Consider the following 60,948-nt stretch of genomic DNA (forward strand, 5'->3'; position numbering starts at 1 on the left):
ATAAACAACAACAACAACAGAAAGTTCCGTGAAATTATCAACAGAAAGGATGTTTGAACAAAAAAGTTCCAAACTGCTTTTAAAATAATTCACAGACTCCACTAAATGTTAGTGGTGAGTCGTACTGCAAATTTTGATATCCATCCAACACCAAGTATATACATTTACTACTGGTACTACCAATACTGATACATTCACATTACAAATGCAGTAAAAATCAATGTGTCATGATTTAGGAGATGCATCATTATCAGTCTGCAAAACTCTGAACATATTTTAATGACGGCTGATGTTTACTCTCCACTTGAGTTAACGCAGCAAAACACACTTTTCACCTTTTTGTGTATTTTTAAACTAAGTTGGATTTTTTGTTTCTTTTTTGACACATGGAATGTAAATGTGCATTTCTTTAATGCATGAAGCCTCAGGGTTTGTGTTTGTGTGAACAGTGCGATTTATAGTCGCCTGCACCAACATCGTGCCAAATGCATTTGCCTTCTGCCTGTTAGATTTTAACTCACAAAAATGTACTTGTGGGAAACTGGCACAAGTACAGGGGAGAAATTAGAGCACTGTGTGTGCTGCCCACATTGAGGGGAAGAACCACAAGCAACATAACTTGCCAGTTTTGGAAATATTGTTTTTAATTTATTGCACCGATGTCAGGCAGCACGGTGGTTAGCACTGTTGCCGCACAGAAAGAAGGTCCTGAGTTCAATTCCACCATCAGGCCAGGCTCTTTCTGTGTGGAGCTTGCATGGGGGGATAGGTTATTGAAAAATTTAAATTGCCCATGATTGTGAGTGCATGGTTGTCAGTCTCTATGTGTCAGACTGGCAACCTGTCTAGGGTGTACCCCGCCTCTCGCCCTATCCTGTTTTGAGAATATGAGGCATAGTTTCAAGAAATGTGTTTAAGCAATCGCGAAAAACTGTAAAACACTAAAATCTCATTTGTGTTATGATGAAAGTCTCTAATCAAACAGAATTCAAATATCAGAAACATTTCATATGTGGAGTTAAAAATTAATCATTGTTTCAACAATATATTTGTTTTCATAAACAGACAAGAAGACAACAACAATCTGCTCCTCCCATTCAACACATGTCAGTCCATATCCCAGCAAACTAAATCATCTCCATTTACACACATCAAATAGAAACATGAACCACTTGTAATGATTAGAAACTTGATGAATTTCAAATCTGGTTTGGGGAGTCATTCAGTGAGAAACAGTGAAATGATTTTCAATGTGAAAAGGTGGAGAGCAGGAACAGTGAGAACTAAAAAAGAAACAAAGGGCTTTGGAACCAAGAGGCAGCAGGAGGACAGCTGCAGTTTAACAGCTTCAACTCACTGACAGGAAACAACATGAGAAATATAATCATCCTCAACTCATCTGCTCCACTGACACCTTCAACGGCAACACCTTCACATCATCCCCAGTTTGAATAAATGGAAACATCCTGTGAGCGAAAGTGAGTGAAGGTGTGTATGTGTGTGTTAGTATTGGGCCCAGAGAACGACAGCTTTCCTCTGTTCCAGTCCAGATTCACTCTGATCCTCTGGAGCTTCTTCTGAACCGAGAGAGCAGTGAATCCAGCTGATGGTGAGCGTGTTGAGTATTTACCTAAACAGACCACTACTCCCCAAAATCCAGACTCTGTGTTTCCCTTCCTCTTGATAGACTCTTCTACCACACCAAGCATCCAGCTTGTACTGTCTCCAACCTCGACATCCCAGCTGTGAGTCCCTGAGTTAAAGCCCTCAGAGCTCATGACAGAATAGAACCAATCAAACCTCTCTGGATTATCAGGAAGCCGCTGCCTCGCTCCTTCTCTCACTGTTCAGATCTTCAGACAGGATAAGGTCTGGATGAGCAGTGTTTGGGTCCAGAATGAGAGGAGTGTAGGAGACCATGTCCTTCATGTTGTTCCAGATGTTGAAGGTCAGGTTGCCCAGGTGTTTGGCTCAGTCTATCAGAGCTCCTGAGGGCAGCTGTGGATCATCCAGCAGGGGGCAGCACTGGACTTTTTCCACTGCAGCCTTGTAGTTGTGCAGGAATGAGCCACCTTCAGCTCTCAGCTCCTCTTCTGTGGCTCTGTGTCTGAACGAGCTGCTATCGCTCTGCCCAGAACCTCCATCATCTCCTTCATCATCCCACTCTTCTGCTCCTCTTCCTCCCTCAGTGCGGCCAGCCTGCTAGAAACTGGTGAAGCTTCTTAAACTGCTCCTTAATCTGCTTCTCTGTGTGCCGGGCCTGGACCTTAATGTGTTCTGCTGTTTGATCAAACTTCACTTGAACTTCTACACAAACCTTTAACTTCTTCTTTAAGGCCTCCAGAGTTTCCTTAAATTCCTTCTTGTGTTGTTGTGCAGCTTCATCGATGGGTCTGAATCTGTGCTTGGTGTGTTTTTCTGAGTCTCTGCAGACGAGACACGCTGGCTGCTGATGGTCGAGACAGAACAGTTTGAGTTTCTCAGACTGCAGACAGCAGAGAGCCTCTGAAGCTCTCTGATCTTTCTCCTGTAAGAACAACTCACACAGGTTTTCTTAAAGCCAGGTTTAAAGGTGGTTCATACACTGATATTTCCTTACAAACTGGACAGTCGTGTTGTTCTCTCTCTCCACCATCTCTTTAGACAGTCTTTACAGAAGCTGTGGCTACATGACAGAAGAACAGGATCTCTGAAGACCTCCTGACAGGCCGGACAGCAGAGATCCTCCTCTGATCTGGAAGCCATTGAGTCTGTAGTGAAGCTGAAAACAGCAGACAGGAAGTACAGTCAGTCCTGGCTCCCCTCCCTCCTCTGCTACCTTCACTGAGTCGTGTTTTTGCTCAAACTCACATTCAGTGTGTGGAGCCTCAGCAGCTTGAAGCAGCAGTGTTGGAGTTTTCCACTTTTCTCTCCTGTAGCTGACTCACAGGAAGAAGCTAGTTTGTTCTGAACTCAGTCTGATCGTCTGTGCGTCTGTCTTTAATAAAGAAGTGGAACAGCCTCATTCCTCGTTCTTCTCAGAAGTGTGACATGAGGGGGTGGAGCTTCATTCAACTTCCACTTATTTCACTCAGGTGCGCCCACATCCTCATTTTAGTTTTGACAGTATTTTTGTGATTTGGGGAAAGCCTCGGAGAGGACTGGCGGCGGCTCCTGGGCCTGGCAGATCCCCATTTATTTATTTATTTCCGAGAGGTGAAGAAGTGAAAAGACTGAAGGGGGGACAGGAAAACCACAACGAACAGCTTGTAGAGCTGAGGGATCATATACATAGATAAGAACTGAAAAGGGCATGTTTGGAGGCGTGCGCCTGCTCCTGAAATTAAGATATTTTATCCCAAAAATGTGTGAGTGTGACAGCAGAGTGCAGGTGTTTATTGCAGGTCAAAAGACCTTTTTTGAAGCTCAGAAAATAAAGTGTTGCAGGTGTTTGGCAGCTTTTGTTTCAGACTTATATAAAAGTGAAATGGATTGTAAACGTGTGTTTTTTGGCTCCTCTCACTGAACAACCAGCAGTTACTGCAGGGGTGGGCAACTCCAGGCCTCAAGGACCGGTGTCCTGCAGGTTCTAGACATCACCCTGGGTAAACACACCTGAATCATATGACTAGTTCACTACCAGGCCTCTGGAGAACTTCAGGACATGTTGAAGAGGTAATTTAGCCATTTGAATCAGCTGTGTTGGATCAAGGATCTAAAACCTGCAGGACACCGGTCCTTGAGGCCTCAAGTTGCCCACCCCTGAGTTACTGTAACTCTTCCATCAGGCCAACGCCAGCATCAAATTCTGTCTGACACAAACAACAGCTTAGAATCTAAGCTTTGACTTAAAGTCAAAGATTAAATTATATCTAAGCCTTAGATGGAATTTAATCTTTGACTTTAAGTCTGCCTCTTTATTCTCTGAAGCAAAGTTTAATCAATTTGAGTTTGTAAGAAATGTTGTTTAAAATTTTCTGCTGGAATTTTTTTCAGGCAGATGTTTGATGGTCAGGTGGGAGGCGTTTAATGAAATAATGTGGAATGACCTGTACTTAGAAAAATCTCTAGTGATGTGAGCGGCTCATAGAGACAGAAACATGACTGCAGATGGATGCTGTAGATCGAGTAGGAGTCCTGGATTAGGAGACTGTGTGAAATCAGATCTGATTTATTGAAATATGAAGAAAACATTAAAGTTACACAGATATTTACAATTAATCTGATTCTGCCCACTCAGATGATGATGATGATGATGATGCAACAAACGCGTGCATGTATCTTCATTTGCACCAGAGCTAAGTTATGACAGGTAAACAAAGAACTGACAGAGTAAAGAAAAATATACAGAAATACTGAAGCAGCCAAATCTCCCGAGTGAATCTGCAATGCTGCGACATCACAAGAAGCCTCCTGTCCACCTGCACATGTCAGTCTCTGTCCAGCTGCTCTCACAGCAGCCAGCAGAGGCACAAAGGGTTCAGACTCTCTTTATGATGCAGTTTCATGCATCCCATATGCAACCCTCACCTCCATCACCAGGGCAGTGGCAGTTAGAGCGTCCACTTTAAACACCTGCAGAGACACACAGGAGAAAAAAAGATGTTGTTAAGCATGAACTCTGGTCAGGAGATTTTCCAGTTTCTTCAGATGGTGACATCACAGCGCGTCAAAGAGTGTTTAAAGTCTGTTTCAATGAGCCTGATCCTGCAGATAATCTCCGTATCTTAGAGATGGGTGTCCTCATTCTGCTTTTAGTGGTTCCAGTTCTTACAGCAACCCTCCAAAACTGAACCAAGACCATCAAAATCAAATCCATCCAGTCACAAGAGACGGCCCTTTTTTGGAGAAGTAACTCGCTGACATGAGGTAAACTTCTGACCTGGTACATCGTCATGGTAACTGATGCTGAGCATCTATCTAACCTGAGCAACCAGGGCCCTGTGCTTCGTACGTCGCTTACTACATCCAAGATCAAATGAAACATCCAAGACCAAACCATCGCGCTAACCGTGAGCTCGCTAATCCGGTTCCCCGAACACACCTGTTGTTGACGATTAGTACAGCTGGACGCAGTAATGTGACATCACTGGGTGTCGTAAAAGGGGCTACGCATCGATAGTAGAAATATTGATCGGCAACCCGCTGATTGGTCGGCGAAAATGTCGAAGGGGCGCGCTCGGTATTTTCCGGCAGCAGAGCAAGAACTCTTGATTGAGGGATTTCAGGAGTTTCAGAGTTTAATTAAAACGCAAGGGAACACTGCAAAGGCTGCAAAAGCAAGGAGAGAGGGCTGGCAGAAAGTTGCTGACAAATCAAACTCGTAAGTAATTCAATAATAACAATAATAATGGAGTGGGTTTATATAGCGCTTTTCAAGGCACCCAAAGCGCATGACAATACCACTATTCAGTCACTTTGTTATTTATTTATAGATTTATTATATTACACTATATTATCCAATATTATATTACATTATATTATATTGTTATATTATATCCCCTTTCACATTAGAGCCACAACAGGACCCACTAGAACATGGGAACAAGTAAAAGTGGAATATAAGAATATTCTACAGAATGGTAATATTTATCACTTATATTGCTTTTCGTCTCTTGGAAAGAGACCCTGAAATAATCTGTTTGTTTGTTCATAACAGCAACCAAGAAAAGGGCAGAGCAAAAAAAAAGACAGGTGGTGGTCCTGCACCCCCTCGTCAACAAGTTGGTTAAGTGAATAATACCCTCACGGGAATATCGATATCTCTCAATGAGCACACTGTCGCGCTGAGCTAAAGGATCCTGTCTGTCCCGCAATATACGCTGAATTCTGAGGACTCTCCTTATCAATCTTGCACCTTCCTCAATGGGTGGCTCGCGTAAACGGACAGGACATGGCTGTGACAGGCTTCCCAAATCCACCTTCGCTTTTATAGCCGTGGTCTCTCATCTTGATTACACGAAGTAATTTACAATTACTACTCTGAAATATGAATTACATCTGTAATAATCACATACATGTAATAGAATGTTAATAGTACATTTCCCTTTTTTAGGAAATGACCTGTATGTATCTGTGTGACATCAATAAAAGGATCAAGTGCTGCATTATCTTTAGTTACATTGATGTTATTTATTTATGGTGAAACAGTGGTGGAATATCGCTGTTGCTTTCGTATAAATGAAGCGGACATACCTGCGTGGCCGCGATCTAATCCTGTTTACATAAAGTAAACCTGCTCCCGAGCAGGTTTACGCTTACGGCTCTGTTGCTATGACAGCAAGTCCCGGATGAGCTTCGGGGAACCGAACGATCCAAGATCACGCGAAATCGTCAACAATCTAATCCAGCTAACTTACTTAGCGAGGTACGAAGAACAGGCCCCAGATCTCCAAAAAACATGTGGTGTGTTTACCTCGTCTCTCTGTGTGTGCACAGACACTTGGTGCTGCAGTAGCGCCCCCCGCAGGTGGTGCAGGTGTAGTGCGACGGGAACCCACAGACGCAGCAGAAGTGGCGTGCAGGTAGCGAGGAGGGCGGGGCCGCCGCTGACAGGTAGTTAGGCTCTGGCTTCTCTGAGAGATTCTACCAATCAGAGGAGAGGAGACAGTGGGTCAGCTGATCACCATCTTTCAGCCATTCAGGAAGAGGAGCGAGGGCTTGTGACTTACCTCCTCCTCCAGCAGCGTGGTCAAGTTCTTCCTGAAATGCTGCTTGAAGTGTTCACCCCTCATCTTTCTCTTCTTCTTCTCTGGACACACAGACAGAGAAGAAGGAGGACAGAGAATGTTTAGAGGATTTTTTGGAAGATTTTTTAATCACAAACACGTTTCCTAATATGGACTTTTCAGTTTTTAAATTGGTCGGTGTGGTGACAATGGAAAAATATTTGCAGGTTTTTAAACAGGATTTGATCTGGTTGTAATTTTCCACTTCTAATCACTACTGTTGGGCCAGCTGTGGCTCAGGAGGGAGAGTGGCTCATCAGAAGGTCAGTGGTTTAGACCTCAGCTTCTCCAGTTTGGATACCAAAGTATCATCAGGAAGGATGATGAACCTCGAATTGTCCAATATGCCTTAATTTGTGAATACAAGAAATCTCAGAGCTGTGTGAACCATGTGAAAAGTGCTTTGAATACTTAATTAGAGTAGAAAAGTATTTTATAAGTACCAGCCTATATACAGCTACTCAAGTTTCAAGGAATAAAGATTTCAGCTGCTACCGTGTAAAAAGTGTCAAAAGTGTAGGGTTCATGTGCACATTGGACGGTGAAAAACTCACCTGGTTCTTCAGACTCACTGAATGCAGGTAGGCGGGCAGTAGGACCTGGGGGAGGAAGGGAGGACAGAGGGTCGTCCTGGAAACACAAAACAAGATGTCATTGCTAAGCAATAATACAGACTGTTTATTAACAGCCCGTCAGACATACATGAGCCAATCAGCATCACTAACAGGTGGACATGTTTAAAATCATTGTATTTCATTATAGCAACACCATGTTTACCTATGTTCATTCACCACTTCTAGTTTCTCTAAGGCCACATCGAGCAGCTGGAGATGGTGAAAGAGGGTTAGAGGGTTGTGACCTCTGACCCTGACAGAAGCAGAACATCAGTGATCAAGCAGCTCATGCGCCTTACAGGTTACTATAATGTGTGACATACACAGAGAGAGCTCTGAGCTTTCTTCTGATTAGTCGCCCGAACTGCACAATTCAATGTTAGAGGATTTCTAAAGAAGTCCTGCTTAAAATCTCCACCTGTGCTTGTTTCTATGTGAATGCGAGGTGGATGAAGTGATCCCCGTGTACAGAGTGGAGCTCTGTGTGGATGTTAGAGGGAAGTGAGAGCAGAAAAGCTGTCAGTCAACTTTAAATTACAGACACGGACCTGGAAGTTGTCTTTTTCCAGAGCCTCCAGCTGACGGGTCAGCCTCCTCTGTCTGGTGGCTTCATCCAAAACTCTGCGCTGACCAGCCTCCACCCGAGCTGTTGGATCCAAACACACAGTTTCCATCAGTTGGTATCAGTGATAAAAGACCCATCGACTCAGCTCATTTCTATAAAGTTCTGTGTAGTTTTTCCAGCATGTAAACCAAAGGGAAATCATCAGGACTGCTAATTGTGATACAGCACACAGTCACCTCACAGAGGTTCATTCTGAGCAGGAAAAAACAGCTGAAAGCTCAAAGGCTCAGCAGTTTAAGGGATTTCAAACCTGCCACAGTAGCAGCTTAAGGGTCTGCAAAAGTTTTAAACACAGAGTGTGACCATGCTGAAAAGCTCCAGTGATGGTGATGTTTTCCCTGTCGGCTTCACCTTCTCTTCACGTTCAGTGGGACTCCTGGGAGGAAGCTTTGATGCACTTACAGCAACATAATGTTCAGAATCTCTCTCCAGGGCTCTCAAAATTTCAAAATCCCTGGTAGCCCTTCAGGCAGGGACTCTTCAGTTTTTGGTAGCCCAAAATAAATGTAAGTAGTTCGAATAAAAAAAGAGAGCAATTTTTTGATTGATGTTTTGTTTCCTTTACAATATTATACATTAAAGTATAATATTGTAAAGGAAACAAAACATTAATCAAAAAATTGTTGAAAAACAAATTACAACATTGTATAAAAATTACAATCATCAACTCAAATACTTGGTTCTAATTGAACAGAAATTTCTATGAACTTGTAAGAACTGTGTAGGACATGAATCCGTCTGTGTCAGATCCTGAATTTAAAATTTCCACTGAAGTCACGGGTAAGAGGCAAGTGGAACCAAGATCGAGGCCATTTGCTTTTTGAAGTTTGCAAAGACTGCTAAATTTTGCCAGTGGTAGTTCACTCTTTGCAACATAGTACGCTGTTCTAAACAGATTTTTCAGGTTTATTTTTAGTATGTTATTTGCAATTGGTGTTTGTTCTGGGAAAGATATTGCAGACTGAGCAATAATGCATTTCTTGCATTTCTCATGGGTTCTAATGGGGCCTTTCTTAAAATAACTGGTCCCAGTAACAAAGGCGCTTATCGACTCAGAAATCGAGAGAAAACCAACAACACACCCGGCAGAACATTATGTTATTTACACGGGTGCACATAAGTGGTCCGCATGTGCGCATTCGCTGTCAAAATAAAAGACGCGCACCAGATAAGAAGTTGCAACGCGCGTTTGCGTCCATATAAAAAGCACTGTTTTTGTCCGCTAGAGTGGGATTTTCAGCCAGCTCACCTCCTGCAACCACTTTTCCGAGAATACGCGCTTCTTTTGTGGTTCGGACTCCTTCTGACATTTGTTTGGAGGTGGAGGAACACCAAAGTAATTGCTTAAAGGAGCTTCTTCGACATCTTTAAGAGTTTTAAACAAATGTCTGTCCTCCAGAAAATCTTATGTACGCAAACACGCGTTGCAACTTCATATCTTGTGTTTGTTTTTTTTGTTTTTTTTGACAGCGAATGCGCACCTGCGGACCACTTATGTGCAGCCCCGGTTATATAGCTCGTCATATTGCAGCCACAGAAATTCTTTTGTCCATGAAACCATAAAGCTGCACTTTCTTTTTGCCTTATAGTCTGATTTGTACGGTGGCTGGTGGTAAGCTTTTCTTTGGCTGTCACTTCTTCACCCTGACCTGTCTTATTTGGCTCAGCAGAACTAAAATATATATCCTGCTGCTTTTACACACACACACACACACACACACACACACACACACACACACACACACACACACACACACACACACAGGTCAGCGATTCTCTGTGCGATCAACCTCTCATATGTTTAAGCTTGCTGAGGGAGACTTCACTTGTCATGTTTGCATAGTAAGCTAACGATTGATAAGACAATGTCAGAGGAATTGGTGCACAAATTATCATCACTCACCAATCAGTGCTGTCGCTCTCTATACACAGTTCGCACGATTGCAAAGTGAAAGCAAAAAAACAAGCGCAAATTCAAACGCGATTTCAATACGTCACATATTGACAGTGGCTCACCGATGCCAATGACATAATTACCCAGCTACATTTCCGAAAGAATGCAAAAGCATTGACATATATTTTCCCTTCCTACGATAGCCCGACGGGCAGGGCAGAGATAGATTTTGGTAGCCCGACTGGAAAAATCGCTAGCCCCGGGACGTCGGGCTAGCGATTTTGCAAGCCCTGCTCTCTGCTCCACTCCGTGTGTGAGGAGATGCACTCACAGTGAGACTGAGAGCAGGGAAAGGAGAAACTATCAGCAGAAAAGCCTGCTATCAATTTAGGACTGGAAAAAGCTGGCTGGTGTGTCCCTGAATTACCCTTTACTAGTAGTTTTAGTGTTTCCTTCCAATCAAACCATACCGCACTGTGAAAACGTTAAATTTATCTCATTCTGTTCTCGTATTATTGTCTGGAAGCTCATCAAACAAAATCTGAACCAGTTAAGTACTTAACTTAAATTCGGCTCACAGCTGGAGCCCAAAAAACATCTTTTACTTCAGTGAAACACCCAAAATCCTTCAGGTGGTCCTGGTTAAATAAACCGTAAAGTAACATCACCTACGGTCGATCCTCTCCTATAAGTTGGGGTTTTTTTTTTTAAATAACTGGACTATTCCTTTTTAACATGTATATGTTAGAATAAAACCCTGCAGCTCTATAAAAACAGTAATAATAACATTAACAGTAAACAACACGAACCGCTCAGCAAACCGGAGTTGAGTTTAAAACCAACGTTTCCCCTGTGAGCTCCAAGTTAAAGAAGATAGAACAACAGAGGGGCTCTCTGTTAAAGTGTTTTTACACCGTCTGACTGCATGACAGTGTTTTATATTCAAAAGAAGAGTTCAAACAGACCAACACTCACCGGAACCTTTCTTCTCCAGCACCATCTTTGTTCACGTCCTCTGTACGGCGGCCGTGTAAGTCCCTGTCAGAGCAAACGAAGCGCGTTTGTCATCTTGACCGCTGATAGGACAATTAAAGGGTGACAACTTTTGATGATTTTGATGGCTGATCTTCATTCTACTTCATTCTAATTCTACTTTTTTCTGAAGTGAGTGTTTTATGTTTGTTATTTTAAATAAAGTTTGAGCGTTTTCTTCAGTCTGTTGTACCAAAATATGCTAAGAATTGCGCTGGGAGACACTCAACAGAAGTGGAGGATCTACCGTTTTTGTGAGGAAAGAAAAGACGAGAGGTAAGTGTGTAAGCCTAACTATTAGCCTAAAAATCTGTCATCAGTTTTATATGAATCATGATAAAACACACCTAGCATGTTTTGGGTTCCTGCAACTGGTCCGTCAGGTTATTGTCTCCCCAGAAACACTTCCCTTGTGCCTTTGGAAATCTGTTTTTTCCTATTTCTGTTTTGTTTTTTCCTATTTCCGTTGTGTTTTGTGTTCTTTTGCAGTGTTTTTCTTATTGCGGATGTTTTCTTAAGTTGCAGTCTGTTTGGCCTCTCAGGGCCACCATAGTAGAATTGCCACCTGGAGATGATATATTGTACTCAGTTATAGTGGTTTCATTGGACAATGATGTGGTGAATGATGGAGCTGCCAGGCTGGAGGGAAAGAGAAGAGTCAGATGTAATGAAAGAGGTCATGCTGAAGTCACTGCGCAGCCATTATGTAAAGTTCTGTGAATTAGTAAAACTCACATTTAATTTCATAAAAACATCACAAACCTTGAATTGCCTGATTGTACATCATCATCACTGTGGAAGCTTCAAGAGGTTTCACAATAATTTAAGTGAGAAAAACAGAGTCCAGAAAAGTATGTGCAGCAAACAAAAACAGTCTCTGATAAGTTTAAATGTATTTTAGCTTATTGTTATAACTTATTTATCTTGTGTTTTATATTTGGGAGGGGCATCTAAAGTAAAGGTAAGATATTTTACCTGGGAAACCTGTTTTGATCTTTTAAATGTAACTTATTCGCTTCTAATGAGGACCGAGCCCTGGAGGAAAAGACACAGACACTGTTTTCTTAATGCTGAGAGTCCAGCTAAACTTTGCTCTGTAAATGATGCAGCAGTTAAGAGATATCAGTAGTTTTACCTGAGACTTACATCACTTATGTCTGCATGCATTGAAAACCTGATCTGATTCATATAGAAACTAAAGAGAAGTAAGCCTCGTCCCTCCGTTGCACAGGCACTCCCGACATTCTCGGGCCTGGAGCATAATTTCCTGTGACAACCTCCCCAACATGTGCAGCTTTGCTCTCAGGTCTGGAACGTAAAAGACGATTTTTTTCTGGTCATTAAACGTCACTTTATACGTCACACGGCTCAAAACGGTTTATCCTTTCTCCCTCGTACTGAGGGGACTGAGGAGACTCGTCCAGCCTGACTGCCTTGACATCCAGGTGTCTTCCCTGCTTGCCCTGATATGAAGAAACCCGAGAAGCCTTGCAGGTCAAATCTTATTAATCATATCTATTATGGCCACTCCTCTCTAAATCGTGGTAGTTGTTGATCTGAGATGGTTAGAGCTAAAGGCTAGAGCAACCTATTAGAGCTGTTTGGGCTAATATAGATTTATACCCAGCTTTATATGTTTATTGTTTTACAAGGGTTTAAAAGGGAATGTCCACAGTTTGGATTTGATTACAACTGCTTGGCAGGAGCCAAGCAAAATAAAATAAATAAAAAGAATAATAAAGAATAATCAAATCACCTCAATTCAACTTGTTTAATTAACCCACTGAGGTAATTCTGACTTTGTTCTTGTCTTTAGGGGGGGAGAGGCTGGTGGTGAGAAGATGTGTTCCACCTCAGTGCTCTGTGTTCATGGAATTAATCAGGAAAGCAGGATTCCTTGATTGATCCCACTTCTCTCAAAGCTATAATCAGCTGAGAAAACCTTGGAAGTCTTGAGAATCTTCTTGAGAATAATGGAAGTCGAAATCCTTCTCAGAATTATAATCCAACACAGTAATTATGATGATAATGATGATGATGGTGAACAGAAATAAAACCAAATCAAAGTCCAATCTGTAATTCCAATCTCTCCTTCATGCCTATGGTGGAATTTCCAAAGGCGAGAAGTAAAAAATTCAGAGATCAGTGTCTAGTGTCCTGTGTGTGCTCTCATTAACACACACACACACACACACACACACACACACACACACACACACACACACACACACACACACACACACACACACACACCCCTGATCAAAAACATAACCTAACTGTAACCCTGACACTAAAACCACATTTTGAGTCTCAAACATGTCTTCAAACTCACGGGGACCAGAATTTTGTCCCCATAAAAAACTGTTGGTCCACATCAGTATAGTAACATTCCCACTTTTGGTTCCCAGAAAGATATCTAAACATGGTACACGCACACTCACACACTCATGAAAGTCAGACTCTGTACAGGCTCTCAGTGACTCCTGTTATTAGAATCACTGTTATTCTACTTTGTGAGACAGTTAAATAAAGGTGTTTATTTTTCTGTGATAGATTCATGTTTAATTTAGTTCATTTATTTGTTGGAAAGAGTTAAAATGTATTAGACAAGATAATAAAAAGGGCAGCACTGATTGAAAACCTGTCTAAAATATGTGATTACAAAATAAGTGTTTGTTAAAAGTTATAAGGTGCAAAGTGCTGTGAAGTTTGGTTGAGGTAGAATTTGTGATGGTCACATGACCAGAGCTTAGCTAAGAGCACAACCATTGCATTGTGGGTCAGCACTAGCATGGATACAGAGGTGCAGATGTATTGCATTTTTTTCCTGCAGGGGCGATCGTGGCTCAAAAGTTGGCTGTTCGTCTTGTCATCAGAAGGTTGCCGATTCGAGCCCCGGACAGTCTCGGTCGTTGTGTCTTTGGGCAAGACACTTCACCTGTTGCCTACTGGTGGTGGTCAGAGGGCCCGGTGGCGCCAGTGTCCGGCAGCCTCTGTCAGTGCGCCCCAGGGCAGCTGTGGCTATAATGTAGCTTGCCATCACGTGTGTGTGAATGAATGTAGTGTAAAGCTCTTTGGGGTCCTTGGGGACTAAGTAAAGCGCTATACAAATACAGGCCATTTACCATTTTATCATTCCTGTTCTGCTAGTTCAAGACTGTTTATGGACCCTAATATGAGATTTTCACTGCTATGCAATTGATACCCACTTTTATTGGTTAAACTGCAGGGATGTCTTAGATACACAATGAACTCTAAATCTCTTTATCTCTGTTGTGAACTTCACATGAAGTTTGTGTTAACAGAATCAAACTGATGCAGATCTCCTTTGAAAATACACACTCACTAGACAAAATAAAAACAGACTGCTCAAAGTAAAAGCAGAGCTCCCCCCCATGTGCTCTTTTAACAGCTGGTAGTACAAAACACAGTGACAACGATACCCTCACTACAAAAGCACAAGATATAAAAAATGGGGAAAAAATTGCATTCTGGGGGTTGTTACAGTGAAATAAAAACAAAAAACAAAACACAGACATCTGAAAATGTTGAATTTTAGTAAAAACACTGCTTTGTAGCTTGATACTGTCATTACAGACAAAGTGAATATTCAAAGCCTTTGGGCGTTCATTTGAAATGCAGTAAGTGTCCTTATCAGCTGGAAGTATTAAAGCCATAAGATGACTTTTGAGAGCAGCTAAAAAACATTAAACAACAGCAATGTTGAGCCTGTTCCAAAATTTAAATGTACATGCGTTGAAGGTGGGAGATTTGTTGAATTATTAAACACATTTTTCTTCAATCAGAGGCTTAAATATCAGCCTAGGGTGGCTCTATTTACCATTGTTGAGTCAGTTATCTTTTTGTGCTACTTTTTTTGAAGGATTGTGAAAGTGGGGATACATGCTCCTGGCTGAGCATTTCTGCTTACATCTTAGAATCTCAGTTTTAAATGAAAGAGTGAATGTGAAGTTCTAAATGAAAGAGTGTGTGAGGGTGTTAGTTGTGTTGTCCGAAAACAAGCTTATCTACAATGTGTCAGTAAAGAGTGACTTGCACTTCTGGTCCGTTGAGCAATGGTTTAAAAAATTTTACTGCAAACTATAAAAGGAACCTGGATTTAAATAGAACATAGTAGTGTCGGATGTAAGTGAAGGCAATACAAGTATAAGGTGTCTATGGAATACATCTTCAAGGTTCACACTGACCAAGTGGAGAGCTACAGGCATTTCTCTCAGTCAGCTGATTGTGTTTAGGGAAAAAAAAGTAGCTAAGTACACTGTTATTGCTCCACGTTGTTAGTGAGGTAACTCTGGATGTTGGTGGGTTTTGTTAAGGTTGGTGTAAACAAAAGCAGAAAAACAGTAAAAGATGCAGACAGTAAAAATCTGGTTTATTTCATGATTACAATGAAACATTTTCACAGTTGTTTCATTGTAATCATTTTTAAGTAGCATACACGATAAATGGATACTACAACATAACACACGGCAGTGAGAAGAAAAACTCACCATCTTACCAGTTTTTATATTCTTATAAACTTAAAATAAACTAGTGATATTAGAGTTTAGTGTTTTAAGTCATCTGTTAAAAAACATGAGTTGACAGTTTTTTCTACCAGCATCATTACTCAAGTTAAACGTACTGCTGATGCTTATACCATTGCGAAATTTGCTAAATAAATATGCTTAAGAGTCTTGTGTTGTTTGACATCCAGCTAAAAGGTTTAAAATAAATAAATAAATGAATGAATAATATATATATATATATATATATATATATATATATATATATATATATATATATATATATATATATATATACACACAGTGGGGAACTAAAATGCTCAATAGCATTATTTTACATTTAAATTCAATACATTTAAATGTAAAATAATTTTAAAGAAATTTTTGAACTAATAATATTGATTTGTTTATTTGTTTTTTGTTTGTTTGTTCATTTTTAATTTTTGCTCTTTTCAGCTTTGTTTTCGGTTTATGGTTTTTTTTTTGTCATTTATATGAAAAAATATAACATATACATAACTGTATAATTGTTTAAATGAAATTTAAAAGAAAAAGAGAAAGAGAAAAACAACAAACGCGCAATATTTTTACTGCTATCTTAACCACGTAATTCTGCAACATGAACACCATTTCCCACAAGCCCTTGATGAAAGTCTGGTCGCTTTAGCGGCTGTAGTCCAATAAGGTGAGGGTCCTCCCCTATCTCCGCCAATTAGGACTCTGTTGCTGTCACTGCTTATATTTTTAGTAAATTGTTCAGCACCATATGAAACTACAAATATCCCTCCACCATAGAAACTAGATCGCGCTGGGTCATTTATAATGTTCTAATAGCTGGAAAAGCGCACTCCCCGACTATACAGTGGGGTGTTTGGCTTTTTGGCTATTCGAGAAAACTGATTAATCAACACCATGCTATTTGAGCAGAAATTAAGGAGTCACTTTTATTTTTATCAGCTTAAATTTGGATAAACTAAACCTATGAAATACAGATAATAATATAGTGGCGACAGGAGCACATTATGCTTCGACAGGAGCGTCAGAACCGCTATGTTGAAAAGATAATAATGGGAAGAAAGTAGTCCCTGTCGTCACGGGGGTGTGGGCGAGTCACACTGTATAAATACGCTGGGTTGTCAAACAGCAAAGTTTACTGGACCCTCCATGCAAACTGTCAGCTGAAGACAAAGTGGGGAAACCTTGGAGAGGCTTTCAATTATTTGGGCAGCTGTGGGGGAGAAAAAATATATATATTTATGATGGTGAAAAAAATGTAAACTATTTCGCATCTGAACCAGTGAGTCGACACATGAAATCGGAGTCCTCGTAAGGGAATTTAAAAAAAACAAAGACAAGCTAGTACATCAGTGAAGCTAGGTGAGTAATTAACCGTCAGCCGGTGCGCGGGATTGGTTGCTTTTATGTTCAATAAAAAAGGACTGGATGTTACAGTCCCTGATAATGCAAGGACTGTAAAAAATGTAAACAAATATATAAAATTTGTTGACAGCGGGATGTTGCTGTTATTGTTCTTCTAGAAGCTTTAGCTGTCCGTTAGAGAAGGTGCACAGGGTTGAGCCCCTGGAAAGACACAGCTTTTGTTTTGCCCGAGCCCGTTATAGATTAGCTAAAGCGAGCCTCCCGGAGTGTGTTCAGCTCACGTTTATTTTCCTTCTGCTGTGCTTGCGGGGGTGTTTATGCCGAGAGAGAGAGAGAGGGGGCTGCCGCCTTCGTTCCTCAGATACTTGGTCGATAGGCTGCTCATCACTTAATTAGCTTTATAATTTAATTTACAGCGACAATTTGCCAGGGAAGGCTTCTCCACTTGCACATCAGCTAAACCAATGTCTTCTCTGGTCCACTGCCTTTTGACTCGCAAATGTCACTAATCCTTTCTCCAGGTAGACCTTAATGCGTTCTTGCAAACATTGAAGACATTTGTCCATGTTTGTCTCTTTTTTAAGGAGGCACATGTGCACAAAATTCCAAACGTAAGGAAAATTAAAGTAGCAGACAGTTTAATTTCTGTTGGTAAGTGAGGGACACGAGTACAAATTCCTGCAACATTCATATCCTTATTCTAGGCAATCATGCAGGCCTCCCTCTGCTGCCCTTATACACGGTTTTTTGTTTTTGTTATTTTCATAGCAAATTGTGTAGCTGTGCCGCTTGTCTGGTATATAGTGGATGTTTAGCAGTACTGTGTCAGCGCTGTACTAATGCCTGCATGTAAACAAAAAATACCACCCCAGATTCTGCTGATGACCTGACGAGAAGGAAAACAAGACTAGAATCAAGTCTGCCAGTGAAAATGCAAATGTTTCAGTTATGCAAGGTGGTGGGGCTTGTGTCTGTGGAAAGATTGGAGTCTTGTTTGTATTCCTCAGATTTCACTCTGAAAGCCACACATCTGTGGACAACAGCTGAGCTGTTTCTCTAATGTCATTGTTTGACATTGGATCTTGTGTATCTTGCTGCTTGCTTCCCTTTTTTTTTTTTTTTAAATGAGAGGTGGGAAATGCAGTAGGTGGCTTAGAGGTTTGTGCACTCAAGGTTTTTGGAGACACTGATGATGGCTGTTTCAGGTAAAAGACCGGTGCAGTCCTTTCTTTGTCAGTGTAACTCGTTATTAAGGTGAGGAATTTGCACCTCAGATGATGCAAAAACAGGGCCCCTACTTATAGCCTCATCCTAACAGCCCCCATCTTATCCTTCAATGTCACCCTTTTTTATGCAAGGGGAAAAATGCAAGACCTGTGGTTTTGTGTCACCCCTGCAGCCCTGCGTGCAGGCTGTGCAGCTTTATCTGTAGCAACATTAGAATTACCTTTAATCTGAGGCATTTTTCTAATCTTAGCTTCCGAATCCCCATCTGGCAGGGAAGTGAATGTGAGTGAATTGTTTGTGTGCATGTAGGAAGGAGGAGGGGAGGAGAGGTGAAGGGAGGGAGATGGGGTGGTGTTGAACACATTCAGTGCATTCTGGGAAACTGTGTTCTGTGGAGTCGGCTAACTGTCCTTCCATTTTACACATCTTCTCCGGTACATCCTTTTGTATTATGATATGCATATAATGTTGCTCTCAGTGGGAATGTGCATGGTGACGAGTGGACTCTTGTACGATTGTGTATTAAAGCAAGAAGCACTTCATGCAATTGCATTCAGATTATGCAGGATTTACGAAGTGCACAGCATCTGTTACATCCACCCTGAGGCTGATAAACAGGAAATATAAAAGGGTAAATTTTAGGATTGCAGGATGCAGGAGTTATACTTCATATCACTACTGTAATTAAAAAAAATAAAAAATACCAGTAGGCATTTGAATAGATATCCCGATGCTTGCACTGGTTGGCAGGTGCATGTATTATGCATTTTTCAGTGTTGTTGGAAGCTTATGACTCCATTAGGATTTTGGCTTTTTTTTTTCTTTTTTTTGTATCGAAAGTAGTGGCAGGAATTTCTTCTCTTGTGATGCATTATGTGTGGGTAATTGTCTTGTATGTAAGACTTGAGGTTTTTTTTTTTTTTTTTTAAGCTCACTATAAAATAATACTCTGATTACAATCCCCCTGTAGCCCCGTCTTTCTGTATTCCAAAAATACCACATTAACTGTCTGTTGTGAGAGATCAGCTGAAAAAACAAATTCCTCATTTTCACACAAAGTTATATTGCTCTTCTCTTCTTGTCTTCATAGTTGAGGACCTGCCAACACAAAACAGCCTGTAACCTGCAGCCTCTGCCTTCAAGGTGCCTTTACCATGGTGACACTAAAAGAATCAAACACTGCACAATAAGCCAGAGGGGAACAAAAAGATTTGTTGCCACTGCATTGCCTCACTTTCATCTCATCCCCTTTGAACACTTTGTTCCCACACTGGCACTAACCCGGTGCAGACATGCATCTGGAAGTGAAGGTCGCGCTCAACTTCATCGTGTCCTACCTGTACAACAAGCTGCCTCGTCGACGAGCCGACCTGTTTGGCGAGGAGCTGGAGAAGATACTAGTTTCTCGTTTTGAGGGTCACTGGTACCCCGAGGCCCCACTGAGGGGCTCTGCTTTCCGCTGCATTCACCTGGGTGCACCGAGGGACCCTGTGGTGGAGTTGGCTGCCAAAAGAAGTGGGCTGGACACGGAGGAGGTGCGGGCAAATGTTCCTGCAGAGTTGAGCGTGTGGATTGACCCTTATGAGGTGTCCTACCAGATTGGAGAGAAGGGTGCGGTGAAAGTGCTCTATCTGGAGTCCCCCCCTGGCCTCGGTTGTGACAGCGAGCCGGCCGAAGGGGTCATCAGAGAGGCTAAATTAGATGCAGAGGTGGAGGATGCCAAGAGCTTGGGCTTTAATCCAGATGCTCAAGTGTTTGTACCAGTTGGAAGTCAGGCATCTCCTTCCTTAATGCCATCCCTCTCCAGTTCTCCCACACCCCTATCTGCCCAGTCCTGCCCTGGAATCTTCAGCTACCCCAGCTCCAGCACACCCACCGATCCCAGCATCCATTCCTCCAACACATCTACTCCTTCTCCTCCGAGCGGCGGTCTGCCCTACCTCTCCACTCAGCAGCCACCTGCTGCTCTTCCTGCTGCCCGTCCACAGCCAATCACCTTCACCACTGCCAGCTTCGCCGCCACCAAATTCGGCTCCACCAAAATGAAGAAGTGCAGTGGGGCCGGGTCAGGGTCTGCAGGCTCTGGTGTCATCGTACCACCATCTCAGAGGATACTCTCCCGCTCTCCTACCACCATCTCAGCACCAGAGCTGCTTAAGCACAAGCCCCTCTCTCTCTCCTTGCACTCCCTCGGGGGTCCCATCCACAGCCAGCTCTCCCCCAACGCCAAAGAGTTTGTCTACCCTGGATCTCCAGGCCCTCTTTACTTTGATGCAGACACCCAGCCCATGCAGCCTCTTACCAGCCCTTTCCAGCCCTCGCACACTATCAACACCCACCCACCATTTGATCCGTTCTCCAGCCCTCCTGCCCAGAGCGTGGGCATCATTGGCAGCAGTGGAGGGATCTCTTACATGGAGAAGCCACCATTTGTTGAGGGTTTAGGAAGCTACAACCTGCAATATCCCAGCCAGTCTTTCCAGCCTGTCGTGCTGGCCAACTAAGCCTTCATTTGTAATAAGAATTGTTGCAGGAGCAGTTGGGTGTACGGCAAAGACCCTCCTGATATTTTCAGTTTTTCTAACAAATTGTTCTAATACTAATGTGTGTTAAGAATTAGTTTTACTACAAAGATTTACAATGTCCACTAAATATTTAGTGTGATTTGTTTGGTATCTCTAGAACCCGCCCCAAACCCCACCCTGCTCCTACTTCCTGTGTCCATTGCTGTTACCCGTTATTTGTATTTGTGTTGGCTTGGAATGGGTGCTTCTGTTTTTTTTGTTTTTTTTTTTGTTATTGTTTTTTTTTTTGTTGTTGTTTTTGTCCACCTTTTTGCCGTCTCCAATTTCATGTTTATGATTTTGCAATGAATGCTAATGTCAGGTTTTTTTTTCCTTTTTTCTTCTTGTTTTTTGGGACTTGTAGTCTAGTGGACTCTAGTATAGCTCCATTTTGCACTGCACTGTCATGCTGTGAAAAAGGACTTTGCCAAGTCCTGCAGGGAACGACGGCTGTGGAAAACTCAGCACTTTGCTCTGCAATCTGCTCTGCCCTACTTGCCACAAATACTGGGTGGGGTTGGTGGAGGGGCTCTGCTCTCTGTGCATGTAGTTCGCTTCTGTTTGGTCGTGGTTCAGAGTGATTGAGAGACTCGTTGCTTGCACAGTGAAGCCCTGTTACCTTTGAAACAACCTGACGCACGGGCATATTTCAAGTCTTGTTGGTGGACGCATGTTGAAAGCAGGTTATCATCAGCTGGAATGGGCACGTGACCGGGGTTTCAATGAAGCAAGGGCAGCTAAGGGGAGAATCGAGGCGCTAAGAGTAATGTAGTTGAATGTATTGTACCTGTCAAGGGAAATTGCAGCTGTGAAGGTCAGCAAAATGGATTTGGGGGTGGGGGGGGTACCTTTTTTTTATGAATGTGAAAACAAATGAATCTTTTGAATTTTAAGGCGATAACCATCTGCTGATTAGGCCAGTTGTGCACATAAAGATGCAAATTATGGTTTCACACATATTCAAACATACACCAGTCAGCAGCATATGAAGGTGAACAGGCAGGAAGGATGAGAGGTGGGGGTGGGGGGGTGGGAATGCAGCAGTAGCTCAGCATTAGGGATTGTGATAAATGGCTTAGCATGACTTTGACTATGAAGGAGAGGCTTTCCTCTGCATGGACAGGAGGGAGGGAGGGAGACGGTAAGAGAGAGAAGCAGCTAGAGGGTTCTGTTGCCCCCTGTGCCATTCAGGGTGTACTGGCTTAGAAAGCAACGCTTTAACACCCAGAGCACGTTTCTGATGGGCTTAAATGGTATTGAAGCCAAAGGCTCACTATTCTCTCAGTCCTCTTAAAATTCTCCAGCGATCTCTGCTCCTCCGGCTGTTGCAAAGGAAAAACCAGAATTGTACAGTTCAGGTTGCTCTCTTTATTTTCTTCTTTCTTTCTTTCTTTTTTTTTTTTTTTTTTAAATTTATTTCCCAGCTGCAGTGATGCAAACAGAGATGCAATGAGGAGTGTTCTTCTGTGGCATCTGTCGTGTCACTGGATAGCTTGTCAGAGATCTGATGTTTGTATTGGTGCAGTTTAACAGCGGGGCCTGATGTCATTGTTGGTTCGTCCCTGAAAGAGAAGGGTAACCTCCACATGTCCAAGTCCAGCGGTCCAGCACTTTATTACCAGGCTCCCGATGCCGAACCGTTCCTTTGCCCTCCGTTTGGCTGTTGCACATTTTATTCAGATGTCATGAAATGCTTTGGAAACTCCAATGAGCTACATTTGCATCACAAACGGGAAAGAGATGCAGTCAGTCTCACTCTTGGTTGGCTGGTTGTTTAGTTTAGTTTTTTGTTATTTTGTTAATGTTTTTCAGACTATAGATATTTTTGTACTAGAAGGACCCTTGTCTTGTCCTCATGTTGGTTTTGCAATGTGGCATTACTGTCATATGCAGCAAGCTTTAGTTGTTTTTGTTTCAGAGGGAATGAGTGGGTGAAGTGTACACCTCTGTAAATGTTACAGTTGTGAGGGAAAAGGCTTTTTTTTTTCTTTCTTTTTCTTTTTGATCTTGAATCTATTTCCACCATTTTTTTTTTTTTTTAATATTAGTTTTTGAAAATGATCACTAAAACATTTGTATAAGACATGCAGAGTCCAGGAATATGTGTATAAAAAGTTCTTATGTTGAGATTCTTTGTTTAGTTTCTTACATGCTGAAGTTATTTTTTCAGAAAAATAACATGAATATATGCAAATTGAGACGTAAATAAAGATGTACAGAATAAAGTATTGAATGTTTATTGTACCTTGTACACCATATGTCTAATAAGACGGGTAAATGTAATAATTCTTCAGTTTGCAGTTGGAGTTAGAAATGTTTACAGTGGGTTTGTGTAGGAAAAGATGGCTGATCACCACTTTCTGTGCTCCGAGGGCAGTCTGACAGCACTCCTCCCCATAGGCATTACATTTAAACCAAAACAATGTATTTTCTTTTTTTTCTTTTTTTTCTTTAAAAAAATTAATTAGTCCTATTTTCACGTAGCACACACTCTGTATATTATAAACTCCCCAACACTTTTAATTTATCTGCATTTCAATTCCCAGATCTGCTAATATTAAAAAGAACAAAATGTTCCTTCTATCTTTATCGTTTCTTTTTTTTCTTTTTTTCTTTTTTTTTTTTTTCTTTTTTTTTGTCTTGACTGAGCCACCCTTGCTCCATCAGCCGGATCCTTATGGTACTGATACTATAGCCATAATCCCTGACTGTCTTTACTTACACACCCTTCTCCAATTCAATGAAATGCCATAAGTTTTTAAACAACCCTGAAGGATTCAAGGGGTTTCTACCTCTCTCCAATATCTCTCTTCAATAAGAAGGCAACCGGTTTGGGAAAAGACGAGGGAAATGAATGTTGCTCTGAACTGTTGTCAACCCTGGTTTAGATTGTTAGGTTTATTTAATGGTGAAAACATTTGGAGGGATTCTTTGAGTCATGCATGACCAGAAACATTTCTCTGTACCCCTCACATCCTGATTAAAACCAAAATTGAAACAAAAAATAAGCATAGAGGCGATGGTGGTATTACATTTCCTAATAACACAAGCTGGAGAGTCAGCTCTTAGATATTTGAAAGAAGTAAATAAAGGGGGGAAGCACCATAAACCTGAATGCGGGCTGTTCTAAAATCAGGGTTGAGCAGGAATGACGATGGAGACAAGAATTTTGTATTCTGATGTCGTTTTGCTTATATTGATGTTTGCGTTTTACTTTGCACTTTGGGATATTTCATTGGCATAAAATAAATTTATTTTCTATGTAAAAAAAGAAAAAAGTGAATAAACATTAACCTTTAAGAGTAAAATGGATCTAATAAAATGTTCAGATGATGTATAAATAGTGTTTTCTTTCCTGCCTGTATTTTATTATTATTCTTCCTATTTTGTATCTGATCTGTACACCCTGTAGATGTATAATGAATATTTCACTACTGAGATGCAATGACCTGTTTTCTGTGCTGCCCCCTCGGGAATGGGGAGTTACTACTGCAGTTTCTTATTGTATGAGATCCTTTTTTAAGTTTGTAATAAAAACAGATTGGCAAAAAATTATAAGCATGGAAAAATTAAGCTGATTGTGTCGTCCTCATTTGTGCGTGACAGTGCGGGGGTGAGTCCTCCTCCTTTGTGGTCTCTGTGCGGGTTCAGACCCCTGGTTCGTGCGTGAGAGTCCTGGAGCAGCTCATTGCTCTGATTGCGGTAAACAGATTCGAGTGATGTTTGATCAATAATTCAAAGCAAGGATGGAATTCTCAAATGGTGAGCAGCCAGCTTGCTCACCAGCCCACCTCAGCTGGACCCATCCCAGCAGATATTACTTTGCATTTCATCACCTAGCACTCCGTCTGCCTGTCCTGCCCCGTGCTGGTGTCTGTGTACAGCCAGCTGGAAGGTTGGCTTGCTCATGTCGCGGTGTGACAACATGCATAGCTCTGCATCCTCAGCACCGCATCCCTCATTCTCTTTTCATCATCTAGCTATCTTCCCTCCCCCACTCTCCATCTTTACCACTACCTGATCCTTTCCACTGCTTGTCCCCACCTCCTGCTTCCTCGCCGTCTTTGCTCCATCTTCCACACACACACCCATCCCTCTGGTCTTTAGAGGCTGCTTATATGTTACGCAATTCTGCTCCCCTGTCTGTCGATGTGATCATTACGCAACATCTCCTACTCTGCTGGAATACTGATGAGCAGCAGGAGAGAGGTAATGGAGGGACAATAAAAAGGGGGGGGGGAAGATGTGCACTCAGGGGGCTTGTGTTTCTGTGTGCGCGCGTGCAAGTGCATCAAGGATGAGGACAATGCCTTCATTTATCCACCAGCTCCTTGTGTTACCCGACATTTGTCACACAGCCGCCGCAGCTGGTCAGCAAATCAGGCAAGGTCAAAAAGACAAGGCCACGTGTCGGTAAAACTCCAAATTTATTTCATATGCATAATACAAGATACAATTAGGACACGATACTGCAGTTGCATGTATCCAATACATGATAGGGACAATACAAAAACGAGAAAAAAACCCACATTTATATAAAAATCAGAACAGAAAGCCAAAAACACCACAAGTCTTTAAAAATGTTTCCAGAAAGAGATTTAAAATGGTTTTCCGGGAGCTACTTCAAATAAGTAAACAAGGACACGGTGTTGTCAATGCGAAGCATCTCAAACCAGTGTCAAGAGTTTCAAGCAATAACCTTAAAACTGAGGTTTAGATTGGAGATCTAGTCGTGCTGCTCTGAGCACACCTACAAACACCTGTGCGCACACACACTTGTGCCAGATGTTCTCTGTCAATTATTTGTGCATTTCCAGGATTCTAGTTTTCCTTAAATATTACCCAAAAGTGGCACAAAGGGTTTCACAAGTGCAGGAGCCATCTTTTGTCAGTAGGTGGCAGAAGACGCACCTACATCCAAAAGTCATAACTGCAGGTCTGCATGCAGAGAATTGGGGAAAAACTCCAACCTCTTTAAAAGGAAAAATGATTTCATAAGGAGCTTCACATCAAACAGAAACTGCTACATACTTTATGCATCACTATACAAAATATGATCTTTATTTTATTGGCTTCTAAAAACCTCTCGTGGCCAGTACCAGTTTTTTCTTTTTAAATGTCCAAGTTTGCATTCATCAGCTAGGCTGATGTCTAAAGCTCAGTGCAGTCAATGTGACAGAAAAAAAAACCCCCAAGAACCAGCTGTTACAATGCACTATCAGGAAACTCAAATGATCATATTAGCAATCAAGAAGACAAGAAAAAAAAAACACACACACACACAAAAAAACAAACAAACAAAAAAAGCACCAGCTGATTCCTGTGTATCCAGATACAGATCAATCTATAGCAAATTTAAAAAAAAAAAAAAAAAGATAATAATCCACAGTGATTAAAAGATGCTGCTTTCAGCTGTTTTCACCACAAGGTCAAGCGCTGGCTGCACAAGGAAAGGCGGTGCTGTCATAAACAAAAGGACATCGCAGCAAAGATGCTCTGCTTTTTTGTTTTTTTTCCACTGTTCTGCACAATACACCATCAGCCCACGTCATCCCCCCAAAAACCAAAGAGCTCTAGTTTTCAGTAATGGTTCACAGACATAAGTACACTTGGTATAAAACTTGTTTTTTTAAAAAAAAAAAAACAAGGAACAGAGAGAGAGAGAGAGACAGACAGGTTCACTGGGTTTCATGCATTAAGATCTCGGACTACAGAGAATTAAGAACTGGAAGCACGAATGATTTTGGGGCATTTCTATTTAGTACATCATAGTAAGTATACATACAACATCACTACTGAAATCAAACTAGCATTACATAACAGAGTATTATTGCCACATTTATTTTCTTTCCAGGATTATGAGCACAAGCTGGCTGATAAAAATCAAAAAGAAAATTATAAGTTTGAGATACAGAGTCCCATAACAGTCTGCAACATATTTACTAATTAAGATTCACACTCAGAAGCTTTGGCGGAAAGAACTCAGTTTATAAAGTCGGATTTAAGGTTTTGCCAAATGGAACTAAGCTGCTTTGTACGTGTTCTTTGCTTCAACCAACACTTTGTAGCCATGCTCCATGTTTTACCTTTCACAGTAGCAAGTGTTGGACGAGGTAAAGGAAAGTGCACCCTGTCCTTTGTGTGTTCACAACACTTTCCCTGCTTTGTCATTGGTTTCATTATATAGGTATTATTATTATTATCCTAAGGAGAAATAAAATTATCTGACACATTGTTTGTACATCACAATCAACAAATGCATCATTACCCAAGAATAAATACAGCACTCATTCAACTATTTGGCAAATATAAGGAATATTGTAGGGTTAATAAAGACACAGAGTCCCCGTCTTAGCAAAATAAAGACCAGGAGACATATTTACAAGGTTCAGAAACAGCCGACTTTGAGCCTGCTTAAGATAAAAAAACAAAAAGCAACCAATCAATCCAGTCCTCTCGACACCATTAGGCAGGCAGTGACTCTAGCACACTAACTGCAGTGTGCAGTAAATAAACATCCCAACAGCACTGTGAAAAACCCTTAAACCCACCCCTCATTTCTTTATATTTTGCTTTCAAGGAGCCACATTTTGTTATTGTTTAAAGTAGTCTTGAGCAATAGTTCTCCAGGATTTCTAAAAAGCTCTTTCAAAGTTGATTTTATTTTTTGTTTGTATTTTTGTTACTAGCAGTTGTCACAAAACACATACTTGTTTTAATTTTTTGTTGAATCTACGCAAAAGATCAAAAGTAACAGTTTGATGGGCATTAAACAGTTTTCAGATCTTGTTACTATTGATGAAATTATGAAGGCAGAAAAGTACTGTTAGATTTTGAGCCATCATACAATACTATGTGGAAAGTGTCGTAATTGGAAACAGCTTTATTTTTCAGAATGGCAATCATCTCAAACAACACAGTGAAAGCATACCTGAATAGAAAAACATCAGTCATGGATTGGCCTCCCCAGAGCTCAGACCTCAGCATTATTGAAGCAGTGTAGGATCATGTTGACAGAGAACATAACAGAAAGGCAGAAACATCCAAAGAAGAGCTTTAAATGTCCTGGAGAACTATTCCTGAAGACGACTTAAAGAAATGAGAAGAAAGCTGCCTAAGAGAGATCAGGCTGTGTTGAAGAATAAGGTGATCCTTCCAAAAATCAACTTTCAAGCTGGTTAGAGTAATACAAACTCTGTGTTTGTCTTAGACACTGTATTTCCATGTATGTCAATAAAATCCTGCATCTATATCCCACTTTATCAGCAAAATTTTAGGGAATGAAGGGTGGCACAAGACATGTGCGTAGTACTGTACATGTGAACATACCCCTCTACAATCAAAGGCCTTGGAGATCAAATGCACAGCATGCCTTTAACAGTAACCCACAGATAGAAACTACTACTCTTTCCCCATATATAAAACAATCTGCTCCTTCACTGAATCTTTGAGTCTCTGGAAGCTGATCTTAGTAGAAAAAAAGATGTTAAAAATCACAGAAGCTTTAAACTTTAGACCTACTTTGCATTTTCATTAGTATGCTACCATTAAAACAGCTCCCACTGTGATCATCGTTAATAAGGTTGACAGCTGCTACCAGCTTAATCTCCGCACACCGTGTGTGTGTTTTCTTTTCTGTTTTTTAATGAAAAAGTGCAAAATGGATTATACACTATAAAAATGGTGCAGAGAGATGATTATATATACATAACAGTTGTTTTTAAACAGTGTGCAGAGGCGTGCTTGTGTGACGGAAGAACTCTGACTGGACCACACCTTTCCTGAGGTCTCCCTCCTCTTACCCTCTCCAGACTGGGAGTACCACCTTGAACCTGACTCCGGCTCATTTTTCATCTGTTCCTCTCCTACACTGCGCAACTTCACTAAATATTCTTCTTCTTCTGAGCCTCCTAATTAAGTGCAACACAAGGAAAACAGGAGGAGTGCACCTTTCTAAATATGCAGCTTCTGACTGACGCTACTCGTGCTTTGGTCCATTAAGGTGTGCTGTGCTCTGACGGAAACTGCTGTATCGAATTTGAAAGCGTGCGATTCTTTCTAACCGACCCGCTCTTTTTCATGTCGCTTGACTCTCTTTGAACTTTTCTCGAGACGACCATATTTTCCATGTGTGTTTGACCATGGGAGAATCCAGAACGGTCCACTTCCTCTCCGAGTGTAGAAGCCAGGCGCTCTCCACAGGCCTTCCTGTGACCACCGCTCCCATCATGCCTCACTGCCTGCCAGTGTGCATCCAAAACTCCAGCGTTGTGTTAGAAACTGGAGCCGAACACAGTGACTGGAGGTCAGCAAAGACAACAGTGCAAATTTAGATTCCCTAGGTGTTTATATCTGTGTTGAAATTTGCGGGGAAGGGAGTTCTGCTTTTGTCTCGTCATGGGTTTTATTGTGAGTTTTCTTTTTTCTGTTATTTATTTATTTTTTACAGTGGGCCGTACTTGGCTTCGTATCGAGCCAGGACGTTCTTACAGCGACCGCAGTCTTTCCGCATCTCAGCCACTTGCTGCCTCAGAGCAGCATTTTCACGCTCCAGGAAGGATGCACGCACGGTGATCTGGTTCTCCTTAAGGCGGCGTGCATCGCGGGAACGCTTCGCTGCCAGATTGTTCTTCTTTCTTCTCGACCAGTACTTCTCATCCTAGAGGAATGAAAAGGGACAGAAAGAAGAGTTAAACCTGCCCACATAAAAGAAGGGATTGGATTGAGGAGATCATCAGCTCAATTCTAATGTTTTATTGGGCTAACGTAATCACATAGAAATACAAACTAACTGATGGAGTTGGAGCTTAAACATTCTGCAAACCCAATTTTGATAAATGCATTTTTCTGACAACTGAACAAGATGAAAAGAGTGGAAATTTTCTAAATATATGTCAGACTTAAACTGTATGACATATATTAACTAGTTTTTACAACAGTGTTTTTTCAGACTGGAGTGAACTGATCTCAACTGCAGTTTGGGAAGAAGAAAATTTGATTCCACTGACCTTCTGCTCATCGGGAACAAAAACCTTCTTGGCCTTCTTGATCATCGGCTGCGGCTTCAGCTCCTCCTGGGAGAACCTGTGCTTGCGTGGGTTGAACAGCTCACCCCCGGGCACACTGGACAGGACCAGGTCTGTGGGATCTGGCTGGAAATTAATGTCCACCTCAATGGCGTCTGGGTCGATTGGGGAGGGCGTGTTACGTTCTGCAGAGTCCAGCAGGGGAAAAAGTAAGCTTGGACACAAGACAGGTAAACGGCAATGAACCAGGTGGCCAGACTTCACACCACTACTGTGAAACCTGTTAGGGAGCTATGTAGGCTTCATTGCTCTCAGCCGCTTATCCCACAAAGATATTTTATCATCGCAAACACTCATTAAAAAAAAACAAACAAACTGAGGGTTATACAAAAGAAGCACAAGTCTTTGTGGGAATAATAACCATACCTACATAAAAACAATTATAAAACGTAGTAAAACAAATAAGTTCACTACATGCCACACTGGAAAAAAAGGCTTTAAAAGTTTCTGTGCAGCTCAAATGAAAGGTGTCCAAGTTGGACACCTCCCAAAAATACATTTACGTAAAAAATATTTCCATCACTGCTTCTGTGTCAGTTTGTTAACATGTGACTAAACTGCCTGCAGTGAAATTATTTGACTATATTAGCATTGAAGACCTAGATGAAAATTATATGCAAAAATCTGCCTTTCAAGACATCACTTTAGCAGAGTAATAATGCACAGAAATAGCTGGGCAAGCACCAAAATCTGTATAAGGTATGTCCTACTGCCAAATGCTCTGGCATACCGCATTTTATAAAGTTGACGATATTCCTTATTTAATCCAGCCTATCCCAGTTGTCATGAGGTGAGAGGCAGGCTACACCTGGGACTGGTCACCAGTCTGTCACAGAGCTTGTTTGGCCAGATTTGGTAACATTTATTAATCGTTATGACTCAGGTAGCCATGCCAGCATTGATATTCTTAGACCAAACTAAATAAAACTAGAGCTGCATAACTGAGAGGAAATAACGGTTTTCATCAGGTGTTAATGTTTAACACATGCAGTAAATCTGCTCACCCGCTTTCTTTACTTCTGCTTTTGGCGTTGCCTCCTCAGGCAAAGATTCCTCTTTTTGCTCTTCCTCTTTTTCTCCTTCTTCTTCTTCTTCTTGTTCTTCTTCTAGCTTAGCCGGTTGTAACGTGGTGACTGTCACAGGCTCCTCTGGATCTGGGGTAGCCATGGAGGCAGAGGGGGGAGATGATGAGTCTGCAGCAACAGGAGTAGCGGGAGTAGTTGTTTCAGTAGTAGTAGGAGTAGGAGTGGTGGTGGTAGCTCCTGCAATAGCCTTGGGAATGGCTTTGCCTTTGTCTTCAACTGTCAGCGTCTTCTGCAGCTCCTCCTCCTCCAGGGTCACAGGGATACCGTTCTCCAGGAGGAACTCATCCAAGTCCATGTATTCCAAGTGGAATGTCTCCCCATCATACGGAATGGTCTTCTCCCAAATGGCTGGGGTCAGGGAGGCTGATACCCCTCCACTGCCCCCACTTCCACCACCACCTCCTCTGGAGCCTCCACCAGCATTGTTTGCCACAGCCCCTCCTCCATCCACATCTTCAGATGAGCACAACTTCTCCTTCTCTATTTCTACATTAAAGACATAAAGCATAAAAGGAAAAAGTGAAATTAATGGCTGCTTGCTGAAAATGAACAGTTCCCTTGTCCAAATATTATTCAGTAGTAGAGGTGGGTGTATCAATCTGAAGGACAACAGTATCAACAAGACAGAGGATCGAAACAAAGTATCAATCCTAAGTTCAGTATATAACCCACTGACTTTATTATTTTTTGGAAACAAAAAAAATTAAGCAAAATATATATGTAACATTCAAGGTCTAAAAAACAGTTTTAACAAACATGAAAAGTTGAAAGGCATGTATTAATTACAAAAAAATCCCAGTCATTACAATGTGTTGCAAATTGGTGATGACCTCATAAGTAATGACACACTACTCTCTGCTACACAAGTTGCCTTTGTAAGTATCGCTATTGGCGATACTGGCCCTGTATTTACTTGGGTGTTGAATGGATACCAAAAATTGCAGCATGGTACAACATTATTCAGGAGACACGGTAAGAAAGTGAAATTATGAATGAGAAGAGGCTGGGTGGAAAGGGGTGGTGGTGATGTGACACCTGACAAACAAGTGGGTAAACAAAGGCGGGCTACATCCAAGAAGCCCTACAAGCGGTCTGACAGACTGAGGCAGAGAGAGGGAGTAGATGTTAAAATGAAAGAAGATAGTCAGAAAACACCATCACCATCAGCCAGCAACCAAAGAAAAGTAGCTCGGGCTGTTTAATGAAACCGCAGGGAGTCCGCTCTGTCCTGACTGTTTCCAGCCTGGTTTAGCTCCTTGATTGTCAGCGCAGAAGAGCAGGAACTTTTTGTTCTTCATCGTTTGCTCCACGCAACAGAGGGCATGTGAGCCAAAACCACGACCACACGTTTTAGGCGAAACACCAGACGCTGATTACTACCCAGCTTTAAAACCTATATACTCGTGGTTCATTTACAAGCTGAAAAACTGGGCAGCATTTTAATTTAAATTTATTATTTATAATAATTAATAATGCTTACCGTCTTCTCCTTCCTCCAGGATGTTCGGAGGAGGTATGTCCATAATTTTCTTTAAAACAAAAGGAAAAGACTTCTGGGGTGACGCTGTAGCGGTATTACCGCTGGGCTCGAGCTCCGTTGCCATCGCGGCTTCGCCAGGCATTGTTCCGTGCCGAGCTCCGAGTACACCGAGGCGACGCTGCTTTTTTTTTTTTTTTTTTTACCGAGAGCTGCGTCCGAAAAACAGGAACACAAGAACCGCGTTTAGCCGCTGGACTCGACACTATCGCTGATTTTGAGCCTTTTAAGCCGAAAATGCAGATTTCTAGAGTCAAAAACAACACCACACCGAGCCTCTTCTTCTCCTTACCCACGGAGCACGCTCGTTGGATATTCAGAAGTTCCGTGCCACGCCTCTTTCACGCAATAGTAGCAGCTGATTGGCTGTCAGTACTTCATATTTGAATATATTACTGCAGCTTCATTTTGACTCTAATCTGTGGTAGCTCTACGTTTGGTCATTGGCCACAAACACACAAGGAAATCATGGCTTTACATAGAAGGAAAAAAAAAACAGACCCTATAAGCGCAACGTGAATGCAACACTCGGCCTCGTGCAGTCATCATATTAACATCTTTATTAGAAGGCGTTAGAGGCACGAGGTACTCACACTTTCACGGCAAGAACTGCGTGTCACGCGCGCACGCATAGCGCAAATACCCACACCCACATAAACACGTTGTGAGCTCGTGCAGTCGCTTGTTTTCTGAGCGTGATACTCGTGGCCAAACACGTGCGCCCCGCCCGCACCCGACTCACGTGAAAGCACACTCTGTCGATGGGCGTGGTTTAAAGATTCTCTGCACGTGCAAGCCAATGCGAGCTGGTTGAAGCGGGCACGCGCACGACAGTGTTTTTATTTTATATTGATTTAATAGTGCACGCGAGGTATAATCTATAACGTCTATCACATATTTCCCTAGATACGCTTTAACTCTACGCGCACCAGCTTCCAGGTCCTCTCTGCACCGAATAATAATAATTAATCTAAAAAAAAATAAACCCTCACTGCCACAAAAAAAAGAGACGTGCGTGCTTCCGCGCGACGGAGCGCGCACGACCTTGTCTCGAATATTGTTTTGTTTCAGGAACACGATGTTCAGCCGCAGTGAAATTCATTTTTTTCCTTTTTTCCCCCCTCCAAGTTCAGCACAAGTGCCATGAGCTTCTACAGACTGAACACTGAAACCGCACACCAAAAGACTGGTGTCCTAATACTCTGTCCACGTACAAGGTTAGACAGGGACACATGAGACCAGGGTTTTTATTAAGGTTTCTGTGGCCACGAATACTAGTGAGCGCATGTGCAACATTTTGTATCGCATTACAAGGATGATAAAGGTCAAACTGAAACAACAATAAGAAGAAGAAGAAGACGAAGGGGGAGTAGGAAGCATGTTTCAATATTGGAAATGAACTGTTAAATCATTTGTTATGCTTTCGGTTCACACAATACAAAGTTTTCATTCTAGGTCCTGCAGCTCACTGGAAAAAATACAAAACAAGAACCGGTCTTGGCTGGAGTCTGCTGTGTCTACAGAGCAAACCAGAGCACAATAAACACTTATCAGTGCCCTCTGCTGTCTATTTAAACTGATTAAATTTACACTCTTGAAACAGCTGAGACAGGAGTCTGCTGTTGTTCAACACATGTGAACAGAGGGAACTTTGTATGCACACTGAGATGAGGAAGAAATAACTGAATTAAAACTTGATGGTGATGCTTTCTGCATGCTTTACAGGGGAAATTACAGAACTATTAAGGCCTCAACCACAGTAAACACAATAACAATAACACAATAATCTGCCACTGAAGTGTCCTGCGAAGACACTGCATATCACAGGGCCAGCATATTATGTACTAGTGAGTCAGCATTGGTTGTCAACAAGATAATAAAATGCAATATTTATATTTGAGTTTCTAACACTATAATTACTTTGCATGTCTGTGGGATTTTTTCTGGTGTCACAAACATGTGTAAACATGTAAATCTAAAGCCAAACATTGTATGCCAGGGTATCAGGGATGCAAAGGGTAGTGCTATTACAACTTTGTACAATTTCTTCATCTGTATACCAGCATCATGTAGGTAAATGTGCATAGAAAGTATGGATGGAAGTATACTTTATTAGCTTAAGATAATAATATAATAATCAGAATATAATAATATGTAGTTAGCATTGTGAAAGACCATGAGAGCAAAACAAGTTTCTATAATACTGCATTTTTTTAACCTCTATCTACTCTACTGAAAAGCATCCTTGGCTTTCTTGAAAGACCCTATACAAATCTATGTTGTTATTATTATTTCAGGTTTGCTAAGCTAACTCTCAGGCTACTGCAAAACCTGGTTTTGTTTTGTTTTTTACATAAATAATTTTGGATTTTTGTTATTTTTACATGACTAGAAACCTACTTACAAACTACTAAACATACTACAAACTTTACTGGCACGATTTGCTTCTACTAGCCGACTCATTTTGCTTTATTTGAGTTTTATTGCTTTTACTGCAGAGTTCCTTTCAGTTGTAACCACATTTACTTAAAGTGCCCCCCGAAGGTCAACTCTAGGGCATCATAGATTTTACATGCTGCCAATGTATATCATACACTTATGACACACAGCTAAATATTCGCTGTAAATCTGCTAATACAGCACATGTCTGATTTCAGGGGCTGAATGACACAGACTGGTCTTTATGAAGGAAATCAAACTCCAGGGTGGTTTTATTTCCTATGCATCATTAGCCACAGTTTTACTGCAAGTTGTTTGACCCAAATCTGACACTGTGCCTTTGAGCTAGCTGTCTGGTTGTCTATAGAGATGAACAAACTCTCTGATTAGTCATGAGAAGATGGGGACTGCATACTAAGATTTATTTATCTATTTATTTTTTTAACAGGTCAAGGTATATTCGAAACCTCACTGTGACCAACTTTGGTGATACTGGAGCAATTAGGTGTTCGTACCCACATAAGTGCCATCAAACGCTTAAGGAGACATCAGAGCACAGGTGAAGTAACACAACCCCAACACATTTAGTTCAGTTTCAGCTGGCAGTCTTTCTTGCATGCCCTGCATGTCACTCCCTCTCACATTTCCTATGTCATTGCACTAGCAACTTCTAATGAAAAATAAACCAAAGAATTTATTTATTTTTAACAGAAAGTAAGCTAAAAAGTGTGCATAACATAAGCAGAGTGCATAAAGAAGCTAATGAAATGATGAAACTCTGAGTGAGGACTGTTTCAGTGTTGTTGCATCAGTTTCAGGCTACACGGAGAAACAGCATAGACAGTCTGCTGACACAATACACCTCACAGCCTTTCATCACCTGTGCACACTTCAAGAGATTAGAGTGATATTCTGATTACCACATACTACTGCACTCAGTAAAATAATGAACTGAACAGGAGACATTTAATTATGTTTACGGGTGGTTTTACTTCTACAGTTTCCCATACAGAAGGGTTTAAAGTGTCTGCTAGTAAAATCACTTTACACTAGAGCTGGATTAAGTACTTAGTTCAATGCTGAGATGTAATGAAAGCACTAGTCAGTTTTAATAGGCAAAATAACAGAAGTCACTTCATTAGCTTTATGTATAAAACCACTTCATGTGTATCACTGAAAGCAAGATAAATAAGATGAAGATACCATGAAGAATTGCAGGGCTGCTGCATTACTTGTATCTCAGACTCTAATAAAATGGCAACATAGCAATTGTCACAGGACAATATTAAATCATAAACCTTAAAAATAATGTAACTAATTAATTATACTCATTTTACAACCAGTGCCATAGTTTAATCCTTAATATTCATAGGCCTCTATGTCAAATTTTTATGTGGGAAAGTCACATAAAGTAATGAAATATAGTAAAAACGTACTTAGCGTTTCCATGAATGTAACTACACACCACCATATGCTACTTAAATAAGTCTGCCAACTACAGACTGCACGCTAGCAAAAGCAGCTCTCATAAAAAGATGCAAAAACAGTTATAACGTTATTTTAAAACATGCTTACCACTGTCATCAAAGGCCGGGAAGGGACAGTCGGCCAAGTACCTGAGCAGGTCCGGCACGTCGCTCCTGTCCTCGAAAAACATTTGGTTAGCCGCCGTCATGTTGGACAACTTGTGAAACTGCCCGCTCTGCTCGAAAACACAACTCTTATTTACTCCGACGAAACGACTACGTGCGCTTTGCATCAACTTTTCAACGTCACGGGGACGGATGCATGTGTCCGAACACAATCAGAGTTATAATTACCAATGCGAGCCACGCCCCCTCAGCATGTTGACGCGGTGACAATTGAGCGCGCGCACGCCAATCATACCGCAGCGCCTATCAAAAAGCAGGGGGCGGGCTCTGGAGAATCACAACCAAAACAACAACCTTTAACGGCGCGGCTCCGGCTTTCCCCCCCACGCACGGCAGCACGTGCAGTGACACTGTGGGATCTGGAGCGCCACGTGCCACCTAGTGGCTTGATTAAAAATTGCACTACACAGTGACCACCATTCAAGCCAAGGTGTGTCAAACTATTATGCTGAAACTTGTTAACCACACTCAATGCCATTATAGTGTTATAATACTATTATAAAGTAATGCTTTATAGTATTAGAGCCTATATCTGTGAAGGTTCTCAGTCATCCAGGTCATTGTAGTCCAAGGATCTGGGCAAAAAAGTGTTTGGATTACTTTGAGTTTGAGTTTTAAGAAACTCATCAGTCCAGACGCTTTTTCCAATTAGAGTATATACTTCCACACATACAAATACACTACTTTCACCCTTTAATTCAAGGGCTTTAGCAAAAGTTTTGGATTAACTGTTTAGGAATTACAGGAATTTACACATGTTAGTCCTCCCCTCAATTTTCAGAGGCTCCAGAATTATCGAGCTTCTACAGGGAGTGCAGAATTATTAGGCAAATGAGTATTTTGTCCACATCATCCTCTTCATGCATGTTGTCTTACTCCAAGCTGTATAGGCTCGAAAGCCTACTACCAATGAAGCATATTAGGTGATGTGCATCTCTGTAATGAGAAGGGGTGTGGTCTAATGACATCAACACCCTATATCAGGTGTGCATAATTATTAGGCAACGTCCTTTCCTTTGGCAAAATGGTTCAAAAGAAGGACTTGACAGGCTCAGAAAAGTCAAAAATAGTGAGATATCTTGCAGAGGGATGCAGCAGTCTCAAAATTGCAAAGCTTCTGAAGCGTGATCATCGAACAATCAAGCGTTTCATTCAAAATAGTCAACAGGGTCGCAAGAAGCGTGTGGAAAAACCAAGGCGCAAAATAACTGCCCATGAACTGAGAAAAGTCAAGCGTGCAGCTGCCAAGATGCCACTTGCCACCAGTTTGGCCATATTTCAGAGCTGCAACATCACTGGAGTGCCCAAAAGCACAAGGTGTGCAATACTCAGAGACATGGCCAAGGTAAGAAAGGCTGAAAGACGACCACCACCGAACAAGACACACAAGCTGAAACGTCAAGACTGGGCCAAGAATTATCTCAAGACTGGTTTTTCTAAGGTTTTATGGACTGATGAAATGAGAGTGAGTCTTGATGGGCCAGATGGATGGGCCCGTGGCTGGATTGGTAAAGGCCAGAGAGCTCCAGTCCGACTCAGACGCCAGCAAGGTGGAGGTGGAGTACTGGTTTGGGCTGGTATCATCAAAGATGAGCTTGTGGGGCCTTTTCGGGTTGAGGATGGAGTCAAGCTCAACTCCCAGTCCTACTGCCAGTTTCTGGAAGACACCTTCTTCAAGCAGTGGTACAGGAAGAAGTCTGCATCCTTCAAGAAAAACATGATTTTCATGCAGGACAATGCTCCATCACACGCGTCCAAGTACTCCACAGCGTGGCTGGCAAGAAAGGGTATAAAAGAAGAAAAACTAATGACATGGCCTCTTTGTTCACCTGATCTGAACCCCATTGAGAACCTGTGGTCCATCATCAAATGTGAGATTTACAAGGAGGGAAAACAGTACACCTCTCTGAACAGTGTCTGGGAGGCTGTGGTTGCTGCTGCACGCAATGTTGATGGTGAACAGATCAAAACACTGACAGGATCCATGGATGGCAGGCTTTTGAGTGTCCTTGCAAAGAAAGGTGGCTATACTGGTCGCTGATTTGTTTTTGTTTTGTTTTTGAATGTCAGAAATGTATATTTGTGAATGTGGAGATGTTATATTGGTGTCACTGGTACAAATAAATAATTGAAATGGGTATATATTTGTTTTTTGTTAAGTTGCCTAATAATTATGCACAGTAATAGTCACCTGCACACACAGATATCCCCCTAAAATAGCTAAAACTAAAAACAAACTAAAAACTACTTCCAAAAACATTCAGCTTTGATATTAATGAGTTTTTTGGGTTCATTGAGAACATGGTTGTTGTTCAATAATAAAATTATTCCTCAAAAATACAACTTGCCTAATAATTCTGCACTCCCTGTATATTGAGGCTGTCAATCAGTTTCATGGCGGCTGAGGACTTTTACTTTTTACTTCACAACAAATGAAGCGTATAGATAAAGAGATGAATTTCCATTTATAGGTAACTAAATATGAGACCGAAATAAAGGGCAGTTCAACTGAAAGAGGTTTTCATTTGGCTGAAAAATCAAAATAAAGCTATCACATACACAGCAGAAACATCAGTAGTAGCCCCAAATCAATAATCTGTTGCACTGTTAAAAAGAACAAATACACTGACGAGCTAAGTAAAAATGTCTGAAAGACCACAGAAGATGTTAAAGTAGCTAAAGTTCATGAGGGCAGAATTATTTCGATGGTTAACAAAAACAACTTCACAACATCTAACCAAGTCAGCACACTTATGAGGAGGCAGACATATTGTTCAAATTTACAATCAAAAGAGGCTTTCAGGAATGAAAAACACAGAAAGTTTATCATGAGGTGCTTGTTACAGATTAGACTTTGGCAGAAAACATCTAAAAGAGCCTTCACAGTTCTGGAAAATTCTATGAACAGATGAAAACAAGATGAACTTGTACAAGAATGATACAGAATACCACATTACCTTCAAACATGATCGGGATGTTATGGCATGTGCATATACCTTTGCACCTTTGCAGCTATAACAGCTTCAGCTCTTCTGGGAAGACTTTCCACAGGTTTAGTAGTGTTTATGGGAAATTTTGACCATTTTTCCAGAAGTACATCCATGAGGTCTGCCTCTCAGTCTCTGCTATAATTCATCCCAAAGGTGTTTGATTGTGTTGAGGTCAGAAGAGTCAACTTCTTCCACACCAAACTCGCTCTATAATCTCCCCTCTACCAAACTTTAGACTTGGCACAATGCAACCAGACAAGTACCGTTCTCCTGACATCCACCAAATCCAGAATCATTCATCAGATTGCCATATGGATAAGCATGAATCGTCTATGCTCTAGAGTCCAGTGTGTGCTTTATACTACTGAATCTGACGGTTTGTTGTGTTTGGTGATGTAAAGCTTGGACGCAGCTGCCTGGTCATGAAAACCCATTGTATCAAGGTCTGGCTGCACTGTTCTTGACATAATCTAAAGGTCAAATGAAGTTTGGAGGACTATAGCGGTTGATTCTTCAGAAAATTGGCAACGTCTGTGCTCTATAAGCCTCAGCATCCACGGAACACACTCTGTGATTTTACATGTCCTACCACTTCATAGTAGAGTTGCTGTCATTTCCAGTCGTTTCCACTTTGTTATAACACCACTAACAGCTGACTGTGGAATATTTAGCAGCAAGGACATTTCACGACTGGACTTGTTGCACAGATAGCATCCTATGACAGGACCACCCTGGAACTCACTGAGCCCCTGAGGATGACCCATTCTTTCATAAATGCAGTCTGCATGAATAGGTGGCGAAATTTATAAACCTGTGGCCATACAATTGATTTAAACACCTGAATTCAATGATTTGGATGGGTGACTGAATGCTTTTGGCAGTATATTTTATACAGATAGCACTATAACTGGTTTACTAGCGTTCACTGATACTATGACTGCTTATAGAAGCTGCAGGATGAATGGTGACGTGTACAGAGTTACACTCTCTGCCCAGATTCAGACAAATGCTACAAAAGTGATCAGAGAGCTCTCCACAATGATCCAAAGCACACTACAAAAACAACCCAAGAATCTCAAGGCAAAGGAATGATATTCTTTCGTGGTTGAGATAGTCATTGGGGTCAAGTACTCCCTTACCACTCAATTAGTTCAAATGTATTAAACAGAACACAAAATTGGACCTCTGCTGTCTTTGCACGAGTACAAATCAGAAGTACAAGCCAGCTTGCCATATAGGGGACATTTTATTGCACAATGAAAGTTTTGAAAACCTCCTTTCTTAATGAACTGCACAATGAAGGCACACTTCAGTAACATTCCCTGATTGAGCAAAACACAAACAGAAGGTAAAACAACAAAGGCACGAGGAAGGCTGCAGGTATGGCATATGAAACCTTTATAAATCTTCACTGATGATCATTTTTTCTTTCTTTCTTAGTGTGGCACCACATAGCCTTACGCTCACAGCACAGTGCAGTTAATGTTTTGGCTGGAGAGACACGAGCTGTGAATGTAGCGCCGTGAAGTCACAAGAAAATTAAAATATGCGCTTTTTTTAATTCAGGTTTGTTAAATATATATGTGCCTTCGAGTGAACTGCTGCTGTTGGTTTTAATTTGAAAACTCTTGACAAACTGAAATGCTGTTTGGCAGTTACAAAATTGGCTCACAAAGTCAAATTCTTGTTAGTCCTGAAGCAGGAAGTTGTATTTTCCAAAGTCGACCTCATCAGGCATGACGAGCATATCTTCCCTAGCTTTGGCCAGCTTTTGTCGTAAGAACTCTCGTCTCTCTATCCACTCCTGGAGCTCCTCCGGGCTATGGGCGTAGTCACAGCATGCACCATCAGGACAGCTGCCATCCAACCTGTCAGTTATTAAATAAAACACTATGCTGTGAGCTTTACTTTAACTAAACACTACCATACGATTTAGTCCACTCACTCAGCAGACTTTATAACTTAATCTTTGCTGGATGATAAAGTGTGAGAGTCCTTCTGTATGTTAGGACCTGGATACTTCCTGCACACAAGTGACCTACAGCTCTGTACTGCCCCCAAACGCCTCATATCCTGTGCTGCACAGTTTGTTACAACAGCTCAGGTTTTGCAAACTGGTCATGTGATTTACACCTCACACAGTGGATCTATTATTCTCACTTATGTTCACTCTTAAACTGTACTGAGGTAGTTTTGCATGATTTGCAGTTCACAGTGGACTTAGTGCAGCCCGTCAGTTTCTTCTGTCTGAAACAAGCAGTTTTAGCTCCTTTCATCCTCAACTTAAGCCAGCTTTTTCTCTGATTGGCTGTCCATCATAAACAGTGGGTGGGGCCTCTGTGGTCACAGTCACATATGTGTCCCTGAGATGAGCATAATAGCTCACTTTTATTCATTGTCTGCATGTACAAACTGATCCAGGAAAATTTCTTACTTGGAGCACAGTTCAAAGCGTGTACCCGGGAAGCGGTAGCTCCACGTCAGAGCTTCATCTTCTCCCTCGCAGCTGAACACTCTGTCCTTGTGCTTCTCGGTGGAAATGTGCTGCTGCCACTGCCGCTCGCTGTTACTGTGTTTGCCACACAGGCGGCAGTGAAAGCCACTCTAAAATAAAGACGGGAAGAAATACTCTCATCTTTTCTTACTAACTGAAAGAACAATATGGGAGTTTTAAGATTTTCAGACTTTTGCTTTGTTGAAACAAAGAGAGAAAAGTGAAACCCACCATTGGCTCAGCATAATCAGTGGGCATAGTGATGTATTTTTCCTCAGGGCTGGGCTGGTTGACCGTGGATCCATCTGCTTGACGATTATAACCGCTTAATTCCAGCCACATGTCATACATCTGCTGCATGTCTTTCACTACAGGCACACAAACATCAGATCACTGAGAGGACATTCAGTGAGTGGACCTCTTCTCGTACAAACTGCACTTCCCTCCTCATGCAGATAAGAAGTGCTTCCTTTATTTTTCCAATCAAACCAAATAGCGTTGGCTGCTTTTAGTAACTTACAGTCATTATTTTTCATATACATCCACATGTCCTTCTCCTCTGGGCTGTGAGCAAAGGTGCAGACCCCAGAGTAGCTACATTTCCTCTTCTCCAAAATCTGTGCACACATCTGTCAGGAGAAAGCATCACGCTGTTAAACACCGATCGCAGACGACGCCCTTCCCCATCATTTGAAATATCAACACTAGAGCCTGCCCGGACAATAATAGCTATTCGCTGATATATCGGTATCAGAATTTATAATGACTGACAAGCAGTGTTGGGAAGGTTACTTTTAAAATGTATTCCATTACAGAATACAGAATACATGCCCCAAAATGTATTCTGTAACGTATTCCGTTACGTTACTCAATGACAGTAACGTATTCCGACCGGTGGCACTGACGTCACATCTTATGAAGACTCTAGAGCGGCTCTTCCTCAACCTCCTCCGACCACAGGTACAACATGCCCAGGACCCACTACAGTTTGCATACAAGGCGGGTGTCGGAGTGGAGGATGCCATCCTGTACCTCCTACACAGAGCCCACTCACACCTGGATGGGGGAAAAGGCACGGTCAGGATCCTGTTTCTTGACTTTTCCAGTGCCTTTAATACCATCCGGCCCTGTATGCTTCAGGAAAAACTGAACAGGATGGAGGTGGACCCCTGCCTGGTCGCTTGGATCTCCGACTACCTCACCGACAGACCACAGTACGTCAGGCTGAAGGACATCACGTCTGACACTGTGGTCAGCAGCACAGGAGCACCACAGGGAACTGTGCTGTCCCCTCTTCTCTTCACCCTGTACACCTCTGACTTCTGCCACAACTCTGAATTATGCCACATTCAGAAGTTTGCAGACGACACAGCCATCATGGGGTGTATCTGGGATGATCAGGAAGAAGAGTACAGAAGTCTGGTGAGGAACTTTGTCGCATGGAGTCACACAAACCACCTGCAACTCAACACCTCAAAGACTAAGGAACTGGTTGTGGACTTCGGGAGGTCTAGAGCAGGTCCACTGCCGGTTCAGATAGAGGGGGAGGAGGTGGAGGTGGTCAACAAGTACAAGTACCTCGGGCTGTGGGTGGACAATAAACTGGACTGGTCATGCAACACAGAGCACTTGTATAAAAAAGCCCAAAGCCGACTGTACTTCCTCAGGAGGCTGAGGTCTTTTAACATCTGCAGGAAGCTCCTGAGGATGTTTTACCAGTCGGTGGTTGCTGGAGTACTTTTCTATGCTGTGGTGTGCTGGGGGAGCAGCACAGCAAAGAAGGACTCATCCAGGCTGGAGAAACTGATCAGGAGGGCTAGCTCTGTGGTCGGCATGAAGCTGGACACTCTGGTGACAGTGGCAGAGAAAAGGACATTAAAGAAACTGATGGACATTATGGACAATGCCAGGCATCCTCTGCACACGGCCATTAACAACCAGAAGAGTCTGTTCAGTGACAGGTTGCTTCTCCCAAAGACAAGAACTAACAGACTTAAAAACTCCTTTGTCCCACACGCCATCAAACTGTTTAACTCCTCTCTGGAGGGGAGAGGGAGGGGAAACAGGAGGACAAAGGAGGGGGGAACAACTAAGCTGTAGTGCCTCTTCACCTCACTGTGCAATACCTTTTGTGCAATACTTTTGTAAATAGTCAACGGTGCAATAGACCTCAATACTTGAAATATGCAATTCACTTGTATTTTTATTTTTATTCCTATTTATTCTATTTATCCCCTTCGTATATTTTATTTATAGTCTCTGTATTTATATATATATATATATATATATATATATATATATATATATATATATATATATATATATATATATATATATGTGTGTGTGTGTGTGTGTGTGTGTGTGTGTGTGTATTATATATATATATATATATAATATTCTGTAACTCTGTAACTTCTGTCGGTGCTGTGCTTTTTTGGAAATCGAATTTCCCAGAGGAACCCACCCGAGGGATTAATAAAGTTCTATCTAATCTAATCTAATCTAATCTATTCTGAATACTTTGGATTACTTAATATATTATCATGCTTTTTACAACAACGTGAATGTACTATTGCTGTGTGATTTATTACTGTTACTGAAGGTCCGCGACTCCGAACTGTAGTAAAGGGACCTCTGACTAATACGGCGGGGTCCCTGTCGGCTCGTAGCCGAAAAATAGCTTTACTTTGTTGTGTGGGTCAACTTTTCTTGCGAGAGACAGAGAGAGGCGTTGAAAGACTGCTCCAACGGAACTTATTGTTTTCGGAGGAAAACACGAACACGGTGTACAGTCGAGTCTTAATAGCTTACTTACAGCTGGGCTTGTCAGGCACTCTTCTTGGCTGAAGTGGTTATTATTATATTTACATGCTTCCAGCTCCCGTTTTTCCTCGATGACAACTCGTACCTTTCCACTCCCCTTTTTCTCCCTCCTCGCGCTCACAGACCCATAACGTGTATGGCAGTCCATTCTCCCTGCAACACGGACTACACTGCCCATGATGCTACATTCTTTAGAGCTATGCTTGTAGCATTCTGCCTGTTAGCTTAGCACAACAACAACAACAACAACGAAAAGGCGCTCTCTCACCCAGGAAACACACAGTCGCAGAGAGAGAGAGCGTCACCCTGTAACCATGGCAACCGTAGCGCTGCCGCCTGGAACAACAGAACGTAGCTGTCAAACAAAACCCAAACAGTCCTGACCCGCGACAATATGAAACAGGAAAGTACCGCAGTGTAATCCATTTATTTCAACAAAGTAACTGTATTCTGAATACCACCTTTTTAAACGGTAACTGTAACGGAATACAGTTACTCATATTTTGTATTCTAAGTACGTAACGGCGGTACATGTATTCCGTTACTCCCCAACACTGCTGACAAGTGAAATTTTAAGAAATTAAGCAGTGATGGGGGAACACATTACTGTTCAACCAACAACGCACAGTGCCATTTGTGAGACAAAGTATCCAACTTCTCTACTGGAACGCTACAAATGCCACCAAATAATGTAACAAAGATGAGGGAAGTCCTCATTTGTATCAGTGCAGGGATGATGTCTATGATGCAAGTCCTTGGTTTAAATGCCTTCTGCTTTAAAGTGCAGACTTACATAATACTGTGCAGGGAGATCCTTGGCGTGTGGCAGTGGTCGCACCTGAACCCATTTACTTCTCTCTTGGGACTTGACCAGCAGCACTCGCCTGTCTTTAGTCCACCTGAAGGTGACGACAAAAACGTTGTAAATATGCTCCGTGCTTTGGCGGATTTATCTGGTGAGGAAGAGAAAAGCTGTAAAGGGTCCATTTAGGTGCCTTTGTAAGAGCAGTGCATCTGCAGTTAAACAGCACTTTCTGTTTGATTGCAGTGACAGACATTGAGGGATTATCATTCGATTGGTTGGTGAAACAATTCTTCAACACAAAATGCCCAGCGGGGTGTTTTGACTGCTCGGCATTTTAAAATTCATGTAACTCTGTTAGATTAAAAGTCCAACATCTCTTATTTATGACTTTTTTAATAGTTTTTTTTCTTCATATGGTGAATTTTGCCGCGTGTGGGACAAAAAGAAAAGAAAACATGGACTGTGTGATAAACTTTCACTGTTGTACTTTAAAATAATGTATTTATTAAAATGTGTGCTGCTTATTAGCAAACTCTATATATTTTACCTTTATGATCTAAAATGAAATATTAAAAATCACTGCAAAATGAATAAAAATCCTAAAACTTAACCTTAAATGCTTTAAAAAAAATTAAATATTTCTTATATGAGAAAAATGAGCTGAATGACTTCCTTGTTATTGATGCTGTTGTTGCAAGACGTGGTCAAAGCGACCCCCCCTGGTGGTTCTACTGTTAAAATTGAAATACAAGAGAAGTCGCTGCAGTGCAAAAAGTGTTTCTCTTTCAGTGATTCATTCATTCATTCATTCATTGCCAGACACACCCTGGAGGGAAAAATCACATAAGGTCAGGAGGTCTGAATACAGTTTAATTGGCTGTGTTGAGGTGCACTGGACAATGATTAAGTTTTAATCACTGAAGTGATCGCCTAATATGACATAATATTATAAAATATTAAAAATAAAACTCTAGACTCGTACAGGAACTGAGCACCTGTATTCACTTTACTCACGCATGTCTAGCTTTAGCACCGCAGTGCTTGAGGCCTTTGTCTGGCTCACTGATCAGGCCGTCCAACCAGCACTGACAGCAGGCAAACTTCATCCGCATGTTAAGACTCTTCCCAGCACCTCCTCCCCCTCCTGGTTTGCTCCCACCTCCTTCAAAAGGCACCTGTTTAAATTTAAATGACAAAAAAGGGACGTTCGTCCACAGATGAAATGTTAAATAAAGTCACAGGCTGCTGGATGGAAGTCTGCATTTAGTATCAGCAGTAACGCAAACGCACACACATTGTCGGGCCACTACAAGCATACTGATGATAAGTATGACCGTCCTCATATCAAAATCTACTGAATGGTTGACAAGATGAAACATTCACCTTACAGAGCATCATCTCTCCAACACATATTTACAGTAATAACAGTAACATTAAAGAAGAGCCAGACTGGAACGGGTTAGTAAGAAAAATACTATTTCTATAAAAGTGATCATCACAATGCTTCTTACTCTGTTTCCTTTCTGTTTGCTTGAGTTTTGCTCCTGCTTGTCATGATACTTTGCGGATATTCTCACAATCTCATCAGGGCTGACACCTGAAAATAAAAATGCATAAAGAAGGAGAACGATTACAGGACAACAGTGCACTTTGATGGACTTTTTGAATGAATATTGTGGCAGTGAATGTTTTCCACAGTGGAAATACTGGCAGATCGCGATGGATTTTCTGTCATCGATGAATGAAATTAACTGTTTATTATTTCTATTTATAGTATAGATCATTTTCATTGAGTACAATTCTTCAGTGCAACTTAATTTTCACACTGCTACTACATCACTGCTGTAAATGGCATACTAAGGAGGAGTGATGCTATATAAATGATGAATTAAACACTTACTACTAAAACATAATAGTGTGACATTATTATAAAGCACAGGTTTGGTTCAGATCATTTCAGCACACAAGCTCTCAATCTGTTGTTCTAAGTTTGATCTCAGTAATTAACAGTACTATGACAACAGTAAAGCAAAGTATTTGTCAGGCACCTGTTTCTCTCTGCACCTTCCAGGTTTTGAGCTCGATAACAGAGTGGGCGTAGTGGCAGTTGTCCTCTCTGACACAGCCGTACCGGATGGCTTGGTTGCACAGATCCATGTGACACAGGATGCTCAACGGGCGAACCTTCTTGTAAATCACATTGTGGGTCCTCACCACGAAAGCCAAGCACCTGATGGGCACAGAGGGAAAAAGAAAGCGTGATGGAGACAGATGAGAAGGCATACGGAGCAAAGAGTTGGTGCAGGATTAGAAGTGAGAGTGGGTGAGAGAACAAGGACTTGTAATGACCCGTATGTTGTAAGCACACTCACTTATTAGCATCAAAGTTGTGGCGAACATCCAAGTTAGAGCAGATGGTCTGATCGTCTTGGAAGCGCTTACTGATTATTCTCGGTTTACTGTCATAGCACGCCTGGAGAGACACGGCAGGAAGACGAAGATTTTGAAAGGAAAGGAAGAGAGACCGGTGACGGAAACAAAGGGAGAAAGATGGAGAAGATCATCTTAGAAATGAAATGAACATTTGTCGTGATGGAAGCGTGCTACATCCAGACACAAATATTACAAACATAGTGTGCATTGGCTAACATACAGTCAGCAGTTTACATCCACTTATCGTTGGATTTAACTGCATTGTCTTTGAACTCCCCTTTTTTCAAATTCACACAGGTTTAACATTATACAAATTATAAGTGGTTATATCAATTATTACCACTGATATCTGTGTTTAAATGTCCCTTAGTAAGATGCACCTCAGCCAACACTTTTGATAGCAATCAACAAACTTCTGGCATAATTCTGGTTGAATATTTGAACACTCTTGGAAGAATGGGTACCATAGTTCATTTAAATTGGTTAGTAGCCACACATTTTCAACTCTCATAGTTCAAAAGAACAAATGGAAAGTGGTACTTTTGAAGTTTCCAGATTAAACATTTAAACACAAAACAAATGGAGAAACTCCAGCGTGCATCATGTAAATCTTTAACATTAATCCGATCAGGTTAAAGAGCTTTTATACCCCTGCTCCATTATCAAAGAGAAAAACAGAGATTTCAAATAAACACAGCTCACGTGCACTAACCTGACAGAGGAACATGAACGTGCCTTTGTTTTCCTGTAGGAGGCATATGATGCTGCTCACGGGGTCCAGTTTAAAAGCTTTTGTGCCAAACAGTCGGGTTCTGTCCAGCCTCCCTTTCTTCTCCTCTGTCCAAACATCGATCTCCATCTGGTTGTAGGCAAACGTGCATTTCTCTCCATACTTACACACACCCAGCTCTCCAGACTTCAGCAACTCTGGAAATATAAGAAAACACACATTTCATTCACATAAGCGCACTAAGTATGCGAGTTTTACTGCCTTCCTTCTTTCACTGCACAGAAATTTGAAGTGTAGTAACAGGCACACACACAGTATTCGTGTGCAATCCACAGCTGGCTCATTCTCAACTCTCTGCAGCAAATTAACAGAAAATCTGAACAATTTTCCCCAAATTTATCACATTTTTCAATGTTTTCAAAACATGCTCACCTGGTTAGGGAATATGGAAACAAGAAACACTGAGTCCTTAAAATATCTCTGGAAGAACCAACTGTGCTCTGGGGTGACTTTGAAAACTAAAACGACTGTAAGCTCTAATCTATTCCCGTATATTTGGAAAGACATGGTGATGAGTCAGCTGCTCTTGAACTTCAGGAACTGGTCTGACTGAAGGAATTTAGATGACTTGGATGTAGTTACTGAAAATGTTCTGCCTGAATATTACCACCCTTGTTTGTTTCTGGCACAGGAAAAATAATTTTATTGATGTTTCAGGCTTTACTCACAATGAAGTTTATAAATTTTTGATGTTTTTAGACATTTTTCAAATCAACTGTATGTTATGTGGCTTGTGTGGGGTTTTTCTGTGTGTATTTGTATGTGTGTTACTAGTTTATACAAGTCTTGGCCAGAACAGGACAGGTCAGAAATTTTGAAAGTCAACAGTCATATTTTCCTGGTTAAATAAAGATAAATAAATACATAAAATGTGTATTAAAATATTCTTCTCTCTTCCAATAGACTGGTCAGACAATTAAGGGAATTGGTATAATAAAATTTTATTAATTGTATTTTTTAATCATAAAAGAAATTAAACTTGATGAATGAAAAAGTGGGAAACTAGTCCCTTATTGTTGATTATCTGGCAACAACTTATAAATGTATGATTGTCACCATTTTCAGACTTTACCATTAAAGACATATTTATCTGCAATAATAAGTAAATAACTACGAAAAATAGAAGAGACTCGTGACCTTGATCTTGAGCTTCTTACCTTTGCAAAGTAGAAATCGCCCACCAAAGGCCTTCAGTATGGGCAGCGGTCGCACTCTGGTCCAGTCTAAAGGGGGGTCGGCTTTTAGTCTGCATAGCAGAATGTCTCTCTTACAGTTGTGGACCAGGTCTGGCTTGTGAACGTAAGTATATATCCCTACACCTGTGAAGGAATTAGTGCACAAATACACAATACATATTGATCAAACATTAAAGAGGAAAACAAGTTCTTTTAAAGTTCCACTGAGAACAGCAGGGCATCAAACTTCCCACACTGTAAAACCATCACCAGCTGATAAGCAGCAGGACCATTTTGATGTCACTCAAATCCTACCATACCTTCTCGAGGGTAGCAAGCAAAGCAGGCCTGCAGGAACTCATGGGTGGAGGACAGAGGGTTATACACTGCACCCGGCCTTTGGTTTTCCTTCGCCTTTGTTTCCAAGGTAAGAATAAGACATCAGTTAATGCTAAGGAAGATACAAGGAAAGAAAACGTAACACAAGCCTGATCATCAGTCTTACTTTGTAATGATTTTTTGGAGATCGCATTACTGGAGCCGCAATACTATGAGAGCCTGAGATACCTGAGGAGCAAGGAGAGAACATAAATTATGAACTGCATGAGGTAAAAGGGCTGAAGCACCAACCTCAGACGCTAAAGGGGAGCTGGCCACTTCATTAGGTACAACTGTTCAGCTGCTCACTAATGTCAATATTTATCATATAATCACACGGCAGAAACCTGATGCATTTAGGCTCACAGACATGGCTGAAGTTCAAACTCAGCTTTAGGATTTAAATGTGGCAGGTTTGAATGTTTCAGAATCAGCCGATCTGCTGGGATTTTTCTATGCAACCATCTGTAAGGTTTACAGAGAGTGGTATGAGAAAGAGATAACATCCGGCGAGCAACAGTTCTTTGGGAGAAAATGCTTCGTTAATCCCTGGGGAGAATGGTCAGACTGCTTCAGTTATTACTAAATAATAACTGTTCTTCAGCCTTTCTGAATATCTTTAAATGGGCATGTGAATCATACAAATCGGTGTATATCGGTGGATGTTTGAGCAAAAAAGCATCCCTTATAATAAGCCAGATATAAATCATAGTCACCTGCTGAGTTGAAATCGGAGAGCGAGTCCAGGCCAGACCCCCCGACTAAGACTGCTGACGAAACTACTCTAACACCCTCTATCGAGGAAAATGAGTCCAAGGAATCAAGGGAGTCAAGCCGGTCCATGGATCTATTCCTAATTTTAGAGACATGATCGCCCTGGCTGCTTGGATTAGAGAGTGTCTCTAAGGGATCTAGTTCATCTAGCAGCTCATCAAGAGACTTTTCTCCTACATCCAGCTCTGTTTTGGCCTCGATAACTTCTTCAGCAGCAGCAGCCCTCGGCATCTTATCCAAGGCGTCATCGAGAGAATCGAGGGAATCGAGGGAATCAAGACCGTCCAGACCGTCCAGCTTCGTAGGGGTCAGTAGTAAGTTTGAAGCATCTGCAACACCACCTTTTTCAGAGGTCGAGAGGTCGTCTAGGATATCCAGTGTAGCAGCTGAGGTGCCGAGCCCAGAACCAGAAAAGGAGTCCAAGGAGTTGAGTTGGTTAACGGCTGAGCTGAAAAAGGCCGGGGGTAGTTGGGGTGTCGGTGCGGGCAGGACAGATGGGCCTCTTTGTGTGCAAGTGGATGTCCCGCTGGGCACTGAGAATACGTCCTGTCAAGAAAGGAGGCAGGATGTAAAAAAAAAACATGCCTCAACTGGATAATTAAACATGAAAGTTGGAATGGATGCTGGCCGACACAGCTGGTAAATAACCCATATACAATACTGCATTAATCAATATTTTGGCCTAAGTAATGGATCAATAAAACCACTATGCACAAAGGGGAATCACCTGACTCTATAAAGTCCTTGATGCCTATTAGCTTGTTAGTTTTACTTCATCATTTCTGTCCCCAAGTTATGTTAGCAACTACTACTGTTTTGACAGCTTGTTTCTAATCTTCCAAGCAGGGGTGTGTTTAAAAGGAGGCATAAAGTGGCCCTGCTTGCCCCTGAAATATAATTTCTTCCCCATCTAGATACTGGAGGTTAGAGAAGGGGGTTGCTTTGATTGACAGGTATCCTGGCACAGAGATTGTAGCAGATTGGTGTCTTCTAATGCATTTTGGAGCATTTTAAATTGAATTATTTGTTGAAAAATATATCCTACTGCGTGATACAAACTATCCAAGATGTTTAGCTGAGTGAAATTATACTATTTTAGTAACCTGTTACTTAGAGCCAGTTAGGAGATGTGTGACTGGGAGTTGCACCCATGCAGTTTATTGATGAGGCTTGCAAGCATTAGCAGATATCTTACAGCCCAACAGATATATTCACAAAAACATATATTATATATTGGACAAAATGAGCTTTTTGCTGGTATATCAGCATCAGCACCTACAAACCCCCCAACAAGATTCTGAGAAACGCCTTTCGAACATGTTATAATTGCCAATGTTGTCCACCAGAGGGCACTCTGCAACTTTCCAAATGTATTGGCAATAAGTTTGGAATGGCACATCCTCAACAACCTGCCAATCCAAGCAGAGCATAAACTAATAATCCATGTTTTGTTGTGACAATAAAACAAGATTATTTTTAAACAGTACTGACATAAATAACTACAAATAACAAAAGTTAGGGAGATCTGTTGATATTTTGTGTGTCTGTAAGAAAACCACTGACACTGAATCTTCCAAAACAAAAAAATATGCCTGTGTTCAGTAGACTCTTCTTTAATTTCTAAGTATTGTTGCATTTCACTCAGACCTCATCAAGGACTCACCATACTTTGCCTTGAAAGAGGTAAAAGGTAAACAGAATTCCCTGTGTTGGGTGAGCTGCTCAAAACAAGAAGTAAACCGTGTCTGATTTTCACTCAAATGAAACATTTGAGCACTTATATCACTCAAACATCATCTTCCATCATCAGCAACAAAAGTTAGTCCGCTGTTCTGAAAGGAAAAAAAAACACAGCACTTGGAGTTTACCTCAGCTGTTTCCGGCTCAGTAGAAACACAGTCCAGCAGACTGTCTATGTCATCTCCCATCAGCTCGGAGTCCTCGATAGTGCCCGACCTTTCAGGTACTGCAGAGTTAGTAGGTGTGCTGCAGCTGGTAGGTGTGGAAGGAAATGAGGACTGAGGCACGCTGGGGAAGTTGACTAAAAAGGAACAGAAGTGCATTTACTTGGACCATTCTTGTGTTTGTGTACAAAATGATCAAGAACAGAGAGTAACAGAGCCACAAATGTCAAAATTCCCACCTGGTGCAACGCCATTACCATTTTCTACATTACCGCCTGACATCTGGAGAGAAGAACATAAATCGCTGTCAGATTTTTGATAAAATGACTGTGTCCTGTCTGACTATGACTAAGCTGAAGGCTGATAAAGTCCTACAACCCACAATGAACCAGATTTAAACATTTACACACCTTTGCGCTGACGTAAGGTTTTCGAATCTTCAGTCCTAGATGGTTTGCCAGTTCCTGTGCGAGCTCATTCACCTGTTGGTCCTGCCAACAGGTAAACGAATGGATTTACTGATATGCTCCAAGCTACAATTAACATATATGCGATGAACAACACCGAGACTGAGACACAGATAAGTTTATCTCATCTTGTTAAAAAGTATTCATCGTTTCAGTTATGGAAAAAAATGCATTCCTTCGATTGGATGCCTTCATTTTTTTTAAAATAAAAATTAAATGAATAGAAATGCAGACAACTGATTAAATTTTACTAAACATGAATGAAAAAAGGAATGTGATGAAATCTCTCTCCTGACCTCCTCCATACACATTAACAGGGATTTAAAGATGCAGCAATTTTCTTCCACTTACATCCTGGACACCAGTATGTCACAGGGCTAAGACTTGGGGACATCTCTCAGGTCCTGTGTCGTTGCTAGTTGTTAATTAGCAAAATTTGGGAATCACCTTGTTGTTATTTTATTTTCACTAAGAATTGGGGATGTGTTTTTGTGACAGGCTGTAGTTACAAAGTGTCTGAAGATACTATTTAAAATTCATTATTTGCTAAGGTCAAAGGAGCTTGCAAAGAAAAGCGTCTGGACTTCTTTAAGTTACTTGAAGACGTTTCACCTCTCATCCAAGAAGCTTCTTCAGTTCTAAGGTCAAATGGTGGAGAGTCCCAGATATAAACCTAGTGGGAGTATCCCCCCACAGAGGGACAAAAGGACCCCCTGATGATCCTCTAATCGCCTGAGCCAAGGTGTGAAACTGGGTGTGGGTCCCAATCAGCCAGAGTTTCGGGTGAGTTCATTGTGAAACCTGGCCCCACCTTATCATGCGAATTCCTGAGATCAGGAATCCCAGGCGTCTGGGAAGGGATCTCAAAACTGGATTATAAATGGCAGAGAGTTGGTGTGACTTGGATGACTGAGAACCTTCACAGACATTATTTGCTAAGTTTCTTGTTATATAAAGACACAGCCCTGGTTCATCCTTTGATGAACCTTAAGTGCCTTTCTTATGCTTGACTGATTCATAGATCAGTGTTCAGTGGCGTAACAGTAATAAGGAGTGGCTCAAGATGTTTACACTGTACTGTATCTTGCTTCTACAAATCAGTGCTGCTGCTGATTTAACCAACAGATTTATATACAGTTCTTACTGAAAACTTTTTATAAGACTAGGGCTGGGCCATATTATACCGTTCACGGTAATACCGGTATAATGTTAGGCAACGATAGGAAAATGAAATATCGCGATAGAATATGAATGGAACGCGCATGCGCAGTGCTTTTGTTTTCATACGCACATGGCCGATTGTTGAGTGAAACAGATGAACCAGAATTGGTTTGTACAAATGGTGCAACTTCAGTGATGTGGAACTGGTTTGGTGTTTGTCCGTCAGATACACGACAAAGCACATTTTTTTGCAGAACATGCAAGCGGCCATCGTTATTGTCGGACTAAGATGCTCTTAAATCTGGGAGTAATCTGGGTCCTAAACTCCGTATTCTTCAGGTCAAACAACACTGCAGCATCACTGAGAGTTAAAAACTGTCTAAATTCTTTCATCTTTAATAAAACGATCAGCATTGCTGCTTTACCAGGTGTAACTATGAAGTTTAACTTCCAGGCATCCATGAAAACAAAAGTTATTACATTTAACAGAGTTAGAAGTTAGCAGGAAGCTAGCGGAAGTTAGCTCGCTAGTTTCGCTAGTTACCTAAGCATGATATAGCACGTTCTGACTGAGAGATTTCTGAAAAAAATCAAACGTACAGCTCTGCTATCACTTCCAACATAAATGAAGACAGGAAACTAAACAGCAGTGACGTTTGTAGGGTTACTGAAGTTGGGCTAGCTGGTATATAATGATGTGCTACGTGATCGCTAGCGACACAGCTATGTTAGCATAACATAAACAGTGAAGCTGGAGGACGAACGCTAACACTTTTCCACTTATAAAAGTTAACGTTAAGGTTCCTCATGGTTAGAGACAAATGCAATCGCATGGCAGGATGCTGTAAAAGGACCAATCTTCAGTCAGGAGAACAACTGAGATAATCCATCCACAATACGAGGTTAGTCATTAATATACTGCAACAACATGGGAATAGAGCAGCTGCCAGAGAATTCAACATTAATGAATCAATGGTACAGAAGTGGAGGAAGCAAAAAGAATGAGTTTAATAAAGTTTGATTTATCTGACTGCTTCCAATATAAGACTATCAGCATAAACTCTCCCATTTCTGTCCATCCTTCACCTGAGGGTTAATGAGCAGATAGCTGGCGCTGCAATCGTAGGCCTCCTTATACTTTCCAAGCCCCTTCAAACAAAGGGCCTTCTTGTACAGCGCTCTGCGGCTGTCTTTGCACACCTCCAGAGCACTGTTGCAGTCCAGCACACCTTGTTCATACTCCCCCTGTGGAAAACATGAGAGAAACACACAAAAGAAATCAAAGTAATATACCATCAATTCTTTACTTCCTTTTCCCATCTAGCTTTAAGTAAGACTCTACAAGGTGAAGAAATCACAGTCTCTTGGTTTAAACTGTGTGTAGCTGCTATGGAGCACTTCACTGGTATGCAGGTCAAAGGCTCTGCGGCCTTGAATGCAGACAAACACATCTGAATGATTTAGTGATGTTTACATATTAGAGGCAGTAAATCAGAACAGATCTGTTTTTATAAGTGGTTTCATAAATCAAGTGTGAGGGGTGGGAGGTTCAGGATAGCCTCAGTTATATAGAATGGTAAATCCAAGTTATGCGCTACAGGAAGAATAGCCACTACAATGGATTTCTACCTTTTCTTCTTAATACCGCTGTAGGCTTTGTTAAAGATTAAATTAGATGTTCCATGCTCCAGTGTTGCTCAAGCATTTGATTTTTGCATTTTTTTCTTCCAAAAACAGGGATAATTTCCACAAAAGTAGACATCAACTAAATCATCTATTATTAGCCTTTGTAATCACACATGCATAGATTTGGCAATATCTGTGCTGGCTAATGGTAAACACTGCTGGGCTTGGCTGGATATTCGTGGACACGTGCATGTCACAGACCTCTGGGCCGCTACAGTAGCATATTCAAGCAGGACAGCCTGAAACCGCCTGGGCATGAATTTTATTGTGTGTTTGGACCATTTGGAGACCTCTGTTGTCCCCTTAATGATGAATTTTGATACCTCAAAAAATATCAACAAAATGCGGTTTGATGATCCCAACCTGGTTAACACATTCACCTAATGTGTGAAAGACTTCCAGTTAAAGACCAGAAGGAGGCATAAACCCAACAAAAAAAGCTGTGTCGAGAAGGACGTCCAGCATGAAATCTAATCCATCTTCTGTGGTGACACCTTGTGAATAGGGGAGCTACTCAAGACAATCCAGCCACCAGCAGAGAACGTGAGTCTGGAGCACAGTGGAGGAAGAGCCATGGAGTTCATGTTTAAGAATGTTTACAATTGGTTTTTGTTAAAGTAGAAAATATAGATGTTATCAACTAACCACTCAATAGATATTAAAAGCTCAGGTTCAATCAATAATCATTTCAGGTTGATCCACTTTTATGTGGCTCATGCACATTTAGGTGTGGAGGAGAATTCCTCACAAGCGTTTGTTTCAAAATGTCTCAGCTATGGAAAAGAAAAAGAAAAAAAACCCTCACTCCCTTACATAGTGAGGTAGATAAGCCTTATATGTATTACACATGCTGCTATACTAGAACTTCATCGTGAGATCTCACAGCATGAGACGTTAACCTGCCCCACTTCATTCCTATACCCAGAACGCTGCACAGACACAAGATCAAACGTTATCTCACCAAACTGTGGTAGGCAGCCGCCCGGTTGACATACAGGCTCTCGAGCAAAGCTTCGGGGATCTTGATCTCCTCTGTTTCAGCGTAGCATGACACATTCAAGCCTTCGCTGAATTCTTTGACAGCCTGCTCGCACTGGCCATCCCTGAAGAAGGCGTTGCCCTCATCGAGCAGGTTGCACACTAACTGGGTCAGGAAGTCCTGTGAGGAGCAAAAGAAAAGAAAGGAATAACAAGCTTTTTTTTTAACCTATGCGGACCTGCGCTAACGTCTTGTAAGTTACATTATGTTTTTAAGGTCCACCTTAATATTGACATGCACGTATTTACATTAAGGGGGTTAGTATAGTATTTTAATACTATTCTAAGCAGGAGTTTAAACTGCATTAGAAAATGTTGAATGTGTTTACAATTCATTTGGTTTATGTTAAATCATATATAACTTATTATCACTCTTTCTCATATGTAGAGACATTTCTCCAAAATACATTTCACTTTTCATAGAGTTATGGAGTCACTGTGCAAAAATGGCCCATCGGGAATCAATCTGGGTGCTGCTAATCAAATGTAGCTGATTAACTGGTTTTCAGCAAGTGTGAGCAAATCTATAAAAGCAGAAGTTTTGTCAGGTTGCTGGTCTGGATCATTGGACTTCAAAATGCTTTTCCAAACATTTTGAAGTCCATCACTTTGCAGTGAGAAAGATCATTCACAAGCAGGAAAGCTTTAAGATAAATAGTAATCTTCTCAGGAGTGGAAGTCCTGACAACTTCAACCCAAGGTCAGATTGTGCAATGCTCAGAGAAAATACAAAAGCCCCAAGAGTTGCAGCGCAGACTCTACAGGCCTCGGTTCGCACCTTAAATGTTAAAGTTCATGACAGTACAATTAGAAAAAGGTTGAACAACTATGGTTCAGAAGGATCAGAATCACCAGACTGAAGCAAAGTTGTAAAGAAAAGTGGGCCAAAATTCCTCCATAACTGATAAAGTCATACAGAAACCCAGAGCTCCAAGTCATCGCTGCTAAAGGTGGTTCTACAATCATGCTGTGCACTTAGGACTGCACATAACTAGGGCTGCTCAATTAATCGAATTTTAATCACGATTACGATCATTAAAAATGACTGAGCCGATTATTAGCCCCTCCCTCATTTATCCGCGACATCTTAAAGGCCGGTCCGTGAAAATATTGTCAGGCATAAACCGGTCCGTGGCTCAAAAAAGGTTGGAGACCGCTGATTAAGAGGACCCGAGGGAAGCTCGGAAAGCTAAGCAGAAGTTATTTGGAGAGTGACTGCCGTTGGTTGAAAAGAGTTTAAAAAAAAAAAAACTTCAGTGGTGTTGCACACTTTTTTATATAATTTTTTTAAAGTCATTGTTAACCCTTTAAAGCCGGTCAGAGCAGCACGCTCCGTTTTGCGTAACTATTGTTAAATCCCTGTAGAACCTGAACCGTGTAAGCTAGCGCAATAATTTGTTTGCATATGAAACCGGAGGAGTTGTACTTACATCTTATGCCATCAGCTTGTCCTCGGTCACGGTTTCGTTCCACATATAGCTTTGCAAAAATTGCATAAAAAGCGCTTGCAGGAACAAAAACATAATATTCCAGAAACACGCTTTGCCGTTCCTATCAGCTGTTCGTAACACTTCCCACAGTGAAATGATGCACATGCTGTTTTCTTTGCAAATTTGCATCATAGGATTGTTTTTTGTTTTTCCTGCAGTATATAAAAATTGCTGTATCTCCAAAATAAAACTATGAAGACACTCAAAATAAATTTCTTGTGGTGGGAAACTATTTTTTGCAACTTTATTGTATTTAAAGTTTTGAGGGATAAACCTCTTAAATTTCTCCAAGTAGAAATATATGTAAACAAAACAAAAGCGATTTTCAATTTTTTTTGTAGTTTATTGCACTTTTTTGCAATTTATGTAATTACTATGGACTTAATGCATACATATTATTAAAATATGGGCTATAACAGTTGTATTGATGTATAGCAACTTGAAATGCTCCCACAAATGGCACTACAGCATGTAAAAAAAATATATATATATAAGCTCTGGTGGACTTGGTTCTATAGTAGGTCTTAAAGGGTTAAATAAATATCATCAAATAATCGTGATCTCAATTTCAGTGAAAATAATCGTGATTATCATTTTTGCCATAATCGAGCAGCCCTACACATAACCAAGATTAACTACCAATGGTTCATCGCATACTGCTGCATGTTTTATAGAAAATTACTCTGTTTTCTGAGTGCAGAATTATTATATGAAGAGGACTGGGTTCAACTGAAACCCACAACTATAAACAGGATGTTACACAGCAGATGGATCAACACAACCTACAAGACAGCTGCAGAACTCCACAACTTTGCCTTTAGATTTCTGACACTTGCATGAGATGTAACAGAGACAAAGGTGCACTGTTTAATGGTATTCAAGCTGGAACCCCTGAGTCTACAGGTTTCCCTGTGGGGTTTATGCATTGTTCTGGAGGTGTAGAGTGGGGATGTGGTTTGTTTCTTCAACAGTCAACGGTCAATAAACGTTAATAGCGAGCAAACATGGACTGAACTGAGTAATGGGGGAAGATTATAAAGAGTCAAAAGAAAGCTATCCGGCGCTTGATTTTACATAGAGCCAGGAATAGAAAGAAGGAAGGTAGCAAAAAGGACAGAGTGCTTCACACCAAAGCATGCACAGGGCATAAAAAGCAAAAGCACATAACAGCATTAGCACTACCTGATAGCCGTCGGGGTCAGGATAGGCCAGGGAAGACCTAGAGCAGAGGAACTTGTTAAAATCGTAATGACACAGCTAGGCTGTGAGGCGTGAGTAACCCAGGGACAGTTTCACTTTCTGTCTGGGTGCGCTCAGATAAAAATTTAAATGATCTTACTGTATAAAAGCCAGAGCTTTGTTTATCTCCTCCTTGCGTTTCTCTCGGCCAGGGTCCATGCTTGTCCACTGGAGTGGGAGACACACAGACAAACGGAGAGGGATTAGGAGGAAATACCAACTTCAGTGACAGTGGCTGTGACAGTGGGTGTATCAGAGCTACTCTTCGATACACCCGCTTCCTTTGAAAGTAGTCGAAAAGAACTGCAAGCCTCTATAAACACTCCCACATTCAGCCTCATTCACCGTTTATCACTGGCGCAAACATCCAGCACGCGAGGCCGTTTGTGAGACCAGCCTGGGCCACCATCGGACACACCTACCAGTAGAAGAAGAGGAAGCCAGGAAGTTCATTGAGCCGAAGCAAAGTTTAAACGTGTGCCATGCTGTTTCCGGACGAAGACGGAGAGACTTTGACAGGAGCAAACCCCGAGGAGGTTTCGTTTGTAACCGCCCGACACTTCCCTCTCCTCGGATAAGTTTCGATTCTCTGCAGCCTGAGTACATCCAGACAGCTGCAGACCTCCTCCCCGTTACAGGCTGCAGTCACGTGACACGACAAGCGCCCATGCGTCACAAGCGCGCGGCCAACCAGCGCTCAGGTCGTCATCGTGACCCTCGGAGACCTGGCGGCGTTTGTTTAGTGCGGCCTGCGAGGAAGACAGCAGTGCCGTGCTGTTTACATTACAAAAATATTAACTCGATTAATTGGTAGATAAATACAGTGCTGTGCAAAAATTTTGAGCCACCCTTGATTTCGTTTGATTTTGCACAAGCAGTCGGACCTTCTCATTTTTTAAGTGCTCTTGAGCACCAGGTATCCGGGCTTTCTGT

The 60,948-nt window shown here is 41.4% G+C and overlaps 4 protein-coding genes across 6 annotated transcripts; 1 reads left to right on the plus strand and 3 right to left on the minus strand.

Moving 5' to 3' along the window:
* Positions 1-4,127: 4,127 nt before the first annotated feature.
* Positions 4,128-11,251, minus strand: znhit1 (zinc finger, HIT-type containing 1). The gene is made up of 7 exons (XM_026165645.1): positions 11,220-11,251; positions 10,816-10,878; positions 7,870-7,967; positions 7,262-7,337; positions 6,651-6,730; positions 6,395-6,564; positions 4,128-4,554 (listed from the first exon to the last, which is right to left on the minus strand). The coding sequence occupies exons 2-7, from the start codon at positions 10,838-10,840 to the stop codon at positions 4,533-4,535; spliced, it is 471 nt and encodes a 156-aa protein (XP_026021430.1). The 5' UTR covers positions 10,841-10,878; positions 11,220-11,251; the 3' UTR covers positions 4,128-4,532.
* A 5,279-nt stretch (positions 11,252-16,530) lies between these two features.
* tob2 (transducer of ERBB2, 2) lies at positions 16,531-20,788 on the plus strand. The gene is made up of 2 exons (XM_026165625.1): positions 16,531-16,775; positions 19,096-20,788. The coding sequence occupies exon 2, from the start codon at positions 19,298-19,300 to the stop codon at positions 20,507-20,509; it is 1,212 nt and encodes a 403-aa protein (XP_026021410.1). The 5' UTR covers positions 16,531-16,775; positions 19,096-19,297; the 3' UTR covers positions 20,510-20,788.
* Positions 20,789-27,662: 6,874 nt separating this feature from the next.
* Positions 27,663-36,533, minus strand: tefb (TEF transcription factor, PAR bZIP family member b). 2 transcript variants are annotated; one of them, XM_026165629.1, is made up of 4 exons: positions 36,292-36,533; positions 30,660-31,226; positions 29,578-29,780; positions 27,663-29,228 (listed from the first exon to the last, which is right to left on the minus strand). In XM_026165629.1, the coding sequence occupies exons 1-4, from the start codon at positions 36,473-36,475 to the stop codon at positions 29,013-29,015; spliced, it is 1,170 nt and encodes a 389-aa protein (XP_026021414.1). In that variant the 5' UTR covers positions 36,476-36,533; the 3' UTR covers positions 27,663-29,012. The 2 variants fall into 2 exon arrangements, with proteins under 2 accessions (XP_026021414.1, XP_026021415.1); XM_026165630.1 differs by lacking the exon at positions 36,292-36,533 and adding an exon at positions 32,221-32,926.
* Positions 36,534-38,874: 2,341 nt separating this feature from the next.
* LOC113021133 (zinc finger CCCH domain-containing protein 7B-like) lies at positions 38,875-60,732 on the minus strand. 2 transcript variants are annotated; one of them, XM_026165604.1, is made up of 22 exons: positions 60,438-60,732; positions 60,116-60,183; positions 59,959-59,995; positions 57,210-57,407; positions 55,649-55,807; positions 53,345-53,425; positions 53,174-53,216; positions 52,899-53,071; positions 50,973-51,576; positions 50,384-50,445; positions 50,199-50,292; positions 49,861-50,022; positions 48,626-48,840; positions 47,853-47,953; positions 47,529-47,710; positions 46,992-47,077; positions 46,495-46,655; positions 45,469-45,574; positions 42,373-42,481; positions 42,084-42,220; positions 41,793-41,962; positions 38,875-41,226 (listed from the first exon to the last, which is right to left on the minus strand). In XM_026165604.1, exons 2-22 carry the CDS (start codon positions 60,172-60,174, stop codon positions 41,046-41,048), a joined length of 3,120 nt encoding a protein of 1,039 aa, XP_026021389.1. In that variant the 5' UTR covers positions 60,175-60,183; positions 60,438-60,732; the 3' UTR covers positions 38,875-41,045. The 2 variants fall into 2 exon arrangements, with proteins under 2 accessions (XP_026021389.1, XP_026021390.1); XM_026165605.1 differs by lacking the exon at positions 60,438-60,732 and adding an exon at positions 60,361-60,430.
* Positions 60,733-60,948: the final 216 nt, after the last annotated feature.

The sequence above is a fragment of the Astatotilapia calliptera genome, chromosome 4 (genome assembly GCF_900246225.1).
Source record: "Astatotilapia calliptera chromosome 4, fAstCal1.2, whole genome shotgun sequence".
Taxonomy (NCBI): domain Eukaryota; kingdom Metazoa; phylum Chordata; class Actinopteri; order Cichliformes; family Cichlidae; genus Astatotilapia; species Astatotilapia calliptera.

Bases quoted from the DNA above. Each gene is read 5' to 3' on its own strand.
- LOC113021133 (XM_026165604.1), bottom strand. From the start codon at position 60,174: ATGGACCCTGGCCGAGAGAAACGCAAGGAGGAGATAAACAAAGCTCTG. The intron at 50,293-50,383 runs GTAAGACTGATG...TTGGAAACAAAG, and splicing joins CTCCAAAAAATCATTACAAA to GCGAAGGAAAACCAAAGGCC. The intron at 48,841-49,860 runs GTAAGAAGCTCA...TTATATTTCCAG, and splicing joins GCGATTTCTACTTTGCAAAG to AGTTGCTGAAGTCTGGAGAG.
- tob2 (XM_026165625.1), top strand. From the start codon at position 19,298: ATGCATCTGGAAGTGAAGGTCGCGCTCAACTTCATCGTGTCCTACCTG.
- tefb (XM_026165629.1), bottom strand. From the start codon at position 36,475: ATGCAAAGCGCACGTAGTCGTTTCGTCGGAGTAAATAAGAGTTGTGTT. The intron at 31,227-36,291 runs GTAAGCATGTTT...TCTTTAATGTAG, and splicing joins CCCGGCCTTTGATGACAGTG to AAATAGAGAAGGAGAAGTTG. The intron at 29,229-29,577 runs GTCAGTGGAATC...TCATTCCTCTAG, and splicing joins TTGTTCCCGATGAGCAGAAG to GATGAGAAGTACTGGTCGAG.
- znhit1 (XM_026165645.1), bottom strand. From the start codon at position 10,840: ATGGTGCTGGAGAAGAAAGGTTCCG. The intron at 7,338-7,869 runs GTCCGTGTCTGT...TTGTGTTTCCAG, and splicing joins TGGAAAAAGACAACTTCCAG to GACGACCCTCTGTCCTCCCT. The intron at 4,555-6,394 runs GTAAACACACCA...GTGTCTCTGCAG, and splicing joins TGCACACACAGAGAGACGAG to GTGTTTAAAGTGGACGCTCT.